This window comes from Oncorhynchus nerka, linkage group LG22, assembly GCF_034236695.1.
Source record: "Oncorhynchus nerka isolate Pitt River linkage group LG22, Oner_Uvic_2.0, whole genome shotgun sequence".
Taxonomy (NCBI): Eukaryota; Metazoa; Chordata; class Actinopteri; order Salmoniformes; family Salmonidae; genus Oncorhynchus; species Oncorhynchus nerka.
Window position 1 is genome coordinate 26,563,253 of NC_088417.1, and position 72,089 is coordinate 26,635,341.

Here is a 72,089-nt window from a genome sequence, read left to right on the forward strand (position 1 = left end):
TAAAACAAACATACAGTCAATAATAAAGCAAAAAAAAAAAAAACAAGTCTATATACAATGTGAGCAAATTAGGTGAGAAGGGAGGTAAAGGCAAAAAAGGCCATGGTGGCAAAGTAAATACAATATAGCAAGTAAAACACTGGAATGGTAGTTTTGCAATGGAAGAATGTGCAAAGTAGAAATAAAAATAATGGGGTGCAAAGGAGCAAAATAAATAAATTAATTAAATACAGTTGGGAAAGAGGTAGTTGTTTGGGCTAAATTATAGGTGGGCTATGTACAGGTGCAGTAATCTGTAAGATGCTCTGACAGTTGGTGCTTAAAGCTAGTGAGGGAGATAAGTGTTTACAATTTAAGAGATTTTTGTAGTTCGTTCCAGTCATTGGCAGCAGAGAACTGGAAGGAGAGGCGGCCAAAGAAAGAATTGGTTTTGGGGGTGACTAGAGAGATATACCTGCTGGAGCGTGTGCTACAGGTGGGAGATGCTATGGTGACCAGCGAGCTGAGATAAGGGGGACTTTACCTAGCAGGGTCTTGTAGATGACATGGAGCCAGTGGGTTTGGCGACAGTATGAAGCGAGGGCCAGCCAACGAGAGCGTACAGGTCGCAATGGTGGGTAGTATATGGGGCTTTGGTGACAAAACGGATAGCACTGTGATAGACTGCATCCAATTTGTTGAGTAGGGTATTGGAGGCTATTTTGTAAATGACATCGCCAAAGTCGAGGATTGGTAGGATGGTCAATTTTACAAGGGTATGTTTGGCAGCATGAGTGAAGGATGCTTTGTTGCGAAATAGGAAGCCAATTCTAGATTTAACTTTGGATTGGAGATGTTTGATATGGGTCTGGAAGGAGAGTTTACAGTCTAACCAGACACCTAAGTATTTGTAGTTGTCCACGTATTCTAAGTCAGAGCCGTTCAGAGTAGTGATGTTGGACAGGCGGGTAGGTGCAGGTAGCGATCGGTTGAAGAGCATGCATTTAGTTTTACTTGTATTTAAGAGCAATTGGAGGCCACGGGAGGAGAGTTGTATGGCATTGAAGCTTGCCTGGAGGGTTGTTAACACAGTGTCCAAAGAAGGGCCGGAAGTATACAGAATGGTGTCGTCTGCGTAGAGGTGGATCAGAGACTCACCAGCAGCAAGAGCGACCTCATTGATGTATACAGAGAAGAGAGTCGGTCCAAGAATTGAACCCTGTGGCACCCCCATAGAGACTGCCAGAGGTCCGGACAGCAGACCCTCCGATTTGACACACTGAACTCTATCAGAGAAGTAGTTGGTGAACCAGGCGAGGCAATCATTTGAGAAACCAAGGCTGTCGAGTCTGCCGATGAGGATGTGGTGGTTGACAGAGTCGAAAGCCTTGGCCAGATCAATGAATACGGCTGCACAGTAATGTTTCTTATCGATGGCGGTTAAGATATCGTTTAGGACCTTGAGCGTGGCTGAGGTGCACCCATGACCAGCTCTGAAACCAGATTGCATAGCAGAGAAGGTATGGTGAGATTCGAAATGGTCGGTAATCTGTTTGTTGACTTGGCTTTCGAAGACCTTAGAAAGGCATGGTAGGATAGATATAGGTCTGTAGCAGTTTGGGTCAAGAGTGTCCCCCCTTTGAAGAGGGGATGACCGCAGCTGCTTTCCAATCTTTGGGAATCTCAGATGACACGAAAGAGAGGTTGAACAGGCTAGTAATAGGGGTGGCAACAATTTCGGCAGATAATTTTAGAAAGAAAGGGTCCAGATTGTCTAGCCCGGCTGATTTGTAGGGGTCCAGATTTTTCAGCTCTTTCAGAACTTCAGCTGAATGGATTTGGGAGAAGGAGAAATGGGGAAGGCTTGGGTGAGTTGCTGTTGGGGGTGCAGTGCTGTTGACCGGGGTAGGAGTTGCCAGGTGGAAAGCATGGCCAGCCGTAGAAAAATGCTTATTGAAATTCTCAATTATGGTGGATTTATCAGTGGTGACAGTGTTTCCTATCTTCAGTGCAGTGGGCAGCTGGGAGGAGGTGTTCTTATTCTCCATGGACTTTACAGTGTCCCAGAACTTTTTAGAGTTAGTGTTGCAGGAAGCAAATTTCTGCTTGAAAAAGCTAGCCTTGGCTTTTCTAACTGCCTGTGTATAATCTTAGTAATAGCCAGAGAAGTTTAATAGCAAAACCCACAGCATAAAAATAACAAGACATTTGGGTACAAAAACCCATCGCGCACCAATCAACACGTGCACAAGCACTTACAATAAACAATCCAACACAAAGACATGGGGGGGACAGAGGGTTAAATACAAAACAAATTATTGAGGGAATTGAAACCAGGTGTGAGGAAAAACAAGACAAAACACATGGAAAATGAAAAGTGGATCGATGATGGCTAGAAGACCGGCTACGCCGACGGCCGAGTGCCACCCGAACAAGGAGAGGACCCGACTTTGGCGGAAGTCATGACAAGGTGGTGCATTCTGAAAATTGGAACATTTGTAATGTATCACTTCATGCTTCAAATGATCTATTCATTTCAATATGGTTTATATCATCCTATACAGTTTGTTATGCACCTGTAATCATTAACAGTCAACGCACATATTGTCTTGCTACAAGTGGTGTCATGTTTTGGTAGTGAAAACTCCAACACATACTAGCCTATGACAGAGGAAGGTGTGTGTTTTGTAACTGTTACCTGTTCTTAGCTGTTGGCTATTCTCCGGGCACTACGTGGGGAGTGGCAGGTCTTGGCACTGATCAACATCAATAAAAATGTCTTCCCAACACCCAGGACACACACCAAATGATGTCATATCCGTTGTGCGACTCCCCTGCAGCCTCGTACATCTGTCTCGTCCCCTGGCATAAACTTTTCTCTGTGGTGTCACTGGTGTGTGTTGATCAGACCGGCGCGTTGGCTCTGCTTCACACAAGAGTCCTTGGAGCGTTGGGAATGAACGCGGATCTATCCGTCTTGTTCCATTGGAGCGCTCTGAACGGCGGTGGGCACAGCCAATACAGGCAGCGACGCGGACGCATTCCTGCAACGAGGGCTGTGGGTGAATAAAGCGAGAAAAGTGTAACTGTTCCCGATAGACAGAATGCGTGCTCTATTTAGTGTCCTGTACCCGGTGATTTCAATCACGGTCTTCGGATTATATCCGTCAATGGTGAGTTTCCCTCATTATTTTTCTGAATGTCATGCGGTCTTTGCATGTTTCAGTGTCTGTGTTTCAGGATCTGCTGTCTTGTTCACAATTGCACCTGTATTAACATAGCATTGTGTAATTGAAGTAAAGAAAATACATCAAAACAGTTCCAAATGATTTGGTGTTCTCAATGATTCATTCTGCGTTTAATTGCATTCGATTTGTTTTGGCTTTGCCTGCAATAACTGGGAGAAACAGTGTTTGAAAATATTCCAAATTCACAATATGAGTCAGTCGAGAAAATCTCTGTTTTTGTGGAATAACTCGCATTTGAGTCTCCTGAATGTTTGGTGAAAACAGTAGGCTCAAGCAGTGCCTCCCTTTATGATGTTATGAATCCGAGCGCACCGGAGACAAACTTTACAGTGATCAAAAAAGCTTACTGCGTTATTTAAATACATCTCAATAATTGAGGCATATATGCATTATGTATGCTACATCTAAACCAATCAACGGCCACAGTTTATGTATCTAGCTTTCCGTGGATTCCACATTAGGCTGCTATATTGTCATCCCTTTCCCAGAGCATTTTGCTAGTAAACAAATACTTGCTTTGATAGTGAATCTGTGTCGTCTGTGAAAGCTGTTTTCTTGTTTTACGTCGCATCTAAACCTTCACACAGCATTCCCCATGGGGCGTATTCAAGTCTTGGATTTGAGGTAAAAGAGTGACAGTTTCTTTCATCCCCTTCATGGATAATCTCTGTTAAAACTTCGGTCGAATAAGAAACGCGCTTGAACTATCGGGCACATGTTTGCCTGATGCTGCCTGTATGATGATGATAGGTGTGGAACGGTGTGGAGCTGTCCACTACTTCGTGGTGCTGAAACCATTCCCTCAACAATAGGAGACGCGGGCGGTGAGTTCTATTTCATCTCGATTCCTGATCTCATTGAAAAATATCAATATTTTCTGCATCTCTAGAGCACCAATTTAATTTTCAACTGAGACACGTCTATGTTTTACTCCATACATACATGTATGTTCCCATTAAACCAGCATTTTATTCATAGCCTAATACAAGTTACAGTTAACTTTTGGATCGATTAATTAAGGTACTGTATAAGCCTTACTCAAACAAACGTTTTCTGAAATATGCACCATGGGCCACGTTTTAATATGCCACATAATATGGGCCTGTATATTAGTAAAAAAAACATGTCACAATTTACAGCAGGCCTAGTTGAATCATTTGATCGCAAATTCGTGACAGTCAGACCATTCTTAACCAAACCTCTAGCATCATTAAATAACCGAGGGTAATTTGATGATCTTCACCATCAGATGGCATCCCACAGTGTGCCTAAGTAGATCCCGACACCCACAGAGAATGAAATATAGGCCTAAATATATTCATTCCCTTGTGATTGTGCGCCAGGCAACTAATTGTAATGTCGCTGATAAGGGTTGACAGATTCATGATTAAAACGATGCTGGGGAATTTGTGTTTTGATTGCAAATGATATTACCCACCTGGAGGACATATCGATAGCGGGTGATGGGACTTGATTAAAGATTGAAGGGGCTAATATGCACGCACTTGCATACATACACACACACACACACACACACACACACACACACACACACACACACACACACAGCTGTCAGTGTCTCTCCATATGTCTCTGTTTTCAAATGTTAATTGACTTATTAGCTGCACAATGTATTGAGACTAGAATATACCTTATTTAGGTGTAAGGCTGAATGAGATACAGGTCTCTCTTGGTACATTACATCTGTAGATAGGATCAGATGATTGTGTTTTGTCCCTTGAATGTATTTATTGGATATGACATTGGGTTCCTTCATTATACCACAATGTGAGAACATTATTTCATGTGAAAATTGAATGTGCAACTAAGAAGGGACAGAGACTTTCCAACAGATGGTGATATTTTCCACCAAAAAAATGATTATCTTCTGTTCCCTCGTAGACATGAAATATTCATTGTACAGTTCAGTAGGCTTGGCTTGGCAAAGACTTTCATTCAAGCTGAATATGAGATGAGGATGCAGTCGAACAGAGAGGACAGGATACACACACCTTAGGGATGAAACCCCTTGACATGCATCCCTCTCACTCTCTTTCTCACGTCTCTCTCTGTCTCTCTGTATATGTCTTTCTGTCGGTCTGTTTCTGCTCTGTCTCTCTTGTGCCCCCACTCCTATCTCTCTGTGAGTCAGCACCACAGCTCTCCATTTTCTTCTGAATTAAAGATGACACGCCTAACGATGTGACAACAAAAACAAAACAAACCCACAGCAACACAGCGACAACAGTGTAAACACAACCATTAGTTATAATACATGTCAGTTTTCTCTGGGTCCTTGTCTTCAAAGCTCAGGGGTATTGGATCGGAAATAAAGGAAATAGTGCGTTATTTTGTTACACTGGGGATGGTATGCACTTAGCGTTGTTTACTCTTTATCCATTTCTTAGCCCTCTCTATATTAGAGTTCTAACAAGATGAGAGTGACAAGCTAGTTGGGATTTTACCCAACATCTTTTGCTGTGATGCTTTTTGACAATGTGACAACTGGCCCTAATCACTGCTGTCTTTGTAGTGTGTGATGATGTGTGTGGGGATGTGGTTGAAAATAAAAAGCAATGCAGGGGATCAAAGAAAGACATGTAGTATCCCCTCAGTGTCTCCCACTATAGCCATCCATATTACTATCCATATTACTTGCACAATTAAATAGATAAACACTCCAGTCCATTGACAAATATGTGAAAATGATCCAATTCAAGGAAGTGGTATCACCCTCTAAATTAAAAATGTCACTTCATTAGACATAACACTTTTTTTAGATTGCAGCTTTACCTCCATCTGTAGGATTACGACATTATTACGGACACAGGCAGTATGTTTAGACCACCACCGACATAGCTATCTTATGTCTCTCTTCTTCCACACCCCCACTGTCAGACTATCACAGGCGTAGCTATCCCTCTCTTCTCTCCTCCGTCCCTCCTTCCCTTATTAATTACAGTAATTGTGGCCCTGAGGGGTGATGCAGACAGTCCCCATATCAGACACATATCACTGCACAACACACAGAGAAGTGTGTGTGTGTGTGTGTGTGTGTGTGTGTGTGTGTGTGTGTGTGTGTGTGTGTGTGTGTGTGTGTGTGTGTGTGTGTGTGTGTGTGCGTTTGCGATGCAGACAGTCCACATATCAGACACATATCCCTGCACACTACCCAAGGCCTATAATAACAGAGAAGAATAGATTAAAAGTTTTGGTCTCAGTAGACTTCCACTGTGCAGTTAACAGCAAGCAAGATAATTATGTGGCAGGCTTGTCAATAGCTGTCACTCAATATCAGTTAGAGGTTCTCTTTGTGTTTCTTGTTACCATCATCATTAAATGCCATTAAATGTTAGTTGATTGTTTCCGGAAGGTGTACGTAGGTTGAACGTCTGTATGTGTGCTGTCTAAATGTACGGCACTGTACCTATTTATCAAGAAGTACTGCAGGTATTATGCAAAATCATAATCCATGCAGACAAGGTCAGTACATAGTTCAGCTAGATAATAGGATAGGAAAATGTCTCCACTTACCTGATGCTAATTTGAAGAGTCGTAACATATCACTCCAGAGTGTTAATACCATTAGTCAATTTCAGTCCTTTTATTGATTATCTTGCTTGTAACACCATGGATGCAGCAAATCTTGATAATACATTCTTTCACTTTACATAAACCAGCCCTTATGAACAGAACCACATAATGAGCCTGTATGGATGAATGAATGAATGAATCTTTTATTTAAAGTCAGATCAATTTATTGGCGACCCATCCCTTACGGGATCAATTGACACATTAAACGAACATTACAATGGTGCGTACAATGAGACCTCTGGTGTACTGCACAGTGTCCACCGCGTTAAAATAATAACAAATATCAACATGATAACAAGTAATGTTAGCCAAGCAATAACAATAACCTCCAAGCCTTCAAACTAAGAGATAATATTTGATCGCTCGCTCATTATCTTCCATTCATTGTGATTAAGACAAACACTGTGGCTGGCTGTTTCGTCTAAGTGATCCATTGCAGTACATTCACAGCGGGAAGATGTGAGTGCGAGAAAGATAATGATGTGGAGTAAAAAGAGGATGTCCGTGGAAGAATGTTTGAGACCGTGTGCTGCAGTATCTCTTGTACACTCTCTCTCCATATATTCTTTCTTTCTTTCTCTCTCTCTCTCTCTCTCTCTCTCTCTCTCTCTCTCTCCTTCTCTCTCTCTCTATACTTCTCTCCTTCTCTCTCCATATTTTTTTTCTCTCTCTCTTTCTCTCCATAAATATCTCTCTCTTTATCTCTCTTTCTCTCTCCATATATTTCTCTTTCTCTCTCTTTTTCTTTCTCTCTCCATATACTCTCTCTCTCCATATATTTATCCCTCTCTCTCTCTTTTTCTCTCTCTCCATATATTTATCTTTCTCTCTCTATCTTTCTTTCTCTCTCTCTTTCCCTCTCCATATATTTTTCTCTCTCTCTTTTTCGTTCTCTCTCTCTCTTTCTCTCTCTCCATATACTTCTCCTCTCTCCATATATTTCTCTCTTTCTCTCTCTTTCTCTCTATGTATTTCTCTCTATTTCTCTCTATTTCTCTCTCTCTCTCTCTCTCTCTCTCTCTCTCTTTCTCTCGCTCTCTCTCCAAATATTCTTTGCGCTCTATCACTCTCTCTCTCTCTCTCTCTCAATCTCGTTCTTTCTCTCACTGTCTCTCTCTCTCTCTTTCTCGCTGACTCACACACCTTCTTCCCTGTCAGCACCAACACCAATCAGTCATGAATCAAAGCCTCCCTAACATCTCTCTTCCCTGTATATCTCTCATGTTCGCAGTGCTACACTGGTTGTTGTTGTTATGTTTGCAGGTCACCATTTGTCATTTTGAATCGTGGCTGACTTCAATGTATGTCTCTATCTAGTTATGGGGATCTGTGCAGTCACACACGTACACACACACACACACACACACACACACACACACACACACACACACACACACACACACACACACACACACACACACACACACACACACACACACACACACAGCAACTCCGACTTCATCTTATCCACCATTAGACCAGAAATGTTAACTCGTTTAAGGAGTATGATCATCAATTCCAAGACAGACATGTGCATTCCACTTCAGTTGCTCACAATATCTCATAGGTTTTATAGAGACATTTTGATCAATTTAAGGTAAATGAATAGCGACGTGGGCTATTTTGTTGGCTTGTTTGTTCAACATACTTTATACTGATAGGCCAGAGCTAGTTTATTTTGTCATACTGTGTGTGTGTGTGTGTGTGTGTGTGTGTCTGTGTGTGTGTGTGTGTGTGTGTGTGTGTTTGTGTGTGTGTGTGCGTGCGTGCGTGCGTGCGTGCGTGCGTGCGTGTGTGCGTGTTGCACACAGTCCCAAATATCAGACATGTGTGGGTGTGGATGAACATGTGTGTGTGTGTGTGTTCAATCATTTTATCTTGGTTGCATCCTTGGGTTAACTTCAGACCACTACAATTCTCACTGAATGGATCTCAACCTCACTATCAACTCTCTGTGCATTTGTTTTTACCCTGCTGCGGGCGGTAGGTGTTGAAGTTAGCTCTGCTATAGGACGCGTCTTGCATATTAAAGCTCCATTCAAACTGTACATCAAAGTAACACGGTTACGGGACAGAGTTCACACAAGTTTCATGCACAGAGGATTACAAAACATTAATAGCAACATTTTTGTCTCACATACACACTACAGTACAGTGTACAGTACCTGTCCAGCCAATACACAGTACAATCAAAATCAAATACTTTTTTATTTGTCGCATGCTTCGTAAACAACAGGTGTTGACTAACTTTGAAATGCTTACTTACGGGTCCTTCCCAACAATGTAGAGAGAAGAAAATAGAGAAATAATAGAAAAGTAAAACACGTAAGTAATAGTAGATACACAATGAGTAATGATAACTAGGGGTACCAGTACCGAGTCCATGTGCAATGAGTAATGATAACTAGGGGTACCAGTACCGAGTCCATGTGCAATGAGTAATGATAACTAGGGGTACCAGTACCGAGTCCATGTGCAATGAGTAATGATAACTAGGGGTACCAGTACCGAGTCCATGTGCAATGAGTAATGATAACTAGGGGTACCAGTACCGAGTCCATGTGCAATGAGTAATGATAACTAGGGGTACCAGTACCGAGTCCATGTGCAATGAGTAATGATAACTAGGGGTACCAGTACCGAGTCCATGTGCAATGAGTAATGATAACTAGGGGTACTAGTACCGAGTCCATGTGCAGGAGTATGAGGTAATTGAGGTATAAACACTATATATACAAAGTATGTGGACACCCCTTCAAATTAGTGGATTTGGCTATTTCATCCACACCCGTTGCTGACAGGTGTATAAAATTGAGCACACAGCCATGCAATCTCCATAGACAGACATTGGCAGTAGAATGGCCTTACTGAAGAACTCAATGACTTTTAAAGTGGCACCGTCATAGGATGTCACCTTTCCAACAAGTTAGTTCATCAGATTTATGCCCTGCTAGAGCTGCCCTGGTCAACTGTAAGTGCTGTTATTGTGAAATGGAAACGTCTAAGTGCAACAACGACTCAGCCGCGAAGTGGTAAGACACACTAGCTCACAGAACTGGACCGGCGAGTGCTGAAGAGCGTAGAGCTTAAAAATCGTCTGCCCTCGGTTGCGACACTCACTACCGAGTTCCAAACTGCCTCTGGAAGCAACGGCAGTTCGTCAGGAGCTTCATACAATTGGTTGCCATGGCCAAGCAGCCGCACACAAGTCTTAGACCACCATGCGCAATGCCAAACGTCGGCTGTAGTGGTGTAAAGCTCGCCGCCATTAGACTCTGGAGCAGTGGAAAAGCGTTCTCTGGAGTAATCAATCACGCATCACCATCTGGCAGTCCGACGGACGAATCTGGGTTTGGTGAATGCCAGGACAACACTGCCTTTTCATGGTTTAGGCTAGGCACCTTAGTGAAGGGAAATCTTAATGCTACAGCATACAATGACATTCCAGATGATTCTGTACTTCCAACTTTGTGGCAGCAGTTTGGGGAAGGCCCTTTCCTGTTTCAGCATGACAATGTCCCCGTGCACAAAGTGAGGTCCATACAGAAATGGTTTGTTGAGATTGGTGTGGAAGGACTTGACTGGCCTGCACAGAGCCCGGGACCTCCACCCCGTGGAACACCTTTGGGATGAATTGGAACACTGACTGCGAGCCAGGCCTAATCGCCCAACATTAGTGCCTGACTTCACTAATGCTCTTGTGGCTGAATGGAAGCAAGTCCCTGCAGCAATGTTCCAACATCTAGTGGAAAGCCTTCCCAGAAGAGAGGAGGCTGTTATAGCAGCAAAGTGGGGACTAACTTCATATTAATGTCCATGATTTTGGAATGAGATGTTCGAAGAGCAGGTGTCCACATAATTTTGGTAATGTAGTGTATGTACATATAACTAGGAATAAAGTAACAGATAATAAACAGTAGCAGCAGCAGATGTGATTATTCAAAAAAGTGCAAAGACGTTGACTTTCAGCCACCCGAGAAGGAAGATGCATTGTTGTGCCCTGTTGAACTCTGGGTTGGTGTGTTTGGACCATGATAGATCATTAGTGATTTGGACACCGATGAACTTGAAGCTTTCGACCCGCTAAACTACAGCCCCATCGATGTGAATGGAGGCATGCTCTGCCCTCCATTTAATGTTGTACATGATCAGCTACTTTGTCTGGCTGACATTGAGGGAGAGGTTATTGTCCTGGCACCACACTGCCAGGTCTCTGACCTCCTTCTATAGGTGTTCTCGTCGTCGGTGATCAGGCCTACCAATGTTGTGTCTTTGGCAAACTTAATGATGGCCATGCAGGCGTGGGTGAACAGGGAGTACAGGAGGGGACTAAGCACTCACTCCCGAGAGGCCCCCGTGTTGAGGGTCAGCATGGCAGATGTGTTGTTGGCTACTCTCACCACCTGAGGGTGTCCCGTCAGGAAGTCCAGTATCCAGTTGCAGAGGGAGGTGTTTAGTCCCAGGGTCCATAGCTTAGTGATGAGCTTGGAGGTTGCAATGGTGTTGAACGCTGAGCTGTATTCAATGACCAGCATTCTCACGTAGGTGTTCCTTTTGTCCAAGTGGGAAAGGGCAGTGTGGAGTGGAATAAATATTGCGTCCTCTGTGGATCTGTTGGGGCGGTATGCGAATTGGAGTGGGTCCAGGGTGTCTGGGGTGTTTGGTGGCATTGTGAGCCATGACCAACCTTTCAAACCATGATGACATTGTCAATGCACTTATTAATGAATCCAGTGACTGATGTGGTATCGGATCAATGCCATTGGATGAGTCTGTGCTAGTGAAACATTCCTATTGCTTTGCATCCGCTTCATCTGACCACGTCTGTATAGAGCCCATCACTGGTACTTCCTGTTTGAGTTTTTACTTGTAAGCAGGAATCAGTAGGATATATTTACCAAATGGAGGGCGAGGGAGAGCTTTGTATGCATCTCTCTGTGTGGAGTAAAGGTGATCTAGAGTTTTCTCACAGGTGATAGAAAGTTGGTAGAAATTAGATAAAATGGATTTCAGTTTTCCTGCATTAACATTTTCTTGTTAGCGTATGGCTCGATACAGCTTGTTGTGTGTGGTCTTAGTTCCAGCATCGGTTTGTCGTGGTAAATAAAACAGCTACGAAGAATATGGATGAAAACTCACTTGGTAAATAGTTTGGTCTACAGCTGACTATGAGGTATTCTATCTCAGACGAGCAGAACCTCGAGACTTCCTTAATATTGGAGATGGCGATCCAGCTGTTGTTAACAAAGAGACACACACCACCCCCCTTGAGCTCACCCAACGCTGCCATTCTGTCCTTCCCATGCAAATATTATCCATGTCCAAATTTCCGAGAAACATAGGATATTACAGTTCTCCAGGTCCCATTGATGGGATAGTTTTGAACGGAGCTCGTCCAGTTTGTTCACCAGTGATTGTACATTCACGAATAGAACAGGTAGTAGAGGTGGATTATTTACTCCGTAGTTTCATCAGGGTACCCGCATGTCGGCCTCTGTATCGCTGTCTCTTTCTCTTCCGAGTGTTAGGGATTAGGGCCTATGGTTCCAGGTCTCTGTAAGTTAGATAGAGAAGCATCTGCTACAAGGCTACATTGGTTTCACACAGAGATACACTCCAAAGGCTGGTCATTAATCATTCTCACAAAATACCATTCAGTGGAGACACGGAGCCATCCCCAGTGGACCAGCACTGTTTTACTCCCTGCACAAGCATCTGTGGTTGTGTATTTCTCTCCCCCTTCTCTCTTTCTCTTTCTCTCTCTCTCTCTATTTCTCTTTAATTAACCCCCTCTCTCACACTCGTTATCACCACACATCTCATGTTTGACACTCTCCATTTATTTTCTCTCTCTCTCTCTCTCTCTCTCTCTCTCTCTCTCTCTCTCTCTCTAACCCCCTCTCTCCCTTACCTTCGCTCTCACCACACATCTCATGTGGTGAAATTTGAAATGGTGTTTTTTACATTGGAAAAAAGCAGACAATTGTATATCATCACTGCAGTTGAGGAGAAATGGGAAGGTAATTCTGCTTTGAAAGTTAACCTCTTAGTGATCCCTTCACCCCCATTCCCGCTCGAATCCCGGTAACGGGATTGATTTGACAACATCCAGTGAATTTGCAGCGGGCCAAATTCAAAAACAGAAATACTCATAATAAAAATTCACAAAACATACATGTGTAATATATCAAAATAAAGCTTACCTTCTTGTTAATCCAGCCACAGTGTCAGATTTCAAAAAGGTTTTACGGCGAAAGCAGACCATGCAATTATCTGAGGACAGCACCCCGGATACAAACACATGAAAATCATATTTCAACCAGCCAGGTGCGACACAAAAGTACGAAATAAAAATATAATTCATGCCTTATGTTTGAAGATATTCTTCTGTTGGCACTCCAAAATGTCCCAGAAACATCACAAATGGTCCTTTTGTTCGATAAATTCCTTTATATCCCCAAAATGTCAATTTATTTGGCGCGTTTGATTCAGAAAATACACCGGTTTCAACTCGTCCAACATGACTACAAAGTATCTAATAAGTTACCTGTAAACTTGGCCCAAACATTTCAAACAACGTTCCTAATCCAACCTTAGGTATTTAAAAATGTAAATAATCGATCAAATTTAAGACGGGATATACTGTGTTCAATACCGGACGAAAACAAAGTGAAGCGCATTCAAGGTCGCACGCACCAAAAGACTTGAGTCCATCTGAGTGACACATGGAAATAACAGGACTACTTCTTTATTTCTCAAAAGTAAAACATCAACCAATTTCTAAAGACTGTTTACATCTAGTGTAAGCCTAAGGAACTGCAAGCAGACTCCTATTAAAAAGGGCTTACCATAGAAATCTAATGGAAAACAGATTGACCTCAAAACATTTTTTCCCTGGATGGATTGTGCTCGGGGTTTCACCTGCCAAATCGATTCTGTTATACTCACAGACATTATTCAAACAGTTTTGGAAACTTCAGAGTGTTTTCTATCCAAATCTAATAATATGCATAACCTAGCTTCTGGGCCTGAGTAGCAGGCAGTTTACTATGGGCACGCTTTTCATTCGGACGGGAAAATACTGCCCCCTAGCCCAAAGTTAATCAACTTGTAACTTAATCAACTTGAATGTTTTTAGTATTCACCCATCAAGCATCATTCACACCCTCTGAAGTCTTTGCCCCACCCATGTCTTTAAGGATTCACAGTGTAGTAAACAACCAAAGATTAACAACTAAAAATTGTAAAAGTAGTAGCAATAGTCATAAAAATACACTGTATTTAGTCCTTTGCCTATATCCTAATCTGACTTTGGTGCAGGTCATGTTGTTCTTCACATTACCGTCTCTGGTAAACACACACAATATCAAGTAAAATCAAAGTGTATTTGTCACATGCACAGGATACAGAAGGTGTAAACGGTAGAGTGAAATGGTTACCTGTATAGTGGAGTCTTTTGTTTAGACATGTAGCTAGCTATCTAAACAATGACCCATAATCCCAACTCTAATGCCACATTCAAAAGAACTGGGAACTAGGAAATCTCCAACTTCCGACATCAGTGTGTTCAAAATAACTTGGAACTCGGAAAAATCGATTTCAACGGTCATCCAACTCGGAATTCCAACTCGGGAACATGGGCCTCTTTCTAGTGCTCTGACCTTCCGACCTGAAAATCACTGACGTCATGATTCAACCTCGTATTTTTCAGAGTTCCCAGTTGTTTTGAACGTGGCAATACACCCATACATGAATCTGCAGGTAGCTAAAGCTAAGCAACTAGGTTTTATGTTAACTAGCCAACTAACATTAGGCTATAACTAGCAATGCACATGACTTCCTGAGATACTAATAATATTACTACAGAGATCATACACGTAACGTTAGCTAGCGAGCCAGCCAGCTACCATTAGCTAGCTAGCTAACAGTACACTTTTTAACTTGCAATGAAAACTACTTTCTGACTAAATTAGAAATGTATAATACCTGAAAATGTAGCTGGACTCTTACCTGTATACATGGATGGACGCTTCTCCCTCTCTGTCATGGATGCCCTGTTGCAGTTAATATAAAGATGTAATCCAGAGACAGGTGTTTTATACAACAGCCTTCTTTCTGTGTTCTCTTTTTGGACTCTCTCCGCATTTGGCAATCATCTCTCTACTTCCACTGGGAATTCCACTGATTTTGAAACTGTCAACTTCTTCCGTGACAACGACACCATTTCTTCTCCACCATTTACATCTGAAGTACCCTACAATGTCTGGTTAAATTATATATATATTTTTAACCTAAATCAAGGATTTCCTAATTGTCTGATTCATTTTCAGAGTCAGAGAGAGTCAGCATGGCACGATCATCCTCCAGAAAGTAGTCCATCACAACTTTTTCCCACTAAGCTTGGTCAATAGCGCTATAAACTTCAGCGCAGCAACGTTGAGAGTAGAAGCAAAAAAAATTCAGTTCTTCATGATATCTTTAAAAAAAGCTGTGGTAGAAGGGATTATCCACACTCATTTTATAGAGAGAAGCATGCTACACGGAAGAACAATCCGAACTCATCTCTCGGCATGTCCAGTCCATCCATTATCTCAGCCAATCATAGCTAGCGGGAAGGTACCTGTATTTCTCCATGGATAAACCAACCAGGCTCATACTTTTCTTTGTATGTACAGATGGCATACACGTTTGTTATTAAGGCACATGAAAGGTCACATGTTCCAGAAGGTATTTCTGCAACATCAAGTTAAAATGCCTCTCCTGTGAAGTAGTGATGTGTGGCATGCGCCAAGTTTCTTGAAATGGGTCACTCATGTTCGACTCTCCATCTCTCTCCCTTTCATTTTCTCTGTTCCTGGCTCTCTCTCTTTCTATCTCTCTCTCTCTCTGAAGTGAAACAGCAACAGAAATATGAGTTTATAGTTCAGCCTTGAATGGGAAGGTTGTCAGAGAGTTGCACTTTTAAAGGAATGGAGAAAAATAAAACACGTGTCGGTGTGATTGGCTGTATTCAAGGCTCTGGTTACAGAGACAGAAAGAACTTGTTTTAATATAGAGTGGCCTTGTCCAATGTCCTTAGTTGCTGTTGGTTGTACATGGCATGAGCATGACTTATATTTCCTATTCTTTTGCGGAAGATATACAGACCATTCAAAAGTTTGCACACACCTACTCATGCAAGGGTTTTTCTTAATTTGTACTATTTTCTACATTGTAGAATACTAGTGAAGACATCACAACTATGAAATAACACATATGGAATCATGTAGTAACCAGAGAAGTGTTAAACAATCAACATATATGTTATATTATAGATTCTTCAAAGTAGCCACCATTTGCTTTGGCAGCTTTGCACACTCTTGGCATTCTCTCAACCAGCTTCACCTGTAATGCTTTACAAAAAGTCTTGAAGGAGTTTCCACATATGCTGAGCACTTGTTGGCTGCTTTTCATTTTTCTGCGGTCCAACTCATACCATACCATCTGAATTGGTTTGAGGTCGGGTGATTGTGGGGGCCAGGTCATCTGATGAAGCACTTCATCACTCTCCTTCTTGGTCAAATTGTCCTTACACAGCCTGGAGGTGTGTTGGGTCATTGTCCTGTTGAAAAACAAATGATGGTCCCACTAAGCGCAAACCAGATGGGATGGTGTATCGCTGCAGAATGCTGTGGTAGCCATGCTGGTTAAGTGTGCCTTGAATTCTAAATAAATCACAGAAAGTGTCACCAGCAAAGCACCCCCACACCATCACACCTCCTCTTCAAATCCTCACAGTGGGAACCACATATGCGGAGATCATCTGTTCACCTTCTCTGCATCTCACAAAGACATGGAGGTTGAAACCCAAAATCTCAAATTTGGACTCATCAGACCAAAGGACAGATTTCCACCGGTCCATTGCTCATGTTTCTTGGACAAAGCAAGTCTCTTCTTCTCATTGGGGTCCTTTAGTAGTGGTTTCTTTGCAGCAATTTGACCATGAATGCCTGATTCACGCAGTCTCCTCTGAACAATTGATGTTAAGATGTGTATGTTACTTGAACTCTGTGAAGCATTTATTTGGGCTGCAATTTCTGAGGCTGGCAACTCTAATGGACTTATCCTCTGTAGCAGAGGTAAATCTGGGTCTTCATATCCTGTGGCGGTCCTCATGAGAGCCAGTTTCATCATCTTCATGTCTTAAAGTAATGATGGACTGTCATTTCTCTTTGATTATTTGAGCGGGTCTTGCCATAATATGGACTTGGTCTTTTACCAAATAGGGCTATCTTCTGTATACCACCCCTACCTTGTCACAACACAACTGATTGGCTCAAACGCAAGGAAAGAAATTCCACAAATTAACTTAAGGCACGGCACCCCTGTTCATTGAAATGCATTCCAGGTGACTACCTCATGAAGCAGGTTCAGAGAATGCCAATTGTGTGCAAAGTTGTCATCAAGGCAAAGGGTGGCTACTTTGATAAATCTTAAATATATTTAGATTTGTTTAACACTTTTTTGCATACTACATGATTCTACAAATGTGTTGTTTCATAGTTGTGATGTCTTCACTATTATACTACAATGTAGAAAATAGTAAAAATAAATCAAATCCCTTGAATGAGTAGGTGTGTCCAAACATTTGAATGGTATTGTATATATCTATCACTTTATATCAGTAGTTCCCAACCTTTTTCGGTTACTGTACTACCAACTGCATTTTGCTCTGTCTGGAGTACCCCTGAAGTACCCGCTCATGTGCATTTTGCCAGTAAGCCTATGGTCTCATGAGTCTTCTCAAGACCAAGTCCCCCCCAGGAGTCCTTGTACCCCTGGTTGGAACCACTGCTTTCTATCACTAGCTATTTGATAATCTAGCTACCAGCTCACATTGGAAAATGTTGTCTGTCGTTCAACGGCATTTACCCACATCAACGATTCCCTTCACCAATATTTTCCTGTGTGTGCATGTGCGCGTGTGTGTGCGTGCTCGTGTGTGCGCGTGCTCGTGTGTGCGCGTGCGTGTAGACAATTGGGCCTAAGGAGGGTTGGCAGGTGTACAGCTCTGCCCAGGATGCCGATGGTCGGTGTATCTGCACGGTGGTGGCACCTGAACAGAACCTCTGCTCCAGAGATGCCAAGGGAAGACAGCTCCGCCAGCTACTGGAGAAGGTACCCCGCAAACATGCACGCACACACACACACACACACTCACTCACTCACTCACTCACTCACTCACTCACTCACTCACTCACTCACTCACACACACACACACACACACACTAATACAAACTACCCTTTAGTCTCTCTTTATTGTTCTCCCTCCCTCTGTCTCCTTCCCTCTCTCTTTCTCTCTCACTCCTTTTTTCTCCCTCCCTTTCTCTCCCTCTCTTTCTCTCTCCCCCCTTTCTCTCCCTTTCTCGTTCTCCCTCCCTCTGTCTCTCTCCCTCCCTCTGTCTCTCTCCCTCTCTCTTTCTCTCGGTCCTCTGCTTTCACCTTTTTAGCTCTTTCCAGGAATCAGCTGACCTTCATCGGATGTGTCAGATGAACACACAACACCTACCATAGAATGAACACACAACACCTACCATAGAATGAACACACAACACCTACCATAGAATGAACACACAACACCTACCATAGAATGAACACACAACACCTTACATAGAATGAACACACAACACCTACCATAGAATGAACACACAACACCTTACATAGAATGAACACACAACAGCTTACATAGAATGAACACACAACACCTACCATAGAATGAACACACAACACCTACCATAGAATGAACACACAACACCTACCATAGAATGAACACACAACACCTCCTATACAATTAAGCAACTAGCTCTCAGTCTCACATCAGAATTAGAAGTTCATCCATGTTTCTCAAGCGTCAAATGTCTAAGTGTTTAAGGTTAAGATTAGCCATTAACGCTGAACATTTAAGGTTAGAGTTAAGTTCAGGCATTAACTCTGAGATCCTGAGGTTAACCCTTTGACACGTACAAACAAACGGGTGTGATCATTCTATAGTGGTCCCTGCAGCATACGCTCAAACGGGTGTGATTGGTAATGCTTATTTAGAACGTCCAGTTTTCATTGACACAACAGTCAGCGTTTGAGCTGGCCATACTGTTTTTTCACAAAAGCATTTTGCACAAACACAGTCCTTACAAAGTTATGTCCTGAATGTGACCAGTTTATTTTTGGATGCAATGTTCAGACATTCCACAGAAGTAGCGACAGCATAACACAAACATCCAAACTGGAAAATGCAGGCTAAATTAGTCCTAGCGTTAACTGAGGAAAGATTGATGTAACTCAAGTGGTCATATTTTGCTAACTCTTTTACTGACAGAAACCACAATATGAATTAGCTAATAGCAATTACTATTTCCAATTCATCACATCATGGGTGAGCTCACCATTGATACAAATAATTGAGTAAAACACTTTCTAAAAATCAAGAGTAATTTGACGATGGGTAGTTTTTGCACACCAACATGTTTGATTTTTCGCATCAACCAAAGATAAGAAAAAGAGATTAGATTAATTTAGTCTGTTTGCAGTATGCATGTTGAAGGGGGTGTGTCATCAGGAGTTTACTCTAAAGATGAGGGAACCATTCCTTCACCTCATTACACTATCTTTGATCTGACAGAATGCAGTGTATAATGTCAACAAACATGGCTCCACACATAGCTAGCAAATAACTAAGCGTTAGCTCATCATAATCAGTACAACCTTCAAGAAATTATTTTACATGAATCATAGGTGTCCATTACAATCTGTGTCACGATCGTCGTAAAGAGGAGACCAAAGCGCAGCGTGATTAGAATACATTCTTCTTTTAATGAATGAAGAACACTTAAACAAAAACAACAAAACGAACGTGACGCTATGACAACGAGTGCAGACACAGGCAACTACACATAGACAATAACCCACGAACCACAATACAAAACAGGCTACCTAAATATGGTTCCCAATCAGAGACAACGACAAACACTTGCCTCTGATTGAGAACCATATCAGGCCAAAACACATAGAAACAGACTAACTAGACATGCAACATAGAATGCCCACTCATATCACACCCTGACCAAACAAAACATAGAAACAAACAACGCAAATAATGGTCAGAGTGTGACACTATGCGATAATCGGAATGCATTATTTGTCACCAGTACTTGAAAACATGTGAATAAAACTGTAAATACATTATAAAAAAGTGAGTGCATTCTGACATAATGCGCATAAAACAAGTCATGCTGGGGGCAACCGTTAGAGATATTTGGATCTCACGCATGAAAAGGTTAAATCAAAAACTTCAAAAACGACTTTCTATCGCTGGATTCAAACATGCAATGTTCGGCAAGATGCTTGCCCATCCTCCATCCCCGTCCACAACGTCCTAGCAAAACCGAAACCTACTTGAAGGTAACAGCGCTCACTGTTGCCCCTAGTGGACAGTTTCCAACTCATCTCCCGACATCCTCAGACATGGATGGACGTCAAATACTGACTTGTATCACAGGTGACCTGACTGCAATTAACATACAACACCTCCTACTATATAATTAACACACAACACCTATCATAGAATCACCTAGAAGCAAAGTTACAGCACTCGGCAACATCTTAGGAAACACCTGTTGTGATAGGGTTAAAAGTCACGGTACACTACAAAGGGAGTTTTATCTTTTTACAGTGAAAGATCCCTTATAAAAGATGCTATGTGTATTAAGTGCTGGAACTCAGTATACACGGTTATCTTCTTCATTCTGAAGTGATCTATCATACACATTACTGGACCTCTGCGATGCCAGCGCATAAGTAGAGTGATTTAAGAGAATGTCATCTATACCTGTGTGTGTGTGTGATGAATGGCTAGGTTGTTAATCATATGGGAGGAGAAGCTAATCGTATTATTAATATGCAGATGTAGGCAGAATTTTTGTATTTGTTGCTGTCTGTTGAGGAGGATCGTGTTGTTAACTTGTGATTCATGTTTTTCAATGCATCAACATGATATAAATATAAGAAAAGGCACAGATGGATAATGTCTTGAATAATTGTATTTTTCTTTTCAACATCCATTTCAGGTGTAGGGATATATGTTTAAATAGAGTTTTCAAACAGGTCTGAATTCCAACTTTTCCTGAGGTGTGTGTACGTAATTCAAACTTTCACATACATTACCGTTTTTTATTTATTTTTACAATCGCTAACATCCTTTGGCCAATCTGTAGTCACATCTTCAAAAATCTAAACACAATTAGCACAACATCCATCTGTTGTGGACCATCCCATTAACACAATTCATGTTGTTTTCACAGAATATGCAGTCAATTAACAGGTTTCTAAAATGATTATATTTTCTTTACATACAAGCTTACCCAATACCAAAATGATGGATCTTTCTTGTCTTATTTACAAATGCTTGCACACGGCATGCCAGAAATGAAGACCTAATGTTCAAAACTTTAAATATAGTATAAAGTCTCTACTTCTGCAACAACAGCAACTCAGAAGATATATTGAAACAGCTGATCATATTTTTTTAATGAACAGATCATTGAAACATTGAGAAATATCTGATTTACTGTAAGTTGTGTAAAATAGACCAACCACAACTGAATCCAATCTCAATCGGAGACATAGCCAGGTGTTGAAGTTCTTTCAATTACATGGACATTGTCACGTAGAGTAGGCCAGAAGGCTAAACTGGATAACCTAACCTCTATCAAAATAAAAAGATGGCGGAGCCGCAAAAGTTCTTCTGTGCAAAGGTGTTTATTTACAAGTGATTCCGGAACAAAAAACAACAGTACTGCCATCAACGTCTACCTTATGGGACAGCTTAAAAACAATGCTGCCCCATCCACAGCTCAATCCAAAAATGCCTCTTCCCCTGACTGAAAGAGAGGCTCCCTTTTGTAGGGCTAGCCCCTCCCCTCAGAACAATTAACCCTCATTAATTAATCAATTAACAATACAAACCTACATTTTCCATGAACTAAACATACTAAAGGATATACATTGCAACACGGTTTTAAACAATATCACAACATAACATTTACAACATTACATCACTACTGACAATATCTTTCAATATGCCCATATGCATTAATGAGCCATTTGGGACAGGCACTATAAAGCCAACCCAATTCCCTTAGCTCGGGTCCTTTTCCAGCATACGCGGAAGCTACAGAGATGGAGAGAGAGGAACAGAACAAACAAACAATGCGCTCATCCACAACATTGATAAGTATAATAATTATTGTATCTCTCAAATATGAACATTGACAAGTGTGAAATGCATGCACCAAGACAGAAGTTAATTTGTGTGTCGACCCACATTGTTAACTTATCTTATAATGGCGCAGGGAGGAGTGATGAATATGTGTGTGCGTTAAAGAACCAAATGCTGCCCGCGGCCAGTGACGGACTTCTACGTCACAGACATACACAGTAAAAAGGGGACTCTTTGAATTGATTTTGTTCAATGTGGATACAAAACAACACAGAGGAGCAGAGAGAGAAAAAAAACATGTTTGGACAAGGAAGAGGCGTAGTTGGACCAGGGAGAGAAGTAGCTGGACCAGGCAGAGGAGTAGTTGGACAAGGACAAGTGAGAAGGAGAGGTAGGGGGAGAGGAGTAAGAATGCGTGGTGGTGTTCAAAGGAGAGTATGAGCTGTTGTCACTGATGAAATAAGAGCCACCATCATAGACCATGTGATAAAACATGGTCTATCACTGAGAGAGGCTGGTGAAAGAGTCCACTCTAATACCATGGCCTATCACTGAGAGAGATTAGTGAAAGAGTCCAGCCTAATACGATGGTCTATCACTGAGAGAGATTAGTGAAAGAGTCCAGCCTAATACCATGGTCTATCACTGAGAGAGGCTGGTGAAAGAGTCCAGCCTAATATGATGGTCTATCACTGAGAGAGGCTGGTGAAAGAGTCCAGCCTAATACGATGGTCTATCACTGAGCGAGGCTGGTGAAAGAGTCCACCCTAATATCATGGTCTATCACTGAGAGAGGCTGGTGAAAGAGTCCAGTCTAATACCATGGTCTATCACAGAGAGAGGCTGGTGAAAGAGTCCAGCCTAATACCATGGTATATCACTGAGAGAGGCTGATGAAAGAGTCCAGTCTAATACCATGGTCTATCACAGAGAGAGGCTGGTGAAAGAGTCCAGTCTAATTCCATGGTATATCACTGAGAGAGGCTGGTGAAAGATTCCAGCCTAATACCATGGTCTATCACTGAGAGAGACTGTTGAAAGAGTTGTATTTTTGTTCCTCTAAAGGACGCAACGTCTTCCTCCCTCTGGGGGAAGAGGAAAGTTCCTCAGTGAAGACCAAGAGCATGCCATTGTAGGATTGGTCATTGCTGACAATGCAATAAAACTGAGAGAAATTCAGACCATTGTAGAGGACAACCTGGTATTTCACAATGTGGAAATCATCAGCCTGACTACCATTGTTCAGACTCTGACCAAACATAGAGTTCGAATGAAACAGTTGTACACGATTCCTTTTGAAAGGAACATTGAGCTGGTCAAGGAACTCCGGCACCAATACGTCCAGGTTAGTGTCTCTCCGATATGTCTAGTTCTATAGTGAGTTTTACACTATGCTACTTAAAGTACATACAGTAGGACATATTGAAAAGCATTAACACATAATGTGTTTGATTTCTTTCAGAGAGTCATGGAGTTGAAGGCTAAACAGACCCCACATGAAATCATTTATGAAGATGAGGCAGGGTTTAAACGGACAAAAACACGTCGGAGGGGAAGCAACATCACCGGGAAAAGGGCCACCGTTGATGGGTCAGAGGGGAGCAAATATCACAATGTGTGCTGCAGTCTGGAGTGCTGGTCTGGTCCTGCAGAAATGCCAGATTGGTCCCTACAACACTGAGCGCTTTCTTTTGACCTCCACCAACAACTGGTGCCAGAAGCAGAAAGGGAACAGCTGGGAGGAAACTTGAGGACATTTGTGATTGCATGGGACAATGTAGCATTCCACCATTCACATGCAATCACAAACTGGTCTGCAGCCCATCCAAGAATGGTTTCCCTTTTCCTCCCCACTTCTCACCTTTCCTCTCCACTTCTCACCTTTCCTCCCCACTTCTCACCTTTCCTCAACACCATTGAGGAATCTTTTCTGCCTGGAGGTGGAAAGTGTATGATCATCGGCCACATGACAAAATCCCCTCCTGGATGCAATGGATGCCGGCTGCAGAGACCTCTCAGCTGAAGACTGCCAGGGGTGGATGAGGCAGGCCAAGCGTTTCTATCCAAGGTGCTGAGACATCTCAGCTGAAGACTGCCAGGGGCGGATGAGGCAGGCCAAGCGTTTCTATCCAAGGTGCAGAGACCTCTCAGCTGAAGACTGCCAGGGGCGGATGAGGCAGGCCAAGCGTTTCTATCCAAGGTGCTGAGACATCTCAGCTGAAGACTGCCAGGGGTGGATGAGGCAGGCCAAGCGTTTCTATCCAAGGTGCAGAGACATCTCAGCTGAAGACTGCCAGGGGCGGATGAGGCAGGCCAAGCGTTTCTATCCAAGGTGCAGAGACATCTCAGCTGAAGACTGCCAGGGGCGGATGAGGCAGGCCAAGCGTTTCTATCCAAGGTGCAGAGACATCTCAGCTGAAGACTGCCAGGGGTGGATGAGGCAGGCCAAGCGTTTCTATCCAAGGTGCAGAGACATCTCAGCTGAAGACTGCCAGGGGCGGATAAGGCAGGCCAAGCGTTTCTATCCAAGGTGCAGAGACATCTCAGCTGAAGACTGCCAGGGGCGGATGAGGCAGGCCAAGCGTTTCTATCCAAGGTGCAGAGACATCTCAGCTGAAGACTGCCAGGGGTGGATAAGGCAGGCCAAGCGTTTCTATCCAAGGTGCAGAGACATCTCAGCTGAAGACTGCCAGGGGTGGATGAGGCAGGCCAAGCGTTTCTATCCAAGGTGCAGAGACATCTCAGCTGAAGACTGCCAGGGGTGGATGAGGCAGGCCAAGCGTTTCTATCCAAGGTGCTGAGACATCTCAGCTGAAGACTGCCAGGGGTGGATAAGGCAGGCCAAGCGTTTCTATCCAAGGTGCAGAGACATCTCAGCTGAAGACTGCCAGGGGTGGATAAGGCAGGCCAAACGTTTCTATCTAAGGTGCATAGCGAGAGACGACATAAGATGTGATGTGGACAAGAACATGTGGCCAAAATGCTGAAGGTGGTATAGATTAGAACAGGACTGGACATGTTTGTGTTTTTTCCCTTCTCTGCCTTTTTTACAGTAATTGTGTTTTATTTTTACACATTGGGAACCAAAAGTCATGTATGTTGGATTTTTTTTTTATCACTGGCAGCAATTTCATGTTGCTAAATAAAGCTTTTACTGCAGCAATTCTGTCACTTACTATTCTTTTCTATTGTACATTATACAAAATAAAGATGACTCATTCACTTTTAGATAGTGTGTTGCCAAAAATGCACACAATTGACACTCAACCCAAAAATGTAGAGTGGTTTACAGTAAATGGAAACTGAATTAAAAAGAACAATGGATTTCATATTGTCTATTGTAAATGGAAACTGAATTAAAAAGAACAATGGATTTCATATTGTCTATTGTATGCAGGTTCTGAAACATGAAAAGTATTGCAGTTTTTGTAATGCCATCAACTGTTAGTATTTTGAAAGTCATTGTGCTATGATTGACGATATGTTCCTCGTGGATAGAAAACATGTGCTAGTGTTTTGACAGAATGATTAGATATTGAGTCGGGTTTGACGTGTTTTGATAGAGTTAGTGTACGTCGAGAAAGTTTTTTTGCATTTTGAAATGTAGAGATGGTATTTAATGAACAAAATGAGGTTTTGAGCAGAAAATGAACTATTTGACTAATTGTGTGACGTAGGTGTGTTGCTATGTTAAGAGTTTATAAAAAAGTACCTTAACTATAGGTAAACGCTTGTTAGCAATCGTTAAAAAAAGTTTTTAAAGTTTTTAAAGACTGTAAGCCATGCTTTGTTGTGAATGGGAGAATGGGAGTGTGATACCTAAACCCGAGTTAGCCTAAGGATCTCAAGTTAGGAGTCAGTTCAGGAGTCCGTGTTGGCCCAGACATGTTTGAGACGGTTGTATAGATTTGATTTAGCCTGGTCCCAGATATGTTTGTGCTGTCTTGCCAGCTCCTATGGTCATTGACATGCACAACACAAATAGATCTTGGACCAGGCTGGATGTGCTTGTCTTATTTGCTGTGGTCCAGGTGCAGAACATCTTTCAGATGGTTGTTGGACATGTGTTTGTCTTGTTGGTAAAACTTTACTTACGATGATGGTATGTAACATTCATAAAGTATTCATAAAACCTTGATATCCATGACATGAATGTCTATACTTCTCTGTTACAACATATACAGTATTTACCCTACTCTGGTCCAGGTGCAGAACATGTCCCAGTCAATTGAGGTGTTGAACCTACGGACTCAGAGGGACTTCCAGTATGTCATGAAGATGGAGAATCAGATGAAAGGGCTCCGGACCAAGTTCAGACAGGTAGAAGATGACAGGAAGACTATTATGGCCAAGAACTTCCAGGTACAGAACATTAAAGCACCAGAATACATTGAAGGAAGAATACATTGATGTACAGAACATTACAGCACTGAAATACATTGACGTAAATAACATTACAGCACTAGAATACATTGATGTACAGAACATTACAGCACTAGAATACATTGACGTAAATAACATTACAGCACTAGCATACATTGAAGTACAGAACATTACAGCACTGAAATACATTGACGTAAATAACATTACAGCACTAGAATATATTGAAGTAAATAACATTACAGCACTAGCATACATTGAAGTACAGAACATTACAGCACTGAAATACATTGACGTAAATAACATTACAGCACTAGAATACATTGATGTACATAACATTACAGCAGTAGAATACATTGAAGTACAGAACATTACAGCACTAGAATACATTGATGTACAGAACATTACAGCACTAGAATACATTGATGTACAGAACATTACAGCACTGAAATACATTGAAGTAAATAACATTAGAGCACTAGAATACATTGAAGTACAGAACATTACAGCACTGAAATACATTGAAGTAAATAACATTAGAGCACTAGAATACATTGAAGTACAGAACATTACTGCACTAGAATACATTGATGTACAGAACATTACAGCACTGAAATACATTGAAGTAAATAACATTAGAGCACTAGAATACATTGAAGTAAATAACATTAGAGCACTAGAATACATTGAAGTACAGAACATTACAGCACTGAAATACATTGAAGTAAATAACATTAGAGCACTAGAATACATTGAAGTACAGAACATTACTGCACTAGAATACATTGATGTACAGAACATTACAGCACTGAAATACATTGAAGTAAATAACATTAGAGCACTAGAATACATTGAAGTACAGAACATTACAGCACTGAAATACATTGAAGTAAATAACATTAGAGCACTAGAATACATTGATGTAAATAACATTACAGCACTAGAATACATTGATGTAAATAACATTACAGCACTAGAATACATTGATGTACATAACATTACAGCACTAGAATACATTGATGTACATAACATTACAGCACTAGAATACATTGAAGTACAGAACATTACAGCACTAGAATACATTGATGTACATAACATTACAGCACTAGAATACATTGATGTACATAACATTACAGCACTAGAATACATTGAAGTAAATAACATTACAGCACTAGAATACATTGAAGTAAATAACATTACAGCACTAGAATACATTGATGTACAGAACATTACAGCACTAGAATACATTGATGTACAGAACATTACAGCACTAGAATACATTGAAGTACAGAACATTACAGCACTAGAATACATTGATGTACAGAACATTACAGCACTGAAATACATTGATGTAAATAACATTACAGCACTAGAATACATTGATGTAAATAACATTACAGCACTAGAATACATTGATGTAAATAACATTACAGCACTAGAATACATTGAAGACAATAACATTACAGCACTAGAATACATTGATGTACGTAACATTACAGCAGTAGGATACATTGAAGTAAATAACATTGCAGCACTAGAATACATTGAAGTACAGAACAATACTGCACTAGATTTACAGCACTAGAATACATTAACGTACAGAACATTACAGCAGTAGAATACATTGAAGTAAATAACATTGCAGCACTAGAATACATTGAAGTACAGAACAATACTGCACTAGATTTACAGCACTAGAATACATTAACGTACAGAACATTACAGCAGTAGAATACATTGAAGTACAGAACATTACAGCACTAGAATACATTGAAGTACAGAACATTACAGCACTAGAATACATTGAAGTACAGAACATTACAGCAGTAGAATACATTGAAGTACAGAACATTACAGCAGTAGAATACATTGAAGACAATAACATTACAGCACTAGAATACATTGAAGACAATAACATTACAGCACTAGAATACATTGAAGTACAGAACATTACAGCAATAGAATACATTGAAGTACAGCACATTACAGCACTAGAATACATGGATGTACATAACATTACAGCACTAGAATACATTGAAGTACAGAACATTACTGCACTAGAATTACAGCACTAGAATACATTGATGTACATAACATTACAGCACTAGAATACATTGATGTACATAACATTACAGCACTAGAATACATTGATGTACATAACATTGCAGCACTAGAATACATTGAAGTAAATAACATTACAGCACTAGAATACATTGATGTACAGAACATTGCAGCACTAGAATACATTGAAGTACAGAACAATACTGCACTAGATTTACAGCACTAGAATACATTAACGTACAGAACATTACAGCAGTAGAATACATTGAAGTACAGAACATTACAGCACTAGAATACATTGATGTACAGAACATTACAGCACTAGAATACATTGAAGTACAGAACATTACAGCAGTAGAATACATTGAAGTACAGAACATTACAGCAGTAGAATACATTGAAGACAATAACATTACAGCACTAGAATACATTGAAGACAATAACATTACAGCACTAGAATACATTGAAGTACAGAACATTACAGCAATAGAATACATTGAAGTACAGCACATTACAGCACTAGAATACATGGATGTACATAACATTACAGCACTAGAATACATTGAAGTACAGAACATTACTGCACTAGAATTACAGCACTAGAATACATTGATGTACATAACATTACAGCACTAGAATACATTGATGTACATAACATTACAGCACTAGAATACATTGATGTACATAACATTACAGCACTAGAATACATTGAAGTAAATAACATTACAGCACTAGAATACATTGATGTACAGAACATTGCAGCACTAGAATACATTGAAGTAAATAACATTACAGCACTAGAATACATTGATGTACAGAACATTACAGCACTAGAATACATTGAAGTAAATAACATTACAGCAGTAGAATAGATTGAAGTACAGAACATTACAGCACTAGCATACATTGAAGTACAGAACATTACAGCAGTAGAATACATTGAAGTACAGAACATTACAGCAGTAGAATACATTGAAGTAAATAACATTACAGCACTAGAATACATTGAAGTACAGAACATTACAGCAGTAGAATACATTGAAGACAATTACATTACAGCACTAGAATACATTGAAGTACAGAACATTACAGCAGTAGAATACATTGAAGTACAGAACATTACAGCACTAGAATACATGGATGTACATAACATTACAGCACTAGAATACATTGAAGTACAGAACATTACAGCACTAGAATACATTGATGTACATTACAGCACTAGAATACATTGATGTACATAACATTACAGCACTAGAATACATTGAAGTACAGAACATTACTGCACTAGAATTACAGCACTAGAATACATTGATGTACTTAACATTACAGCACTAGAATACATTGATGTACATAACATTACAGCACTAGAATACATTGAAGTACAGAACATTACAGCACTAGAATACATTGAAGTACAGAACATTACAGCACTAGAATACATTGAAGTACAGAACATTACTGCACTAGAATTACAGCACTAGAATACATTGATGTACATAACATTACAGCACTAGAATACATTGATGTACAGAACATTACAGCACTAGAATACATTGATGTACATAACATTACAGCAGTAGAATACATTGAAGTACAGAACATTACAGCACTAGAATACATTGAAGTAAATAACATTACAGCACTAGAATACATTGAAGACAATAACATTACAGCACTAGAATACATTGAAGTACAGAACATTACAGCAGTAGAATACATTGAAGTACAGAACATTACAGCACTAGAATACATTGAAGTACAGAACATTACAGCAGTAGTATACATTGAAGACAATAACATTACAGCACTAGAATACATTGAAGACAATAACATTACAGCACTAGAATACATTGATGTACAGAACATTACAGCAGTAGAATACATTGAAGTACAGCACATTACAGCACTAGAATACATGGATGTACATAACATTACAGCACTAGAATACATTGAAGTACAGAACATTACAGCAGTAGAATATATTGAAGTACAGAACATTACAGCAGTAGAATACATTGAAGTACAGCACATTACAGCACTAGAATACATGGATGTACATAACATTACAGCACTAGAATACATTGAAGTACAGAACATTACAGCAGTAGAATACATGGATGTACAGAACATTACAGCACTAGAATACATTGATGTACATAACATTACAGCACTAGAATACATTGATGTACATAACATTACAGCACTAGAATACATTGATGTACATAACATTACAGCACTAGAATACATTGATGTACATAACATTACAGCACTAGAATACATTGATGTACATAACATTACAGCACTAGAATACATTGAAGTACAGAACATTACTGCACTAGAATTACAGCACTAGAATACATTGATGTACATAACATTACAGCACTAGAATACATTGATGTACAGAACATTACAGCACTAGAATACATTGAGGTAAATAACATTACAGCACTAGAATACATTGAGGTAAATAACATTACAGCACTAGAATACATTGATGTACATAACATTACAGCACTAGAATACATTGAAGTAAATAACATTACAGCACTAGAATACATTGATGTACAGAACATTACAGCACTAGAATACATTGATGTACATAACATTACAGCACTAGAATACATTGATGTACATAACATTACAGCACTAGAATACATTGATGTACAGAACATTACAGCACTAGAATACATTGATGTACAGAACATTACAGCAGTAGAATACATTGATGTACATAACATTACAGCACTAGAATACATTGAAGACAATAACATTACAGCACTAGAATACATTGAAGTACAGAACATTACAGCAGTAGAATACATTGAAGTACAGAACATTACAGCAGTAGAATACATTGAAGACAATAACATTACAGCACTAGAATACATGGATGTACATAACATTACAGCAGTAGAATACATTGATGTACATAACATTACAGCACTAGAATACATTGAAGTACAGAACATTACTGCACTAGAATTACAGCACTAGAATACATTGATGTACATAACATTACAGCACTAGAATACATTGATGTACAGAACATTACAGCAGTAGAATATATTGAAGTACAGAACATTACAGCACTAGAATACATTGAAGTACAGAACATTACAGCACTAGAATACATTGAAGTAAATAACATTACAGCACTAGAATACATTGAAGTACAGAACATTACAGCACTAGAATACATTGAGGTAATAACATTACAGCACTAGAATACATTGAAGTACAGAACATTACAGCAGTAGAATACATTGAAGACAATTACATTACAGCACTAGAATACATTGAAGTACAGAACATTACAGCAGTAGAATACATTGAAGTACAGAACATTACAGCACTAGAATACATTGAAGACAATAACATTACAGCACTAGAATACATTGAAGTACAGAACATTACAGCAGTAGAATACATTGAAGTACAGAACATTACAGCACTAGAATACATTGAAGTACAGAACATTACAGCACTAGAATACATTGAAGTACAGCACATTACAGCACTAGAATACATGGATGTACATAACATTACAGCACTAGAATACATTGATGTACAGAACATTACAGCAGTAGAATACATTGATGTACATAACATTACAGCACTAGAATACATTGATGTACATAACATTACAGCACTAGAATACATTGAAGTACAGAACATTACTGCACTAGAATTACAGCACTAGAATACATTGATGTACATAACATTACAGCACTAGAATACATTGATGTACATAACATTACAGCAGTAGAATACATTGATGTACAGAACATTACAGCACTAGAATACATTGAGGTAATAACATTACAGCACTAGAATACATTGAAGTACAGAACATTACAGCACTAGAATACATTGATGTACAGAACATTGCAGCACTAGGGGCGGCAGGGTAGCCTAGTGGTTAGAGCGTTGGACTAGTAATCGAAAGGTTGCAAGTTCAAATCCCCGAGCTGACAAGGTACATCTGTCGTTCTGCCCCTGAACAGGCAGTTAACCCACTGTTCCTAGGCCGTCATTGAAAATAAGAATTTGTTCTTAACTGACTTGCCTAGAAAAAGAAAAAGAAATAAATAAATAGAATACATTGAAGTACAGAACAATACTGCACTAGAATTACAGCACTAGGATACATTAATGTACAGAACATTACAGCACTAGAATACATTGAAGTAAATAACATTACAGCACTATAATACATTGAAGTACAGAACATTACTGCACTAGAATTACAGCACTAGAATACATTGACGTACAAAACATTACAGCACTAGAATACATTGAAGTAAATAACATTACATCACTAGAATACATTGATGTACAGCACATTTTTTATAAACAGGCCCAGATGTTTTGCCTGACCACATGACCTGACCAGAGGTGTTTACTTACAATTCTAAACACTGTGAGAGACACTCATAAGGAAATATGTTAGATCAATAAAAAAAATATACAGTACCAGTCAAAAGTTTGGACACACCTACTCATTCATTGGTTTTTCTTTATTTGTACTATTTTCTACATTGTAGAATAATAGTGAAGACATCAAAACTATGAAATAAGACATATCGCATCATGTAATAACCAAAAAAGTGTTAAACAAATAAAAATGTTATATTTTAGATTCTGCAAAGTAGTCACCCTTTGCCCACTCTTGGCATTCTTTCAACCTGCTTCATGAGATAGTCACCTGGAATGCATTTAAATTAACTGGTGTGCATTAAGAGTCAGTTGTGTCGTGACAAGGTAGGAGTGGTATACAGAAGATAGCATATTATGGCAAGAACAGCTCAAGTAAGCAAAGAGAAACGGCAGTCCATCGTTACTTTAAGACATGAAGGTCAGTCAATATGGAACCTTTCAAGAATTTTGAAAGTTTCTTCAACTGCAGTCGCAAAAACAGATCAAGCGCTATGATGAAACTGGCTCTGATGAGGACCGCCACAGGAAAGGAAGACCCAGAGTTGCCTCTGCTGCAGAGGATAAGATCATTAGAGTTACCAGCCTCAGAAATTGCAGCCCAAATAAATGCTTCACAGAGTTCAAGTAACAGACTGTGTGAGCGAATGAGCGAATTTCTGCAAAGAAATCATGACTAAAGGACACCAATAAGAAGAAGAGACTTGCTTGGGGCAAGAAACACAAGCAATGGAGATTAGACCGGTGGAAATCTGTCCTTCGGTCTGATGAGTCAAAACGTGAGATTTTGGGTCACAACCACCTTGTCTTTGTGAGACGCAGAATAGGTGAATGGATGATCTCTCCATGTGTGGTTCCCACCATGAAGCATGGAGGAGGATGTGTGATGTTGTAGGGATGCTTTGCTGGCGACACTGTCTGTGATTTATTTAGAATTCAACGCACACTTAACCAGCATGGCTACCACAGCATTCTGCAGCGATAAGCCATCACATCTGGTTTGCACTTAGTGGGACTATCATTTGTTTTTCAGCACGACAATCACCCCTCCAGGCTGTGTAAGGGCTATTTGACCAAGAACAAGAGTGATTGAGTGCTGCATCAGATGACCTGGCCTCCACAATCACCCAACCTCAACCCAATTGAGATGGTTTGGGATGAGTTGGACAGCAGAGGGAAGGAAATGCAGCCAACAAGTGCTCAGCATATGTGGGAACTCCTTCAAGACTGTTGGAAAAGCATTCCAGGTGAAGCTGGCTGAGAAAATGCCAAGAGTGTGCAAAGTTGTCATCAAGGCAAAGCGTGGCTACTTCGAAGAATCTAAAATCAAAAATTTATTTGATTTGTTTATCACTTTTTTGGTTACTACATGATTTCATGTGTGTCATTCATAGATTTGAAGTCTTCACTATCATTCTACAATGTAGAAAATTGTTTAAAAAAAATAAGAAAAACCTTTGAAAAAAAAAACTTGTACTGTATATACATTACTGTTCAAAACTTTGGGGTCACAACGTGCCATTGGAACACAGGAGTGATGGTTGCTGATAATGGGCCTCTGTACACCTATGTAGATAATCCATAAACAATCAGCTGTTTCCAGCTACAATAGTCATTTACAACATTAACAATGTCTACACTGTATTTCTGATCAATTTGATGTTATTTTAATGGACAAATAATGTGCTATTCTATCAAAAACAGGGAAATGTATAAGTGACCCCACCGCTACAGTAGTGTATATACTTCTCGATGTTACCCATATTTCACTTTATTTTCAACACCCATTTTTTTCCTCTTCCCTATGGCTCAGCCTGGCCTCAGCCTGGCCTCAGCCATATAAAGCACACTATATGTACGTATTTAGACCTCCAAGATGTATGATATGTACTAATGGTCTAGTTCATTTAAACAGAAACGAAAGTAGGGAGGTTTGTCAGCGAGGATGGTTGGGCGTATATTGCGACTGCCTAGCAATACAAAGGTTCTGTGTTCGAGAATCTAACCTTAACCCATTACACCTAACCTGCTACTTGAATTATCCTAACCTTTTCCATTAGTTCTTCTAACCATCAACATAAATTTCCCCCTTAATTCTCCTTCGTCGTTAACACGCAACCCGGTCTCAGAAAAATACATATAATACCCTACATCAATAAGTTACATCATCCAATTAGTATGCTATTGTACCACTGGGTAAGACATATGATACTATAAATCCTCTAATTTCAATCTTACTGTAACATAATGCAACGAAATACAGTATATCATACTAAACGGACTGACAAATTTACGTACCAAATCCCACAAATTTCCTTGAGACAAGGTTGCATGGCTTCCTACCACTGCTCAGAAGGTGTGTTAAGCGTGCCTTAAGTGGTTTCTATCTCCCCTCTGGGATTTCTCTTAATCCAGGCCATTCTGTCTCTGTCCTGTGCCTGTCTCTGCTCCAGGAGCTTAAGGAGAAGATGGATGAGCTGCAGCCTCTGATCCCTGTGTTGGAGCAGTACAAGACAGATGCCCAGCTCATCTCCTCCTTTAAAGAGGAGATCAGAAACCTGTCCATGGTGCTCACAGCTATCCAGGAGGAGATGGGGGCATACGACTATGACGAGCTCTACCAGAGGGTGCTGAGACTGGACAGCAGGCTCCGCAACTGCATGGGCAAACTCAGTGAGTAGAACCAGATCAATATCAACTGCACGGGCAAACTCAGTGAGTAGAACCAGATCAATATCAACTGCACGAGCAAACTCAGTGAGTAGAACCAGATCAATATAAACTGCATGAGCAAACTCAGTGAGTAGAACCAGATCAATATCAACTGCACGGACAAACTCAGTGAGTAGAACCAGATCAATGTCAACTGCACGGGCAAACTCAGTGAGTAGAACCAGATCAATATCAACTGCACGGACAAACTCAGTGAGTAGAACCAGATCAATATCAACTGCACGGGCAAACTCAGTGAGTAGAACCAGATCAATATCAACTGCATGGGCAAACTCAGTGAGTAGAACCAGATCAATATCAACTGCATGGGCAAACTCAGTGAGTAGAACCAGATCAATATCAACTGCATGGGCAAACTCAGTGAGTAGAACCAGATCAATATCAACTGCACGGGCAAACTCAGTGAGTAGAACCAGATCAATATCAACTGCACGGGCAAACTCAGTGAGTAGAACCAGATCAATATCAACTGCACGGACAAACTCAGTGAGTAGAACCAGATCAATATCAACTGCACGGGCAAACTCAGTGAGTAGAACCAGATCAATGTCAACTGCACAAGCAAACTCAGTGAGTAGAACCAGATCAATGTCAACTGCACGGACAAACTCAGTGAGTAGAACCAGATCAATGTCAACTGCACGGGCAAACTCAGTGAGTAGAACCAGATCAATATCAACTGCACGGACAAACTCAGTGAGTAGAACCAGATCAATGTCAACTGCACGGGCAAACTCAGTGAGTAGAACCAGATCAATGTCAACTGCACAAGCAAACTCAGTGAGTAGAACCAGATCAATGTCAACTGCACGGACAAACTCAGTGAGTAGAACCAGATCAATGTCAACTGCACGGGCAAACTCAGTGAGTAGAACCAGATCAATATCAACTGCACGGACAAACTCAGTGAGTAGAACCAGATCAATGTCAACTGCACGGGCAAACTCAGTGAGTAGAACCAGATCAATGTCAACTGCACGGGCAAACTCAGTGAGTAGAACCAGATCAATGTCAACTGCACGGGCAAACTCAGTGAGTAGAACCAGATCAATGTCAACTGCACGGGCAAACTCAGTGAGTAGAACCAGATCAATGTCAACTGCACGGGCAAACTCAGTGAGTAGAACCAGATCAATATCAACTGCACGGACAAACTCAGTGAGTAGAACCAGATCAATATCAACTGCACGGGCAAACTCAGTGAGTAGAACCAGATCAATATCAACTGCACGGACAAACTCAGTGAGTAGAACCAGATCAATATCAACTGCACGGGCAAACTCAGTGAGTAGAACCAGATCAATATCAACTGCACGGGCAAACTCAGTGAGTAGAACCAGATCAATATCAACTGCACGGGCAAACTCAGTGAATCCTCCGTTGTGTATTTATGGCTCACGCCACAATAACTGTATATGGAGAAAATCAAGAATTCCTCACATAAACAGTGTTGTATTCCACTGGGTTAGGAGACTCTGAAGAGACAAAATCAGGATGAGATCTTTTAATGAGATCAGTTTTACCTGCTGTATATAATCTACTATTTGACTCTACCTGATCTTAATGGGAAAAGGAATGAAAGGATCTGATTTATAAAAGGTAAATGGAATAATGGAGGTCAAAGATTGAGTATCTTGATATAAACGTAATATTGAACAACATAAATAAATAACTGAGAGCTAAGCATAGATAATATTATAAAATCTTTTATCACTGTGGTTTCCATGCTCAAGCACAGTTACACTGTAATATCCATAAACAAGAAAATGACTACATTCTTTCATCTGTGAATTAGTTGGAACCCCAAACACATTACTATGCATGCGCGTTTGCATACGGTGTTATGTGTGTGTTTGCATATTTCTGCAACTCTGCAATACCATGTGGGATACGACAAACAGTACTGTAAAGCCCAGTATTAATAAGCAGCTTTCCCATGTTGTCAATACCTACTGCCAATTGATTGAGTCCGATATGATTGCCTTAGGCCTTAGACTTGAGTGTACGTGTTTCTGCCAGCCTGGATTTAATATGCACAGTGTTGTTGAGTAAACTCTCCGGTGGCACAGGCATGAAATTGGCTTGAGAAATCTATTTAGAAGAGGAGGAAAAAACAGTACATCTTATCGCTGCATTTCTTTATTAACAGCATGTGGGAAATTAATGAAAATCACTGGACCTGTAACAATAAAGACATCTGGCACCCGGTTTGGGGCATGGATGACTGATCCACAGGCCTCTCAGAGAAACAACAGGGTGAGTTATGGGATGGGAGTGGAGGAGGTGGAAGGTGGCTGGGCGTCTATGTTGGTGATAGCTCTTTCTCTGTGCGTGTCTCTGGTGACTACATCTCGGTTTTGTTTTCAGAGTATAGGGCAGGATTTATAACAATAATCGAATATTGTCATGACCAAACATCATGGTGTTGATTTTCATATAAGGCTGTTTCTGGGGATATTTAATTGCGTATCATTTAATTAAGTATAATTTAATTAGATTTATAAGGCATGTGAAGTGGTTCATATGTTATATTCATAAGGGAGATGGAGGAAATGGTGACCTTTTCGTAAAGATATTTTTGTATGTTTGTTGCATGTTTATTGAGTCTGTGTTCAGTGTGAAAGACACCAGTTTGTGGTTTCGACTAATTCCTGCTATTCATCTTTCTTTGACATAGGTCTGGTACATGGACAGCTACACCAACAGTAAGATTGTCCGTGAGTACAAGACCATGGAAGACTTTGTGGCTAATGTGGTGTCTCGAACCTACAACCTTCCATTTAAATGGGAGGGAACCGGTCACGTGGTATACAATGGGTCCCTGTACTACAACAAGTACCAGAGCAACATCATCGTGAAGTACAGTTTTGAGACGGGTCGGGTGCTGGCTCAGCGGGCTCTGGAGTACGCCGGCTTCCACAATACCTACCCCTACTCCTGGGGCGGATACTCCGACATCGATGTCATGGCCGACGAACTGGGCATGTGGGTGGTGTACGCAACCAATCAGAACGCGGGAAATATTGTCATCGCCCAGATGGACCCGGACACCCTGGAAGTCCAGAAGACATGGAACACGGAATATTCCAAACGGAATGCGGGGGAATCCTTCATGATCTGCGGAACACTCTACATCACCAACTCTCACCTGACGGGTGCTAAGGTCTACTACTCATACTCCACCAAGACCTCCAGCTATGAGTACACAGACATCCCCTTCCACAACCAGTACTTTCACATGTCCATGTTAGACTATAACGCCAGGGAGAGGGCGCTCTATGCCTGGAACAATGGACACCAGGTGCTGTTCAATGTCACTCTGTTCCACGTCATCAAAACCGAAGATGACTCCTAGAAGAGAAATGAGAACAAATGTCAGATGTCCTCATATGGACAACATACAAATGAGAACAACAACTCTCAAAGAGAAAGCACCATCATTTGTGATATACAAGGGACCTTGTACTAACTCCCTTGTTCATATTTTTTCTTCTCCTCCCTAAAATGAACTGTGCTGTCTTTACATTGCCATTACTTGAAGAAATCACCTTTTTGTATTTTCTGGGCCAGAACACTTGAACACGGACAGAATGGCATTCCGTTTCCATTCTTCCTTTTTTAACTTCTTACATCGCTGCTGAAAAGACGACTTTACTGTATGGCCTTATTCACTGCTGTCTTTTGGATCCGTATCAGCCGAAGGCTCTAGATTGCTTTTGTGCATGAATGTCTGACATTTTGTCTGATGTAATTTATGATGATATATTAGCTACGTTCCTGTTCTAGACATGTCCTTTAGTTCTCACAGTGTTTGTGGTGATGTCTATTTAAAGTATTTAAACCGGGGAGGTTGAAGATCATCCCCTCCAGACTATTTGCTGCCATGTATGTAGAGGTAATTTATAACAAAGCAAAATGGACAGTCTTATCAACTTATTAAAAATATTGCAGTAACAATTTTATGTCTCTATGTGAGAGTTAAGTCCATATATTTTATAAAATACTGTATCATAAAAGCGTATCTGTTTTTATTTGTCCATGTTGAATAAGGCAATACATACTCTTATAGTAAAAACTGAAATGAACCAATCCAGCACCAAATAAATCCTATGCTTTTATCTCGGTCTGAAGATGCTGCATTTTGATATCTATTGTGCCTGTAACATTTTTTGAGAGAAGTGTGACCAAAAATATAACTGAAAAAGCAAAATATCATCAACATCTCTATGCCAAGATAAAAATAAGCTGAAAGAAAATCATATTATGAAGGCCCCATTTATGAATGATGATGATGGTGGGGATGAAGGTGATGGCTTGCGAATATTGAAATTTCTGAGGCTTTTTCCTCTGTTGGGTTGAGTGCTATCCTTTGGCATTCCAATCAGGAAGTTCATGAACAGGCAAATTCCCCTCTAGTTCCCCTCTTCAGGCAAATTCCCCTCTAGTCCCCACCCTCTGCATCCACTCAGGCAGGGTAGCCTAGTGGTTAGAGAGTTGGACTAGTAACGGAAAGGTTGCAAGTTCAAATCCCAGAGCTGACAAGGTACAAATCTGTTGTTCTACCCCTGAACACTGTTCCTAGGCCGTCATTGAAAATACAAATTTGTTCTTAACTGACTTGCCTAGTCAGAAAAGGTAAAGGTGAAAAAATAAACAAATCTGTCTAGTTTCACAGTAGGAGCCCATGAGACAGACTACGTAATTTACCACCTCTCTCCCTCCCCCTGCCCAAACAGTAAAGTGCCTACCACAATCATGAATCTTTATCGATTCCCCATCTAGAGTCCTTGGCTACAAGTGTCACCCAGTGTGAGCATCTCTTCTCTCCGCTGTCCCCGCTCTCACCACACTCAAAGGAGAAAAAGAAAATCAGAAATTGCTCTTCCAGAAAAGTTGATTAGCATAGATTTTCCCACCTTTTCCCCTCTCTATGTGTCTATGTCTGGTTCAGCGGGAGGGAGGGATGAATGGATGGAGGGAGGGAGGGCTATCATTCAGTGTTGGGATCGTAACGTCAAACGCTGTCAGTTTGAATGCTCATGTCTCTATCTGTGCTCATCCAGATACTCAGTAAAAAACACCACGCATCAAGATACTCAGTAAAAAATACCACACATCAAGATACTCAGTAAAAACACCACGCATCAAGATACTCAATAAAAAACACCACGCATCAAGATACTCAGTAAAAAACACCACGCATCAAGATACTCAGTAAAAACACCACGCATCAAGATACTCAGTAAAAAACACCACGCATCAAGATACTCAGTAAAAACACCATGCATTTTACATTTACATTTAAGTCATTTAGCAGACGCTCTTATCCAGAGCGACTTACAAATTGGTGCATTCACCTTATGACATCCAGTGGAGCAGCCACTTTACAATAGTGCATCTAAATCTTTTAAGGGGGGGGTGAGAAGGATTACTTTATCCTATCCTAGGTATTCCTTAAAGAGGTGGGGTTTCAGGTGTCTCCGGAAGGTGGTGATTGACTCCGCTGTCCTGGCGTCGTGAGGGAGTTTGTTCCACCATTGGGGGGCCAGAGCAGCGAACAGTTTTGACTGGGCTGAGCGGGAACTGTACTTCCTCAGTGGTAGGGAGGCGAGCAGGCCAGAGGTGGATGAACGCAGTGCCCTTGTTTGGGTGTAGGGCCTGATCAGAGCCTGGAGGTACTGAGGTGCCGTTCCCCTCACAGCTCCGTAGGCAAGCACCATGGTCTTGTAGCGGATGCGAGCTTCAACTGGAAGCCAGTGGAGAGAGCGGAGGAGCGGGGTGACGTGAGAGAACTTGGGAAGGTTGAACACCAGACGGGCTGCGGCGTTCTGGATGAGTTGTAGGGGTTTAATGGCACAGGCAGGGAGCCCAGCCAACAGCGAGTTGCAGTAATCCAGACGGGAGATGACGAGTGCCTGGATTAGGACCTGCGCCGCTTCCTGTGTGAGGCAGGGTCGTACTCTGTGGATGTTGTAGAGCATGCACCTACAGGAACGGGCCACCGCCTTGATGTTAGTTGAGAACGATAGGGGTTGTCCAGGATCACGCCAAGGTTCTTAGCGCTCTGGGAGGAGGACACAGTGGAGTTGTCAACCGTGATGGCGAGATCATGGAACGGGCAGTCCTTCCCCGGGAGGAAGAGCAGCTCCGTCTTGCCGAGGTTCAGCTTGAGGTGGTGATCCGTCATCCACACTGATATGTCTGCCAGACATGCAGAGATGCGATTCGCCACCTGGTCATCAGAAGGGGGAAAGGAGAAGATTAATTGTGTGTCGTCTGCATAGCAATGATAGGAGAGACCATGTGAGGTTATGACAGAGCCAAGTGACTTGGTGTATAGCGAGAATAGGAGAGGGCCTAGAACAGAGCCCTGGGGGACACCAGTGGTGAGAGCACGTGGTGAGGAGACGGATTCTCGCCACGCCACCTGGTAGAAGCGACCTGTCAGGTAGGACGCAATCCAAGCGTGGGCGGCGCCGGAGATGCCCAACTCGGAGAGGGTGGAGAGGAGGATCTGATGGTTCACAGTATCGAAGGCAGCCGATAGGTCTAGAAGGATGAGAGCAGAGGAGAGAGAGTTAGCTTTAGCAGTGCGGAGCGCCTCCGTGATACAGAGAAGAGCAGTCTCAGTTGAATGACTAGTCTTGAAACCTGACTGATTTGGATCAAGATGCATCAAGATACTCCGAAGAAATACCACGCATCAAGTTACTCAGTAAAAAATACCACGCATCAAGATACTCAGTAAAAAATACCACGCATCAAGTTGCTCAGTAAAAAATACCACGCATCAAGTAAAAAATACCACGCATCAAGTTACTCAGTAAAAAATACCACGCATCAAGATACTCAGTAAAAAACACCACGCATCAAGATACTCAGTAAAACACTTGGACCGCTTCACTGGGTGCTATATCTAGCAGGATCATTGAGTCTTTACTGTTCTCTCTGAGAAAATAGAGAGCAACCTATTGCATCTAAAGTTTGTCATTCTGTATGGGGTTGGATGGAAGCCTAAATGACCTATACTATAAGTAAAAGCCATTGTCTGGATTGAGGCAAATAGTACAAACCCACACTCACTACATGGCACTCTGTTCCGCAATCAATTCCGCAATGATAGAACTCTTCCATTTGGGGAGAATTATCATTCATCTTTGATTAGTTGGATCGCATATAGTTTTTCATCTGATTCTCGGAAATTAAGTTGAATAGATGGTACTTGGCAGATCTGATGGACACTTTGCATATCCTCAGGTTACCTACCTGACAGACAAGAGACTTTGAAGCAACGTATGATAATGACAGAGCGAGGTAGACATCAACATAAGATCTTCCCTAGCTGCCTCTGCTGTATCAACAACCCTCGTCACAATTCTCGAGGCAACATAAATACATGTAGGTCTATCTGGCATCGGGCCATCTTATTAATGTACGCTGCCTGGCGTATACTCATGTTGTTGACCACAGGGCAGGGTCTACTCCCGCATAGCCTCTCAATGGACAGACTTGGACTCGTCAGTATGAAAATTGCATGGTTACTGTATCTTATGACATTTCTTTCTTTTTTTCTCTCTCTACATGGACAAACAGTAGTCGTCTAAAGTGGGTCCTTCATTATGATTATGTAGTCCCTCTTCTAAGCCTGATTGGACACACTTCCCGCCAGGACGATGTCGGGTGTGAGGAGAGTGTTGTGGAGAATATCAATTTGCATTTATCCGTTCATTTGGAGGTGCCTTTGCAGACGAGGCTTTGCCTGCTCGCTTGCTGTTCCATTTCAGCTAAATGAATAGTTCTCAGGAAAAAAAGTAATTTTGTTCACTGGCGGTAATGACTATCTGATATCTGTCAATAGTCATACAGGCTTCATAATTCATCTTCAGAAGTCCTGATTCCCCATTAGTGAGAGGGAGCAGAAGTCCTGATTCCCCATCAGTGAAAGGGAGCAGAAGTCCTGATTCCACATCAGTGAGAGGGAGCAGAAGTCCTGATTCCACATCAGTGAGAGGGAGCAGAAGTCCTGATTCCACATCAGTGAGAGGGAGCAGAAGTCCTGATTCCACATCAGTGAGAGGGAGCAGAAGTCCTGATTCCACATCAGTGAGAGGGAGCAGAAGTCCTGATTCCCCATTAGTGAGAGGGAGCAGAAGTCCTGATTCCACATCAGTGAGAGGGAGCAGAAGTCCTGATTCCACATCAGTGAGAGGGAGCAGAAGTCCTGATTTCACATCAGTGAGAGGGATCAGAAGTCCTGATTCCACATCAGTGAGAGGGAGCAGAAGTCCTGATTCCACGTCAGTGAGAGGGAGCAGAAGTCCTGATTCCACATCAGTGAGAGGGAGCAGAAGTCCTGATTCCACATCAGTGAGAGGGAGCAGAAGTCCTGATTCCACATCAGTGAGAGGGAGCAGAAGCCCTGATTCCACGTCAGTGAGAGTGAGCAGAAGTCCTGATTCCACATCAGTGAGAGGGAGCAGAAGTCCTGATTCCACATCAGTGAGAGGGAGCAGAAGCCCTGATTCCACGTCAGTGAGAGGGAGCAGAAGTCCTGATTCCACGTCAGTGAGAGTGAGCAGAAGTCCTGATTCCACATCAGTGAAAGGGAGCAGAAGCCCTGATTCCACATCAGTGAGAGGGAGCAGAAGTCCTGATTCCACATCAGTGAGAGGGAGCAGAAGTCCTGATTCCACATCAGTGAGAGGGATCAGAAGTCCTGATTCCACATCAGTGAGAGGGAGCAGAAGTCCTGATTCCACATCAGTGAGAGGGAGCCCAAGGAGTTGCTCCAGATGCTTCACAAGTTATCTACCACAATCTCTCCACAAAAGTTTGATGATAGATCTAGTAGCTTGAAGGACTCTTTCTGAAAACCCCTAGGAATCTTTTCCACTTTGCTTTATTCTTTTCAGTATGGTGTGCCCCACATTCACTAGCTTTGGGGCCTCGCCTCACAAATTGCTTCAAAAGTAGGGTTGCTAATGCTATTGGGGGAATAGAGTGATTTTATGAGCCTGTCATTTTCTTGAAAGGACAGAGGATATAGTGTGCTGGCCAACCAGCTGGTGGTGGTGAGGTCTGCTTTAATGACAAACCAGCCATTCCCTGATCTATAGAGAATCAAAACGAAAGGAAGAATCTAAAGATTTCTTTGATAAAGGATAATCACATTCTGAATCCTCTTCTCATCCCCAAAGCCCTAACGTAATACACATTTTATTACTGGAACCAAGCACTGAGACACTGTGAGAGACGCCCCTGAGTTTTCCCCCCTTTTCAAACTGCAACAACGCTATTAACTGTCTGGGTGCTGTAGTCTAGAGAAATCAAATGCTAAATCTTCTCTTTTTTTAATCCAAAATGCCTTCCCTTTCCCCTCCGTAGTAACCTGGGAGTTTCAGAGCTACAGACAACAGCAGGGAAAATTACCCTCGCGGAGAGAAATGACCCGAATAGACCGAGGGTCTTTGTACTGTGTAATTACCATGTCATTTGGTGGAGTTGTGTGTCTGCTCTGACTTGACAGGCTGCTGGCATAATTGAGACGGGATATGAATACTGTCCGCCTCTGACAGAAAGACGAGAGAAGAGCTGTTGGGAAGGAGAGGGAACAGAGGGGAGTAATGACATATCTCACTACATATAGGCAGGACATGAGTTACATATCACACTTCAACATATGTATGCAATAGATTCATGACAAGTGTTTGGGTGGGTGTGTGTGTGTTGTGTTGTGTTCCTTGCGTGTGTGTGTGTGTGTGTGTGCGTGCACAGTCTTCACACGTGTGTGCTCTGCATATGAGCGTGCATGCATGTGTGTGTTATTGTTTTTGCTGCGTTGACTTCACCATTAGCAGTTGAGAGAAACAAAGAGTTATCTGAAATACCCTTTTAGCCGAGGGCACAATCCAACACCCATTATAAAATCATTTTTGGATTGACCTAACTCTGATTTTCACTCATTAATTTGACCAAAAACAAGGGAAGCAGAGAGGCAGAAAGGCCAGTACAACGTCATGATTATTCTCCTGTCACCCCATGTTCCGTAGCTGTGGTGTTCAGACAATTGCAGCAATTCAATCACCAGCTAACCAAAGCAATTCAATCACACCACACCAGCTAGCCACAATCATTCAAAACTAAATCAACAGCAAGGCTGCATTTCATGTCATGTTGAAAAGCGGTTTGAAAATCCACCTCTGATTACCATATCAATCATAGGACCTTGTTAGTTTTCTTCCTGCTATCTAGCCTAAGTTCCCTTGGGTTTGTGTTAATGGTATTGTATTCTTGGTGACGCCTGCCTTTCAACCTAGTCTTGGTGAGGGGGTGGGTGGACTACTGTCTGCTGTACATATCAAGTTATGTTCTTTACTGACATGTGAAGGAAAATACGTCTTCGGAAAATGGAGTAAAATACGTTTTAGTTCAGCAACCAATATGATATGATGAAAGAACTGAGCTTCCACTGTGAGGAAGAAAGAACTCCAACAAGAGGTTTCGCAATCCAAGCAACAACAACAATTCTAATGGCCTGTTAGTGCTGTTATTAGTAGTACTGTAGTGCAGCGTTCTTTCTCGAACTGTCCATGACATCTTAGAGGCCGTTGTCGCTCTTCCTGTTAGCGTAGCAGTGCCTTGCCCTTGAGTGTGTGGTAGAGATACTATGTGATGCGAAGATGAATGTGTGTCCCCTCAGTAGGACAGCCAGGTGATGAGATTTACATCATTAAAGAGCCAGAGGGGAGAATGAATTAACCCAACACACACTGACTGGTCATAAATCACCGTCTACACGTCAGTCACTCTAAAAATACACAGACACCTATACCCAGAAGAATCTTTTAGTTTCATAGGGACGCTGTTTATCATGTAGGTTTATGGTTTAAATCAGTTATAAGCAGACCCAATAAAGTAGTCACCAATATTGTGAAGGGAAATAACAATATAGGCTATTCTACCATGGAGTTGACAGTTTCAGTTTAAAATGAAACAGCACATTAAAACACATCTCAATCCCATTATAACAACAGGCCAATGCTGGCTAATTCATCCCATTTAGATGCATTAGATTTAAGAGCCTCTCTATTAAATAGAGTTTTATGAAGTATTTTTTCCCTGCTTTGTATGGCTGTGGAGGGGTTGCTGGTAAGCACCTGGCACCAGTTCAGCAATAGGCTGAAGTCAGAGAGGCTGGATACTTAGAAATACAATTACTAGAACCGAACATTCCCATTCAAGTCAAACTGTCGTGGTCCGAAGGGCTTTAATATAACCACTCTAGTTAGTATAATTCTATGCATCTAGCCTCTCTTTCTCTCTGTAATGTAATTACTGGAAATATAATTACTACAATTACCATAGTAATAGTAATTAATAGAATTACTAGAACAGACATTACCATGTAAGTCAAATTGCTATGGTCTGAGAGGCCCATTCTAGAAATTATATTTCTACGGCTGGATGGATGCTGGAGGAGGTCCAGCAGGCAGCGTCCAACGTTGATGATGTCAGGACGATTGCAGCCAGACGGAAAATCAATGGCGGGTCATGAGAGGTCACTGGTGTCTGTTAAACAAGCTTGGATTCTACTAGCCACATATCTGTCTCTGTCTTGCTGTACATTGTACAACACTGTTAGCTGCTACTTGTTTTAACTTTCAATTTGACTTTCTCCAAACGTACATTTGCACTTAGTTGATTGGAGGAGAGAAATACAGATATCACTATAATTAATCACAATATGACTGCAAGGCTACGGCTAACCATATTTATTCGTTTTTCTTCTTACCGTTATAAAGTTGACCACACATGGGCTTTTCTCACCGGTATTTTCCTTACCTCTCTACTGCCTCTTGATGAAGATGTACTGCAGTACAGAGTAGTATACTGATAATGTAACTAGCAAGTGTGAGTTTGTTAACCTTTTGACCATGGCTTATCAGCAGAGTAATAGCAGCAGCGAGACAGAGTAATAACAGCTGGAAAACAGTAATAGCAGCAGGGAGACAGAGTAGTAGCAGCGGGGAGCCAGAGTAATAACAGCAGGCAGACAGAGTAATAACAGCAGGCAGACAGCAGGCAGACAGAGTAATAACAGCAGGCAGACAGAGTAATAGCAGCGGGGAGCCAGAGTAATAGCAGAAGGGAGACAGAGTAATAGCAGCGGGGAGACAGAGTAATAACAGCAGGGAGGCAAAGTAATAACAGCAAGAGAACAAAGTAATAACAGCAGGGAGAAAATGTATAACAAAAGGGAGACAGAGTAGTAGCAGCAGGGAGACTGAGTAGTAGCAGCAGAGAGACAGAGTGATAACAGCAGGGAGACAGAGTAATAACAGCAGGGAGACCGAGTAGTAGCAGCAGAGAGACAGAGTAATAACAGCAGGGAGACAGAGTGATAACAGCAGGGAGACAGAGTAATAGCAGCAGGGAGACAGAGAAATAACAGCAGGGAGACCGAGTAGTAGCAGCAGAGAGACAGAGTAATAACAGCAGGGAGACAGAGTAACAGCAGACGGGAGAAAAATGTATAACAACAGGGAGACAGAGTAGTAGCAGCAGAGAGACCGAGTAGTAGCAGCAGAGAGACAGAGTAATAACAGTAGGGAGACAGAGTAATAGCAGCAGGGAGACTGAGTAGTAGCAGCAGAGAGACAGAGTAATAACAGCAGGGAGGCAAAGTAACAGCAGAAGGGAGAAAAATGTATAACAACAGGGAGACAGAGTAATAGCAGCAGAGAGACAGAGTAATAACAGTAGGGAGACAGAGTAATAGAAGCAGAGAGACAGAGTAATAACAGTAGGGAGACAGAGTAATAGCAGCAGAGAGACAGAGTAATAACAGTAGGGAGACCGAGTAGTAGCAGCAGAGAGACAGAGTAATAACAGTAGGGAGACAGAGTAATAGCAGCAGAGAGACAGAGTAATAACAGCAGGCAGACAGAGTAGTAGCAGCAGAGAGAAAGAGTAGTAGCAGCAGGAAGACAGAGTAATAGCAGCAGAGAGACAGAGTAATAACAGCAGGCAGACAGAGTAGTAGCAGCAGAGAGACAGAGTAATAACAGTAGGGAGACCGAGTAGTAGCAGCAGAAAGACAGAGTAATAACAGTAGGGAGACAGAGTGATAACAGCAGGGAGACAGAGTAATAGCAGCAGGGAGACAGAGAAATAACAGCAGGGAGACCGAGTAGTAGCAGCAGAGAGACAGAGTAATAACAGCAGGGAGACCGAGTAGTAGCAGCAGAGAGACAGAGTAATAACAGCAGGGAGGCAAAGTAACAGCAGAAGGGAGAAAAATGTATAACAACAGGGAGACAGAGTAATAGCAGCAGAGAGACAGAGTAATAACAGTAGGGAGACAGAGTAATAGCAGCAGAGAGACAGAGTAATAACAGTAGGGAGCCAGAGTAATAGCAGCAGAGAGACAGAGTAATAACAGTAGGGAGACAGAGTAATAGCAGCAGAGAGACAGAGTAATAACAGTAGGGAGGCAAAGTAACAGCAGAAGGGAGAAAAATGTATAACAACAGGGAGACAGAGTAGTAGCAGCAGGAAGACAGAGTAATAGCAGCAGAGAGACAGAGTAATAACAGTAGGGAGACCGAGTAGTAGCAGCAGAAAGACAGAGTAATAACAGTAGGGAGACAGAGTAATAACAGCAGGCAGACAGAGTAATAACAGCAGGCAGACAGAGTAATAGCAGCGGGAGCCAGAGTAATAGCAGAAGGGAGACAGAGTAATAGCAGCGGGGAGACAGAGTAATAACAGCAGGGAGGCAAAGTAATAACAGCAAGAGAACAAAGTAATAACAGCAGGGAGAAAATGTATAACAAAAGGGAGACAGAGTAGTAGCAGCAGGGAGACTGAGTAGTAGCAGCAGAGAGACAGAGTAATAACAGCAGGGAGACAGAGTGATAACAGCAGGGAGACAGAGTAATAGCAGCAGGGAGACAGAGTAATAACAGCAGGGAGACAGAGTAACAGCAGACGGGAGAAAAATGTATAACAACAGGGAGACAGAGTAGTAGCAGCAGAGAGACCGAGTAGTAGCAACAGAGAGAGAGAGTAATAACAGCAGGCAGACAGAGTAGTAGCAGCAGAGAGACAGAGTAATAACAGTAGGGAGACAGAGTAATAGCAGCAGGGAGACTGAGTAGTAGCAGCAGAGAGACAGAGTAATAACAGTAGGGAGGCAAAGTAACAGCAGAAGGGAGAAAAATGTATAACAACAGGGAGACAGAGTAGTAGCAGCAGGAAGACAGAGTAATAACAGTAGGGAGACAGAGTAATAACAGCAGGGAGACCGAGTAGTAGCAGCAGAGAGACAGAGTAATAACAGCAGGGAGACAGAGTGTTAACAGTAGGGAGACCGAGTAATAGCAGCAGGGAGACAGAGAAATAACAGCAGGGAGACCGAGTAATAGCAGCAGAGAGACAGAGTAATAACAGCAGGCAGACAGAGTAGTAGCAGCAGAGAGACAGAGTAATAACAGTAGGGAGACAGAGTAATAGCAGTAGGGAGACCGAGTAGTAGCAGCAGAGAGACAGAGTAATAACAGCAGGGAGGCAAAGTAACAGCAGAAGGGAGAAAAATGTATAACAAAAGGGAGACAGAGTAATAGCAGCAGAGAGACAGAGTAATAACAGTAGGGAGACAGAGTAATAGCAGCAGAGAGACAGAGTAATAACAGTAGGGAGACAGAGTAATAGCAGCAGAGAGACAGAGTAATAACAGTAGGGAGACAGAGTAATAGCAGCAGAGAGACAGAGTAATAACAGTAGGGAGACCGAGTAGTAGCAGCAGAAAGACAGAATAATAACAGTAGGGAGACAGAGTAATAACAGCAGGGAGACCGAGTAGTAGCAGCAGAGAGACAGAGTAATAACAGCAGGGAGACAGAGTGATAACAGCAGGGAGACAGAGTAATAGCAGCAGGGAGACAGAGAAATAACAGCAGGGAGACCGAGTAGTAGCAGCAGAGAGACAGAGTAATAACAGCAGGGAGACCGAGTAGTAGCAGCAGAGAGACAGAGTAATAACAGTAGGGAGACCGAGTAGTAGCAGCAGAGAGACAGAGTAATAACAGTAGGGAGGCAAAGTAACAGCAGAAGGGAGAAAAATGTAAAACAACAGGGAGACAGAGTAGTAGCAGCAGAGAGACCGAGTAGTAGCAGCAGAGAGACAGAGTAATAGAAGCAGAGAGACAGAGTAATAACAGTAGGGAGACCGAGTAGTAGCAGCAGAGAGACAGAGTAATAACAGTAGGGAGACAGAGTAATAGCAGCAGAGAGACAGAGTAATAGCAGTAGGGAGACCGAGTAGTAGCAGCAGAGAGACAGAGTAATAACAGCAGGTAGACCGAGTAGTAGCAGCAGAGAGACAGAGTAATAACAGCAGGGAGGCAAAGTAACAGCAGAAGGGAGAAAAATGTATAACAACAGGGAGACAGAGTAATAGCAGCAGAGAGACAGAGTAATAACAGCAGGCAGACAGAGTAGTAGCAGCAGAGAGACAGAGTAATAACAGTAGGGAGACAGAGTAATAGCAGCAGAGAGACAGAGTAATAACAGTAGGGAGACCGAGTAGTAGCAGCAGAAAGACAGAGTAATAACAGTAGGGAGACAGAGTAATAACAGTAGGGAGACCGAGTAGTAGCAGCAGAGAGACAGAGTAATAGCAGCAGAGAGACAGAGTAATAACAGCAGGCAGACAGAGCAATAACAGCAGGAAGACAGAGTAGTAGCAGCAGGAAGACCGAGTAATAGAAGCAGAGAGACAGAGTAATAACAGCAGGCAGACAGAGTAATAACAGCAGGCAGACAGAGTAGTAGCAGCAGAGAGACAGAGTAATAACAGCAGGAAGACAGAGTAGTAGCAGCAGGAAGACAGAGTAATACCAGCAGGAAGACAGAGTAGTAGCAGCAGAGAGACAGAGTAATAACAGTAGGGAGACCGAGTAGTAGCAGCAGAGAGACAGAGTAATAACAGCAGGGAGACCGAGTAGTAGCAGCAGAGAGACAGAGAAATAACAGCAGGGAGACCGAGTAGTAGCAGCAGAGAGAGAGAGTAATAACAGCAGGGAGACCAAGTAGTAGCAGCAGAGAGACAGAGTAATAACAGTAGGGAGGCAAAGTAACAGCAGAAGGGAGAAAAATGTATAACAACAGGGAGACAGAGTAGTAGCAGCAGAGAGACCGAGTAGTAGCAGCAGAGAGACAGAGTAATAACAGTAGGGAGACAGAGTAATAGCAGCAGGGAGACTGAGTAGTAGCAGCAGAGAGACAGAGTAATAACAGCAGGGAGGCAAAGTAACAGCAGAAGGGAGAAAAATGTATAACAACAGGGAGACAGAGTAATAGCAGCAGAGAGACAGAGTAATAACAGTAGGGAGACAGAGTAATAGAAGCAGAGAGACAGAGTAATAACAGTAGGGAGACAGAGTAATAGCAGCAGAGAGACAGAGTAATAACAGTAGGGAGACCGAGTAGTAGCAGCAGAGAGACAGAGTAATAACAGTAGGGAGACAGAGTAATAGCAGCAGAGAGACAGAGTAATAACAGCAGGCAGACAGAGTAGTAGCAGCAGAGAGAAAGAGTAGTAGCAGCAGGAAGACAGAGTAATAGCAGCAGAGAGACAGAGTAATAACAGCAGGCAGACAGAGTAGTAGCAGCAGAGAGACAGAGTAATAACAGTAGGGAGACCGAGTAGTAGCAGCAGAAAGACAGAGTAATAACAGTAGGGAGACAGAGTGATAACAGCAGGGAGACAGAGTAATAGCAGCAGGGAGACAGAGAAATAACAGCAGGGAGACCGAGTAGTAGCAGCAGAGAGACAGAGTAATAACAGCAGGGAGACCGAGTAGTAGCAGCAGAGAGACAGAGTAATAACAGCAGGGAGGCAAAGTAACAGCAGAAGGGAGAAAAATGTATAACAACAGGGAGACAGAGTAATAGCAGCAGAGAGACAGAGTAATAACAGTAGGGAGACAGAGTAATAGCAGCAGAGAGACAGAGTAATAACAGTAGGGAGCCAGAGTAATAGCAGCAGAGAGACAGAGTAATAACAGTAGGGAGACAGAGTAATAGCAGCAGAGAGACAGAGTAATAACAGTAGGGAGGCAAAGTAACAGCAGAAGGGAGAAAAATGTATAACAACAGGGAGACAGAGTAGTAGCAGCAGGAAGACAGAGTAATAGCAGCAGAGAGACAGAGTAATAACAGTAGGGAGACCGAGTAGTAGCAGCAGAAAGACAGAGTAATAACAGTAGGGAGACAGAGTAATAACAGCAGGCAGACAGAGTAATAACAGCAGGCAGACAGAGTAATAGCAGCGGGGAGCCAGAGTAATAGCAGAAGGGAGACAGAGTAATAGCAGCGGGGAGACAGAGTAATAACAGCAGGGAGGCAAAGTAATAACAGCAAGAGAACAAAGTAATAACAGCAGGGAGAAAATGTATAACAAAAGGGAGACAGAGTAGTAGCAGCAGGGAGACTGAGTAGTAGCAGCAGAGAGACAGAGTAATAACAGCAGGGAGACAGAGTGATAACAGCAGGGAGACAGAGTAATAGCAGCAGGGAGACAGAGTAATAACAGCAGGGAGACAGAGTAACAGCAGACGGGAGAAAAATGTATAACAACAGGGAGACAGAGTAGTAGCAGCAGAGAGACCGAGTAGTAGCAACAGAGAGAGAGAGTAATAACAGCAGGCAGACAGAGTAGTAGCAGCAGAGAGACAGAGTAATAACAGTAGGGAGACAGAGTAATAGCAGCAGGGAGACTGAGTAGTAGCAGCAGAGAGACAGAGTAATAACAGTAGGGAGGCAAAGTAACAGCAGAAGGGAGAAAAATGTATAACAACAGGGAGACAGAGTAGTAGCAGCAGGAAGACAGAGTAATAACAGTAGGGAGACAGAGTAATAACAGCAGGGAGACCGAGTAGTAGCAGCAGAGAGACAGAGTAATAACAGCAGGGAGACAGAGTGTTAACAGTAGGGAGACCGAGTAATAGCAGCAGGGAGACAGAGAAATAACAGCAGGGAGACCGAGTAATAGCAGCAGAGAGACAGAGTAATAACAGCAGGCAGACAGAGTAGTAGCAGCAGAGAGACAGAGTAATAACAGTAGGGAGACAGAGTAATAGCAGTAGGGAGACCGAGTAGTAGCAGCAGAGAGACAGAGTAATAACAGCAGGGAGGCAAAGTAACAGCAGAAGGGAGAAAAAAATGTATAACAAAAGGAGACAGAGTAATAGCAGCAGAGAGACAGAGTAATAACAGTAGGGAGACAGAGTAATAGCAGCAGAGAGACAGAGTAATAACAGTAGGGAGACAGAGTAATAGCAGCAGAGAGACAGAGTAATAACAGTAGGGAGACAGAGTAATAGCAGCAGAGAGACAGAGTAATAACAGTAGGGAGACCGAGTAGTAGCAGCAGAAAGACAGAATAATAACAGTAGGGAGACAGAGTAATAACAGCAGGGAGACCGAGTAGTAGCAGCAGAGAGACAGAGTAATAACAGCAGGGAGACAGAGTGATAACAGCAGGGAGACAGAGTAATAGCAGCAGGGAGACAGAGAAATAACAGCAGGGAGACCGAGTAGTAGCAGCAGAGAGACAGAGTAATAACAGCAGGGAGACCGAGTAGTAGCAGCAGAGAGACAGAGTAATAACAGTAGGGAGACCGAGTAGTAGCAGCAGAGAGACAGAGTAATAACAGTAGGGAGGCAAAGTAACAGCAGAAGGGAGAAAAATGTAAAACAACAGGGAGACAGAGTAGTAGCAGCAGAGAGACCGAGTAGTAGCAGCAGAGAGACAGAGTAATAGAAGCAGAGAGACAGAGTAATAACAGTAGGGAGACCGAGTAGTAGCAGCAGAGAGACAGAGTAATAACAGTAGGGAGACAGAGTAATAGCAGCAGAGAGACAGAGTAATAGCAGTAGGAGACCGAGTAGTAGCAGCAGAGAGACAGAGTAATAACAGCAGGTAGACCGAGTAGTAGCAGCAGAGAGACAGAGTAATAACAGCAGGGAGGCAAAGTAACAGCAGAAGGGAGAAAAATGTATAACAACAGGAGACAGAGTAATAGCAGCAGAGAGACAGAGTAATAACAGCAGGCAGACAGAGTAGTAGCAGCAGAGAGACAGAGTAATAACAGTAGGGAGACAGAGTAATAGCAGCAGAGAGACAGAGTAATAACAGTAGGGAGACCAGTAGTAGCAGCAGAAAGACAGAGTAATAACAGTAGGGAGACAGAGTAATAACAGTAGGGAGACCGAGTAGTAGCAGCAGAGAGACAGAGTAATAGCAGCAGAGAGACAGAGTAATAACAGCAGGCAGACAGAGCAATAACAGCAGGAAGACAGAGTAGTAGCAGCAGGAAGACCGAGTAATAGAAGCAGAGAGACAGAGTAATAACAGCAGGCAGACAGAGTAATAACAGCAGGCAGACAGAGTAGTAGCAGCAGAGAGACAGAGTAATAACAGCAGGAAGACAGAGTAGTAGCAGCAGGAAGACAGAGTAATACCAGCAGGAAGACAGAGTAGTAGCAGCAGAGAGACAGAGTAATAACAGTAGGGAGACCGAGTAGTAGCAGCAGAGAGACAGAGTAATAACAGCAGGGAGACCGAGTAGTAGCAGCAGAGAGACAGAGAAATAACAGCAGGGAGACCGAGTAGTAGCAGCAGAGAGAGAGAGTAATAACAGCAGGGAGACCAAGTAGTAGCAGCAGAGAGACAGAGTAATAACAGTAGGGAGGCAAAGTAACAGCAGAAGGGAGAAAAATGTATAACAACAGGGAGACAGAGTAGTAGCAGCAGAGAGACCGAGTAGTAGCAGCAGAGAGATAGAGTAATAACAGCAGGGAGACCAAGTAGTAGCAGCAGAGAGACAGAGTAATAACAGCAGGGAGGCAAAGTAACAGCAGAAGGGAGAAAAATGTATAACAACAGGGAGACAGAGTAATAGCAGCAGAGAGACCGAGTAGTAGCAGCAGAGAGATAGAGTAATAACAGCAGGGAGACCAAGTAGTAGCAGCAGAGAGACAGAGTAATAACAGCAGGGAGGCAAAGTAACAGCAGAAGGGAGAAAAATGTATAACAACAGGGAGACAGAGTAATAGCAGCAGAGAGACAGAGTAATAACAGTAGGGAGACAGAGTAATAGCAGTAGGGAGACCGAGTAGTAGCAGCAGAGAGACAGAGTAATAACAGCAGGGAGACCGAGTAGTAGCAGCAGAGAGACAGAGTAATAACAGCAGGGAGGCAAAGTAACAGCAGAAGGGAGAAAATGTATAACAACAGGGAGACAGAGTAATAGCAGCAGAGAGACAGAGTAATAACAGTAGGGAGACAGAGTAATATCAGCAGAGAGACAGAGTAATAACAGTAGGGAGACAGAGTAATAGCAGCAGAGAGACAGAGTAATAACAGTAGGGAGACCGAGTAGTAGCAGCAGAGAGACAGAGTAATAACAGCAGGGAGGCAAAGTAACAGCAGAAGGGAGAAAAATGTATAACAACAGGGAGACAGAGTAATAGCAGCAGAGAGACAGAGTAATAACAGTAGGGAGACAGAGTAATAACAGTAGGGAGGCAAAGTAACAGCAGAAGGGAGAAAAATGTATAACAACAGGGAGACAGAGTAATAGCAGCAGAGAGACAGAGTAATAACAGTAGGGAGACAGGGTAATAACAGTAGGGAGACAGAGTAGTAGCAGCAGAGAGACAGAGTAATAACAGTAGGGAGGCAAAGTAACAGCAGAAGGGAGAAAAATGTATGACAACAGGGAGACAGAGTAGTAGCAGCAGAGAGACCGAGTAGTAGCAGCAGAGAGAGAGAGTAATAACAGCAGGCAGACAGAGTAATTAACAGCAGGCAGACAGAGTAATAGCAGCGGGGATCCAGAGTAATAGCAGAAGGGAGACAGAGTAATAGCAGCGGGGAGACAGAGTAATAACAGCAGGGAGGCAAAGTAATAACAGCAAGAGAACAAAGTAATAACAGCAGGGAGAAAATGTATAACAAAAGGGAGACAGAGTAGTAGCAGCAGGGAGACTGAGTAGTAGCAGCAGAGAGACAGAGTAATAACAGCAGGGAGACAGAGTAATAACAGCAGGGAGACCGAGTAGTAGCAGCAGAGAGACAGAGTAATAACAGCAGGGAGACAGAGTGATAACAGCAGGGAGACAGAGTAATAACAGCAGGGAGACAGAGTAACAGCAGACGGGAGAAAAATGTATAACAACAGGGAGACAGAGTAGTAGCAGCAGAGAGACCGAGTAGTAGCAACAGAGAGAGAGAGTAATAACAGCAGGCAGACAGAGTAGTAGCAGCAGAGAGACAGAGTAATAACAGTAGGGAGACAGAGTAATAGCAGCAGGGAGACTGAGTAGTAGCAGCAGAGAGACAGAGTAATAACAGTAGGGAGGCAAAGTAACAGCAGAAGGGAGAAAAATGTATAACAACAGGGAGACAGAGTAGTAGCAGCAGGAAGACAGAGTAATAACAGTAGGGAGACAGAGTAATAACAGCAGGGAGACCGAGTAGTAGCAGCAGAGAGACAGAGTAATAACAGCAGGGAGACAGAGTGATAACAGTAGGGAGACCGAGTAATAGCAGCAGGGAGACAGAGAAATAACAGCAGGGAGACCGAGTAATAGCAGCAGAGAGACAGAGTAATAACAGCAGGCAGACAGAGTAGTAGCAGCAGAGAGACAGAGTAATAACAGTAGGGAGACAGAGTAATAGCAGTAGGGAGACCGAGTAGTAGCAGCAGAGAGACAGAGTAATAACAGCAGGGAGGCAAAGTAACAGCAGAAGGGAGAAAAATGTATAACAAAGGGGAGACAGAGTAATAGCAGCAGAGAGACAGAGTAATAACAGTAGGGAGACAGAGTAATAGCAGCAGAGAGACAGAGTAATAACAGTAGGGAGACCAAGTAGTAGCAGCAGAGAGACAGAGTAATAACAGTAGGGAGGCAAAGTAACAGCAGAAGGGAGAAAAATGTATAACAACAGGGAGACAGAGTAGTAGCAGCAGAGAGACCGAGTAGTAGCAGCAGAGAGATAGAGTAATAACAGCAGGGAGACCAAGTAGTAGCAGCAGAGAGACAGAGTAATAACAGCAGGGAGGCAAAGTAACAGCAGAAGGGAGAAAAATGTATAACAACAGGGAGACAGAGTAATAGCAGCAGAGAGACAGAGTAATAACAGTAGGGAGACAGGGTAATAACAGTAGGGAGACAGAGTAGTAGCAGCAGAGAGACAGAGTAATAACAGTAGGGAGGCAAAGTAACAGCAGAAGGGAGAAAAATGTATAACAACAGGGAGACAGAGTAGTAGCAGCAGAGAGACCGAGTAGTAGCAGCAGAGAGATAGAGTAATAACAGCAGGGAGACCAAGTAGTAGCAGCAGAGAGACAGAGTAATAACAGCAGGGAGGCAAAGTAACAGCAGAAGGGAGAAAAATGTATAACAACAGGGAGACAGAGTAATAGCAGCAGAGAGACAGAGTAATAACAGTAGGGAGACAGAGTAATAGCAGTAGGGAGACCGAGTAGTAGCAGCAGAGAGACAGAGTAATAACAGCAGGGAGACCGAGTAGTAGCAGCAGAGAGACAGAGTAATAACAGCAGGGAGGCAAAGTAACAGCAGAAGGGAGAAAAATGTATAACAACAGGGAGACAGAGTAATAGCAGCAGAGAGACAGAGTAATAACAGTAGGGAGACAGAGTAATATCAGCAGAGAGACAGAGTAATAACAGTAGGGAGACAGAGTAATAGCAGCAGAGAGACAGAGTAATAACAGTAGGGAGACGAGTAGTAGCAGCAGAGAGACAGAGTAATAACAGCAGGGAGGCAAAGTAACAGCAGAAGGGAGAAAAATGTATAACAACAGGGAGACAGAGTAATAGCAGCAGAGAGACAGAGTAATAACAGTAGGGAGACAGAGTAATAACAGTAGGGAGGTAAAGTAACAGCAGAAGGGAGAAAAATGTATAACAACAGGGAGACAGAGTAATAGCAGCAGAGAGACAGAGTAATAACAGTAGGGAGACAGGGTAATAACAGTAGGGAGACAGAGTAGTAGCAGCAGAGAGACAGAGTAATAACAGTAGGGAGGCAAAGTAACAGCAGAAGGAGAAAAATGTATGACAACAGGGAGACAGAGTAGTAGCAGCAGAGAGACAGAGTAGTAGCAGCAGAGAGAGAGAGTAATAACAGCAGGCAGACAGAGTAATTAACAGCAGGCAGACAGAGTAATAGCAGCGGGGATCCAGAGTAATAGCAGAAGGGAGACAGAGTAATAGCAGTAGGGAGACAGAGTAATAACAGCAGGGAGGCAAAGTAATAACAGCAAAGAGAACAAAGTAATAACAGCAGGGAGAAAATGTATAACAAAAGGAGACAGAGTAGTAGCAGCAGGAGACTGAGTAGTAGCAGCAGAGAGACAGAGTAATAACAGCAGGGAGACAGAGTAATAACAGCAGGAGACCGAGTAGTAGCAGCAGAGAGACAGAGTAATAACAGCAGGGAGACAGAGTGATAACAGCAGGAGACAGAGTAATAACAGCAGGAGACAGAGTAACAGCAGACGGGAGAAAAATGTATAACAACAGGGAGACAGAGTAGTAGCAGCAGAGAGACCGAGTAGTAGCAACAGAGAGAGAGAGTAATAACAGCAGGCAGACAGAGTAGTAGCAGCAGAGAGACAGAGTAATAACAGTAGGGAGACAGAGTAATAGCAGCAGGGAGACTGAGTAGTAGCAGCAGAGAGACAGAGTAATAACAGTAGGGAGGCAAAGTAACAGCAGAAGGGAGAAAAATGTATAACAACAGGGAGACAGAGTAGTAGCAGCAGGAAGACAGAGTAATAACAGTAGGGAGACAGAGTAATAACAGCAGGGAGACCGAGTAGTAGCAGCAGAGAGACAGAGTAATAACAGCAGGGAGACAGAGTGATAACAGTAGGGAGACCGAGTAATAGCAGCAGGGAGACAGAGAAATAACAGCAGGGAGACCGAGTAATAGCAGCAGAGAGACAGAGTAATAACAGCAGGCAGACAGAGTAGTAGCAGCAGAGAGACAGAGTAATAACAGTAGGGAGACAGAGTAATAGCAGTAGGGAGACCGAGTAGTAGCAGCAGAGAGACAGAGTAATAACAGCAGGGAGGCAAAGTAACAGCAGAAGGGAGAAAAATGTATAACAAAGGGGAGACAGAGTAATAGCAGCAGAGAGACAGAGTAATAACAGTAGGGAGACCGAGTAATAGCAGCAGGGAGACAGAGAAATAACAGCAGGGAGACCGAGTAATAGCAGCAGAGAGACAGAGTAATAACAGCAGGCAGACCGAGTAGTAGCAACAGAGAGAGAGAGTAATAACAGCAGGCAGACAGAGTAGTAGCAGCAGAGAGACAGAGTAATAACAGTAGGGAGACAGAGTAATAGCAGCAGGGAGACTGAGTAGTAGCAGCAGAGAGACAGAGTAATAACAGTAGGGAGGCAAAGTAACAGCAGAAGGGAGAAAAATGTATAACAACAGGGAGACAGAGTAGTAGCAGCAGGAAGACAGAGTAATAACAGTAGGGAGACAGAGTAATAACAGCAGGGAGACCGAGTAGTAGCAGCAGAGAGACAGAGTAATAACAGCAGGGAGACAGAGTGATAACAGTAGGGAGACCGAGTAATAGCAGCAGGGAGACAGAGAAATAACAGCAGGGAGACCGAGTAATAGCAGCAGAGAGACAGAGTAATAACAGCAGGCAGACAGAGTAGTAGCAGCAGAGAGACAGAGTAATAACAGTAGGGAGACAGAGTAATAGCAGTAGGGAGACCGAGTAGTAGCAGCAGAGAGACAGAGTAATAACAGCAGGGAGGCAAAGTAACAGCAGAAGGGAGAAAAATGTATAACAAAGGGAGACAGAGTAATAGCAGCAGAGAGACAGAGTAATAACAGTAGGGAGACAGAGTAATAGCAGCAGAGAGACAGAGTAATAACAGTAGGGAGACCAAGTAGTAGCAGCAGAGAGACAGAGTAATAACAGTAGGGAGGCAAAGTAACAGCAGAAGGAGAAAATGTATAACAACAGGGAGACAGAGAGTAGCAGCAGAGAGACCGAGTAGTAGCAGCAGAGAGATAGAGTAATAACAGCAGGGAGACCAAGTAGTAGCAGCAGAGAGACAGAGTAATAACAGCAGGAGGCAAAGTAACAGCAGAAGGGAGAAAAATGTATAACAACAGGGAGACAGAGTAATAGCAGCAGAGAGACAGAGTAATAACAGTAGGGAGACAGGGTAATAACAGTAGGGAGACAGAGTAGTAGCAGCAGAGAGACAGAGTAATAACAGTAGGGAGGCAAAGTAACAGCAGAAGGGAGAAAAATGTATAACAACAGGGAGACAGAGTAGTAGCAGCAGAGAGACCGAGTAGTAGCAGCAGAGAGATAGAGTAATAACAGCAGGGAGACCAAGTAGTAGCAGCAGAGAGACAGAGTAATAACAGCAGGGAGGCAAAGTAACAGCAGAAGGGAGAAAAATGTATAACAACAGGGAGACAGAGTAATAGCAGCAGAGAGACAGAGTAATAACAGTAGGGAGACAGAGGCAGTAGGGAGACCGAGTAGTAGCAGCAGAGAGACAGAGTAATAACAGCAGGGAGACCGAGTAGTAGCAGCAGAGAGACAGAGTAATAACAGCAGGGAGGCAAAGTAACAGCAGAAGGGAGAAAAATGTATAACAACAGGGAGACAGAGTAATAGCAGCAGAGAGACAGAGTAATAACAGTAGGGAGACAGAGTAATATCAGCAGAGAGACAGAGTAATAACAGTAGGGAGACAGAGTAATAGCAGCAGAGAGACAGAGTAATAACAGTAGGGAGACCGAGTAGTAGCAGCAGAGAGACAGAGTAATAACAGCAGGGAGGCAAAGTAACAGCAGAAGGGAGAAAAATGTATAACAACAGGGAGACAGAGTAATAGCAGCAGAGAGACAGAGTAATAACAGTAGGGAGACAGAGTAATAACAGTAGGGAGGCAAAGTAACAGCAGAAGGGAGAAAAATGTATAACAACAGGGAGACAGAGTAATAGCAGCAGAGAGACAGAGTAATAACAGTAGGGAGACAGGGTAATAACAGTAGGGAGACAGAGTAGTAGCAGCAGAGAGACAGAGTAATAACAGTAGGGAGGCAAAGTAACAGCAGAAGGGAGAAAAATGTATGACAACAGGGAGACAGAGTAGTAGCAGCAGAGAGACCGAGTAGTAGCAGCAGAGAGAGAGAGTAATAACAGCAGGCAGACAGAGTAATTAACAGCAGGCAGACAGAGTAATAGCAGCGGGGATCCAGAGTAATAGCAGAAGGGAGACAGAGTAATAGCAGCGGGGAGACAGAGTAATAACAGCAGGGAGGCAAAGTAATAACAGCAAGAGAACAAAGTAATAACAGCAGGGAGAAAATGTATAACAAAAGGGAGACAGAGTAGTAGCAGCAGGGAGACTGAGTAGTAGCAGCAGAGAGACAGAGTAATAACAGCAGGGAGACAGAGTAATAACAGCAGGGAGACCGAGTAGTAGCAGCAGAGAGACAGAGTAATAACAGCAGGGAGACAGAGTGATAACAGCAGGGAGACAGAGTAATAACAGCAGGGAGACAGAGTAACAGCAGACGGGAGAAAAATGTATAACAACAGGGAGACAGAGTAGTAGCAGCAGAGAGACCGAGTAGTAGCAACAGAGAGAGAGAGTAATAACAGCAGGCAGACAGAGTAGTAGCAGCAGAGAGACAGAGTAATAACAGTAGGGAGACAGAGTAATAGCAGCAGGGAGACTGAGTAGTAGCAGCAGAGAGACAGAGTAATAACAGTAGGGAGGCAAAGTAACAGCAGAAGGAGAAAAAATGTATAACAACAGGGAGACAGAGTAGTAGCAGCAGGAAGACAGAGTAATAACAGTAGGGAGACAGAGTAATAACAGCAGGGAGACCGAGTAGTAGCAGCAGAGAGACAGAGTAATAACAGCAGGGAGACAGAGTGATAACAGTAGGGAGACCGAGTAATAGCAGCAGGGAGACAGAGAAATAACAGCAGGGAGACCGAGTAATAGCAGCAGAGAGACAGAGTAATAACAGCAGGCAGACAGAGTAGTAGCAGCAGAGAGACAGAGTAATAACAGTAGGGAGACAGAGTAATAGCAGTAGGGAGACCGAGTAGTAGCAGCAGAGAGACAGAGTAATAACAGCAGGGAGGCAAAGTAACAGCAGAAGGGAGAAAAATGTATAACAAAGGGGAGACAGAGTAATAGCAGCAGAGAGACAGAGTAATAACAGTAGGGAGACAGAGTAATAGCAGCAGAGAGACAGAGTAATAACAGTAGGGAGACAGAGTAATAGCAGCAGAAAGACAGAGTAATAACAGTAGGGAGACCGAGTAGTAGCAGCAGAAAGACAGAGTAATAACAGTAGGGAGACCGAGTAGTAGCAGCAGAAAGACAGAGTAATAACAGCAGGGAGACCGAGTAGTAGCAGCAGAGAGACAGAGTAATAACAGCAGGGAGACCGAGTAGTAGCAGCAGAGAGACAAAGTAATAATAACAGTAGGGAGGCAAAGTAACAGCAGAAGGGAGAAAAATGTATAACAACAGGGAGACAGAGTAGTAGCAGCAGAGAGACCGAGTAGTAGCAGCAGAGAGACAGAGTAATAACAGCAGGGAGACCGAGTAGTAGCAGCAGAGAGACAGAGTAATAACAGCACGGAGGCAAAGTAACAGCAGAAGGGAGAAAAATGTATAACAACAGGGAGACAGAGTAATAGCAGCAGAGAGACAGAGTAATAACAGTAGGGAGACAGAGTAATAGCAGCAGAGAGACAGAGTAATAACAGTAGGGAGACAGAGTAATAGCAGCAGAGAGACAGAGTAATAACAGTAGGGAGACAGAGTAATAGCAGCAGAGAGACAGAGTAATAACAGTAGGGAGACAGAGTAATAGCAGCAGAGAGACAGAGTAATAACAGTAGGGAGACAGAGTAATAGCAGCAGAGAGACAGAGTAATAACAGTAGGGAGACAGAGTAGTAGCAGCAGAAAGACAGAGTAATAACAGTAGGGAGACAGAGTAATAACAGTAGGGAGACCGAGTCGTAGCAGCAGAGAGACAGAGTAATAGCAGCAGAGAGACAGAGTAATAACAGCAGGCAGACAAAGCAATAACAGCAGGAAGACAGAGTAGTAGCAGCAGGAAGACCGAGTAATAGAAGCAGAGAGACAGAGTAATAACAGCAGGCAGACAGAGTAGTAGCAGCAGAGAGACAGAGTAATAGCAGCAGAGAGACAGAGTAATAACAGCAGGTAGACAGAGTAGTAGCAGCAGGAAGACAGAGTAGTAGCAGCAGGGAGACAGAGTAATAACAGCAGGCAGACAGAGTAGTAGCAGCAGAGAGACAGAGTAATAACAGCAGGGAGACCGAGTAGTAGCAGCAGAGAGACAGAGTAATAACAGCAGGGAGGCAAAGTAACAGCAGAAGGGAGAAAAATGTATAACAACAGGGAGACAGAGTAATAGCAGCAGAGAGACAGAGTAATAACAGCAGGCAGACAGAGTAGTAGCAGCAGAGAGACAGAGTAATAACAGTAGGGAGACAGAGTAATAGCAGCAGAGAGACAGAGTAATAACAGTAGGGAGACCGAGTAATAGCAGCAGAGAGACAGAGTAATAACAGTAGGGAGACAGAGTAATAGCAGCAGAGAGACAGAGTAATAACAGTAGGGAGACCGAGTAGTAGCAGCAGAAAGACAGAGTAATAACAGTAGGGAGACAGAGTAATAACAGTAGGGAGACCGAGTCGTAGCAGCAGAGAGACAGAGTAATAGCAGCAGAGAGACAGAGTAATAACAGCAGGTAGACAGAGTTGTAGCAGCAGGAAGACAGAGTAGTAGCAGCAGGGAGACAGAGTAATAACAGCAGGCAGACAGAGTAGTAGCAGCAGAGAGACAGAGTAATAACAGCAGGAAGACAGAGTAGTAGCAGCAGGAAGACAGAGTAATACCAGCAGGAAGACAGAGTAGTAGCAGCAGAGAGACAGAGTAATAACAGCAGGGAGACAGAGTAACAGCAGAAGGGAGAAAAATGTATAAAAACAGGGAGACAGAGTAGTAGCAGCAGAGAGACCGAGTAGTAGCAGCAGAGAGAGAGAGTAATAACAGCAGGCAGACAGAGTAGTAGCAGCAGAGAGACAGAGTAATAACAGTAGGGAGACAGAGTGATAGCAGCAGGGAGACAGAGTAATAACAGTAGGGAGACAGAGTAATAGCAGTAGGGAGACCGAGTAGTAGCAGCAGAGAGACAGAGTAATAACAGCAGGGAGACCGAGTAGTAGCAGCAGAGAGACAGAGTAATAACAGCAGGCAGACAGAGTAGTAGCAGCAGAGAGACAGAGTAATAACAGTAGGGAGACAGAGTAATAGCAGCAGAGAGACAGAGTAATAACAGTAGGGAGACAGAGTAATAGCAGCAGAGAGACAGAGTAATAACAGTAGGGAGACAGAGTAATAGCAGCAGAGAGACAGAGTAATAACAGTAGGGAGACCGAGTAGTAGCAGCAGAAAGACAGAGTAATAACAGTAGGGAGACCGAGTAGTAGCAGCAGAAAGACAGAGTAATAACAGTAGGGAGACCGAGTAGTAGCAGCAGAGAGACAGAGTAATAACAGCAGGGAGACCGAGTAGTAGCAGCAGAGAGACAAAGTAATAATAACAGTAGGGAGGCAAAGTAACAGCAGAAGGGAGAAAAATGTATAACAACAGGGAGACAGAGTAGTAGCAGCAGAGAGACCGAGTAGTAGCAGCAGAGAGACAGAGTAATAACAGCAGGGAGGCAAAGTAGTAGCAGAAGGGAGAAAAATGTATAACAACAGGGAGACAGAGTAATAGCAGCAGAGAGACAGAGTAATAACAGCAGGTAGACAGAGTTGTAGCAGCAGGAAGACAGAGTAGTAGCAGCAGGGAGACAGAGTAATAACAGCAGGCAGACAGAGTAGTAGCAGCAGAGAGACAGAGTAATAACAGCAGGAAGACAGAGTAGTAGCAGCAGGAAGACAGAGTAATACCAGCAGGAAGACAGAGTAGTAGCAGCAGAGAGACAGAGTAATAACAGCAGGGAGACAGAGTAACAGCAGAAGGGAGAAAAATGTATAAAAACAGGGAGACAGAGTAGTAGCAGCAGAGAGACCGAGTAGTAGCAGCAGAGAGAGAGAGTAATAACAGCAGGCAGACAGAGTAGTAGCAGCAGAGAGACAGAGTAATAACAGCAGGGAGACAGAGTAGTAGCAGCAGAGAGACAGAGTAATAACAGTAGGGAGACAAGTAATAGCAGTAGGGAGAAAAGTAGTAGCAGCAGAGAGACAGAGTAATAACAGCAGGGAGACCGAGTAGTAGCAGCAGAGAGACAGAGTAATAACAGCAGGCAGACAGAGTAGTAGCAGCAGAGAGACAGAGTAATAACAGTAGGGAGACAGAGTAATAGCAGCAGAGAGACAGAGTAATAACAGAGACAGAGTAATAGCAGCAGAGAGACAGAGTAATAACAGTAGGGAGACAGAGTAATAGCAGCAGAGAGACAGAGTAATAACAGTAGGAGACGAGTAGTAGCAGCAGAAAGACAGAGTAATAACAGAGGAGAATAACAGCAGCAGAGACAGAGTAATAACAGTAGGGAGACAGAGTAGTAGCAGCAGAGAGACAGAGTAATAACAGCAGGGAGAGACAGAGTAGCAGCAGAGAGACAAAGTAATAACAGTAGGGAGGCAAAGTAACAGCAGAAGGGAGAAAAATGTATAACAACAGGGAGACAGAGTAGTAGCAGCAGAGAGACCGAGTAGTAGCAGCAGAGAGACAGAGTAATAACAGCAGGGAGGCAAAGTAGTAGCAGAAGGGAGAAAAATGTATAACAACAGGGAGACAGAGTAATAGCAGCAGAGAGACAGAGTAATAACAGTAGGGAGACAGAGTAATAGCAGCAGAGAGACAGAGTAATAACAGTAGGGAGACAGAGTAATAGCAGTAGGGAGACCGAGTAGTAGCAGCAGAGAGACAGAGTAATAACAGCAGGGAGACCGAGTAGTAGCAGCAGAGAGACAGAGTAATAACAGCAGGGAGGCAAAGTAACAGCAGAAGGAGAAAAATGTATAACAACAGGGAGACAGAGTAATAGCAGCAGAGAGACAGAGTAATAACAGCAGGCAGACAGAGTAGTAGCTGCAGAGAGACAGAGTAATAACAGTAGGGAGACAGAGTAATAGCAGTAGGGAGACTGAGTAGTAGCAGCAGAGAGACAGAGTAATAACAGCAGGGAGACCGAGTAGTAGCAGCAGAGAGACAGAGTAATAACAGCAGGGAGGCAAAGTAACAGCAGAAGGGAGAAAAATGTATAACAACAGGGAGACAGAGTAATAGCAGCAGAGAGACAGAGTAATAACAGCAGGCAGACAGAGTAGTAGCTGCAGAGAGACAGAGTAATAACAGTAGGGAGACAGAGTAATAGCAGCAGAGAGACAGAGTAATAACAGTAGGGAGACAGAGTAAGCAGCAGAGAGACAGAGTAATAACAGTAGGGAGACAGAGTAATAGCAGCAGAGAGGCAGAGTAATAACAGTAGGGAGACAGAGTAGTAGCAGCAGAGAGACAGAGTAATAACAGTAGGGAGACAGAGTAATAACAGTAGGGAGACCGAGTCGTAGCAGCAGAGAGACAGAGTAATAGCAGCAGAGAGACAGAGTAATAACAGCAGGCAGACAAAGCAATAACAGCAGGAAGACAGAGTAGTAGCAGCAGGAAGACCGAGTAATAGAAGCAGAGAGACAGAGTAATAACAGCAGGCAGACAGAGTAGTAGCAGCAGAGAGACAGAGTAATAGCAGCAGAGAGACAGAGTAATAACAGCAGGTAGACAGAGTAGTAACAGCAGGAAGACAGAGTAGTAGCAGCAGGGAGACAGAGTAATAACAGCAGGCAGACAGAGTAGTAGCAGCAGAGAGACAGAGTAATAACAGCAGGGAGACCGAGTAGTAGCAGCAGAGAGACAGAGTAATAACAGCAGGGAGGCAAAGTAACAGCAGAAGGGAGAAAAATGTATAACAACAGGGAGACAGAGTAATAGCAGCAGAGAGACAGAGTAATAACAGCAGGCAGACAGAGTAGTAGCAGCAGAGAGACAGAGTAATAACAGTAGGGAGACAGAGTAATAGCAGCAGAGAGACAGAGTAATAACAGTAGGGAGAGAGTAATAGCAGCAGAGAGACAGAGTAATAACAGTAGGGAGACAGAGTAATAGCAGCAGAGAGACAGAGTAATAACAGTAGGGAGACCGAGTAATAGCAGCAGAGAGACAGAGTAATAACAGTAGGGAGACAGAGTAGTAGCTGCAGAGAGACAGAGTAATAACAGTAGGGAGACAGAGTAGTAGCTGCAGAGAGACAGAGTAATAACAGTAGGGAGACAGAGTAATAGCAGTAGGGAGACCGAGTAGTAGCAGCAGAGAGACAGAGTAATAACAGCAGGGAGACCGAGTAGTAGCAGCAGAGAGACAGAGTAATAACAGCAGGGAGGCAAAGTAACAGCAGAAGGGAGAAAAATGTATAACAACAGGGAGACAGAGTAATAGCAGCAGAGAGACAGAGTAATAACAGCAGGCAGACAGAGTAGTAGCTGCAGAGAGACAGAGTAATAACAGTAGGGAGACAGAGTAATAGCAGTAGGGAGACCGAGTAGTAGCAGCAGAGAGACAGAGTAATAACAGCAGGGAGACCGAGTAGTAGCAGCAGAGAGACAGAGTAATAACAGCAGGGAGGCAAAGTAACAGCAGAAGGGAGAAAAATGTATAACAACAGGGAGACAGAGTAATAGCAGCAGAGAGACAGAGTAATAACAGCAGGCAGACAGAGTAGTAGCTGCAGAGAGACAGAGTAATAACAGTAGGGAGACAGAGTAATAGCAGCAGAGAGACAGAGTAATAACAGTAGGGAGACAGAGTAATAGCAGCAGAGAGACAGAGTAATAACAGTAGGGAGACAGAGTAATAGCAGCAGAGAGGCAGAGTAATAACAGTAGGGAGACCGAGTAGTAGCAGCAGAAAGACAGAGTAATAACAGTAGGGAGACAGAGTAATAACAGTAGGGAGACCGAGTCGTAGCAGCAGAGAGACAGAGTAATAGCAGCAGAGAGACAGAGTAATAACAGCAGGCAGACAAAGCAATAACAGCAGGAAGACAGAGTAGTAGCAGCAGGAAGACCGAGTAATAGAAGCAGAGAGACAGAGTAATAACAGCAGGCAGACAGAGTAGTAGCAGCAGAGAGACAGAGTAATAGCAGCAGAGAGACAGAGTAATAACAGCAGGTAGACAGAGTAGTAACAGCAGGAAGACAGAGTAGTAGCAGCAGGGAGACAGAGTAATAACAGCAGGCAGACAGAGTAGTAGCAGCAGAGAGACAGAGTAATAACAGCAGGGAGACCGAGTAGTAGCAGCAGAGAGACAGAGTAATAACAGCAGGGAGGCAAAGTAACAGCAGAAGGGAGAAAAATGTATAACAACAGGGAGACAGAGTAATAGCAGCAGAGAGACAGAGTAATAACAGCAGGCAGACAGAGTAGTAGCAGCAGAGAGACAGAGTAATAACAGTAGGGAGACAGAGTAATAGCAGCAGAGAGACAGAGTAATAACAGTAGGGAGACAGAGTAATAGCAGCAGAGAGACAGAGTAATAACAGTAGGGAGACAGAGTAATAGCAGCAGAGAGACAGAGTAATAACAGTAGGGAGACAGAGTAATAGCAGCAGAGAGACAGAGTAATAACAGTAGGGAGACCGAGTAGTAGCAGCAGAAAGACAGAGTAATAACAGTAGGGAGACAGAGTAATAGCAGTAGGGAGACCGAGTAGTAGCAGCAGAGAGACAGAGTAATAACAGCAGGAGACCAGAGTAGCAGCAGAGAGACAGAGTAATAACAGCAGGAGGCAAAGTAACAGCAGAAGGGAGAAAAATGTATAACAACAGGAGACAGAGTAATAGCAGCAGAGAGACAGAGTAATAACAGCAGGCAGACAGAGTAGTAGCTGCAGAGAGACAGAGTAATAACAGTAGGGAGACAGAGTAATAGCAGTAGGGAGACCGAGTAGTAGCAGCAGAGAGACAGAGTAATAACAGCAGGGAGACCGAGTAGTAGCAGCAGAGAGACAGAGTAATAACAGCAGGGAGGCAAAGTAACAGCAGAAGGGAGAAAAATGTATAACAACAGGGAGACAGAGTAATAGCAGCAGAGAGACAGAGTAATAACAGCAGGCAGACAGAGTAGTAGCTGCAGAGAGACAGAGTAATAACAGTAGGGAGACAGAGTAATAGCAGCAGAGAGACAGAGTAATAACAGTAGGGAGACAGAGTAATAGCAGCAGAGAGACAGAGTAATAACAGTAGGGAGACCGAGTAGTAGCAGCAGAAAGACAGAGTAATAACAGTAGGGAGACAGAGTAATAACAGTAGGGAGACCGAGGAGACAGAGAGACAGAGTAATAGCAGCAGAGAGACAGAGTAATAACAGCAGGCAGACAAAGCAATAACAGCAGGAAGACAGAGTAGTAGCAGCAGGAAGACCGAGTAATAGAAGCAGAGAGACAGAGTAATAACAGCAGGCAGACAGAGTAGTAGCAGCAGAGAGACAGAGTAATAGCAGCAGAGAGACAGAGTAATAACAGCAGGTAGACAGAGTAGTAACAGCAGGAAGACAGAGTAGTAGCAGCAGGGAGACAGAGTAATAACAGCAGGCAGACAGAGTAGTAGCAGCAGAGAGACAGAGTAATAACAGCAGGGAGACCGAGTAGTAGCAGCAGAGAGACAGAGTAATAACAGCAGGGAGGCAAAGTAACAGCAGAAGGGAGAAAAATGTATAACAACAGGGAGACAGAGTAATAGCAGCAGAGAGACAGAGTAATAACAGCAGGCAGACAGAGTAGTAGCAGCAGAGAGACAGAGTAATAACAGTAGGGAGACAGAGTAATAGCAGCAGAGAGACAGAGTAATAACAGTAGGGAGACAGAGTAATAGCAGCAGAGAGACAGAGTAATAACAGTAGGGAGACAGAGTAATAGCAGCAGAGAGACAGAGTAATAACAGTAGGGAGACCGAGTAATAGCAGCAGAGAGACAGAGTAATAACAGTAGGGAGACAGAGTAGTAGCTGCAGAGAGACAGAGTAATAACAGTAGGGAGACAGAGTAATAGCAGTAGGGAGCAGTAGTAGCAGCAGAGAGACAGAGTAATAACAGCAGGAGACCAGAGTAGTAGCAGCAGAGAGACAGAGTAATAACAGCAGGGAGGCAAAGTAACAGCAGAAGGGAGAAAAATGTATAAGAACAGGGAGACAGAGTAATAGCAGCAGAGAGACAGAGTAATAACAGCAGGCAGACAGAGTAGTAGCTGCAGAGAGACAGAGTAATAACAGTAGGGAGACAGAGTAATAGCAGTAGGGAGACCGAGTAGTAGCAGCAGAGAGACAGAGTAATAACAGCAGGGAGACCGAGCAGTAGCAGCAGAGAGACAGAGTAATAACAGCAGGAGGCAAAGTAACAGCAGAAGGGAGAAAAATGTATAACAACAGGGAGACAGAGTAATAGCAGCAGAGAGACAGAGTAATAACAGCAGGAGACAGAGTAGTAGCAGCAGAGAGACAGAGTAATAACAGTAGGAGACAGCAGAGAGACAGAGTAATAACAGTAGGGAGACAGAGTAATAGCAGCAGAGAGACAGAGTAATAACAGTAGGAGACAGAGTAATAGCAGCAGAGAGACAGAGTAATAACAGTAGGGAGACGAGTAGTAGCAGCAGAAAGACAGAGTAATAACAGTAGGGAGACAGAGTAATAACAGTAGGAGACCGAGTCGTAGCAGAGAGACAGAGTAATAGCAGCAGAGAGACAGAGTAATAACAGCAGGCAGACAAAGCAATAACAGCAGGAAGACAGAGTAGTAGCAGCAGGAAGACCGAGTAATAGAAGCAGAGAGACAGAGTAATAACAGCAGGCAGACAGAGTAGTAGCAGCAGAGAGACAGAGTAATAGCAGCAGAGAGACAGAGTAATAACAGCAGGTAGACAGAGTAGTAACAGCAGGAAGACAGAGTAGTAGCAGCAGGGAGACAGAGTAATAACAGCAGGCAGACAGAGTAGTAGCAGCAGAGAGACAGAGTAATAACAGCAGGGAGACCGAGTAGTAGCAGCAGAGAGACAGAGTAATAACAGCAGGGAGGCAAAGTAACAGCAGAAGGGAGAAAAATGTATAACAACAGGGAGACAGAGTAATAGCAGCAGAGAGACAGAGTAATAACAGCAGGCAGACAGAGTAGTAGCAGCAGAGAGACAGAGTAATAACAGT

At 42.7% G+C, this 72,089-nt stretch overlaps 1 protein-coding gene across 3 annotated transcripts; it reads left to right on the forward strand.

Moving 5' to 3' along the window:
* The first annotated feature begins 2,812 nt into the window (after positions 1–2,812).
* On the forward strand, positions 2,813–39,803 carry olfm3a (olfactomedin 3a). 3 transcript variants are annotated; one of them, XM_029626589.2, is made up of 6 exons: positions 2,813–3,152; positions 17,835–17,978; positions 26,281–26,436; positions 35,406–35,625; positions 37,835–37,941; positions 38,363–39,803. In XM_029626589.2, the coding sequence occupies exons 1-6, from the start codon at positions 3,084–3,086 to the stop codon at positions 39,038–39,040; spliced, it is 1,374 nt and encodes a 457-aa protein (XP_029482449.1). In that variant the 5' UTR covers positions 2,813–3,083; the 3' UTR covers positions 39,041–39,803. The 3 variants fall into 3 exon arrangements, with proteins under 3 accessions (XP_029482449.1, XP_029482451.1, XP_029482450.1); XM_029626591.2 differs by lacking the exons at positions 2,813–3,152; positions 17,835–17,978 and adding an exon at positions 22,021–22,089 and having other exon boundaries at positions 23,537–26,436; XM_029626590.2 differs by lacking the exons at positions 2,813–3,152; positions 17,835–17,978 and adding an exon at positions 22,025–23,419 and having other exon boundaries at positions 23,537–26,436.
* The last annotated feature ends 32,286 nt before the right edge of the window (positions 39,804–72,089 follow it).

What these genes read in the sequence shown, in the direction of transcription:
- olfm3a (XM_029626589.2), top strand. Translation starts at nt 3,084, where the DNA reads ATGCGTGCTCTATTTAGTGTCCTGTACCCGGTGATTTCAATCACGGTC. An exon ending in TTATGGCCAAGAACTTCCAG is followed by an intron (nt 26,437 to 35,405) that starts GTACAGAACATT and finishes TCTCTGCTCCAG; the next exon opens with GAGCTTAAGGAGAAGATGGA. An exon ending in CCTCTCAGAGAAACAACAGG is followed by an intron (nt 37,942 to 38,362) that starts GTGAGTTATGGG and finishes TCTTTGACATAG; the next exon opens with GTCTGGTACATGGACAGCTA.